The 72089-nt window shown below is 43.2% G+C and overlaps 1 protein-coding gene across 1 annotated transcript; it reads right to left on the reverse strand.

Moving 5' to 3' along the window:
- Window positions 1–998: 998 nt before the first annotated feature.
- ALPL (alkaline phosphatase, biomineralization associated) lies at window positions 999–43098 on the reverse strand. Its single transcript, XM_074305971.1, has 12 exons — window positions 42582–43098; window positions 18770–18908; window positions 16347–16466; window positions 15747–15862; window positions 14530–14704; window positions 14175–14350; window positions 9461–9604; window positions 7677–7746; window positions 5312–5446; window positions 3649–3840; window positions 2645–2764; window positions 999–2430 (listed from the first exon to the last, which is right to left on the reverse strand). Exons 2-12 carry the CDS (start codon window positions 18825–18827, stop codon window positions 2156–2158), a joined length of 1581 nt encoding a protein of 526 aa, XP_074162072.1. The 5' UTR covers window positions 18828–18908; window positions 42582–43098; the 3' UTR covers window positions 999–2155.
- Between the last annotated feature and the right edge of the window lie 28991 nt (window positions 43099–72089).

The raw sequence follows: 72089 nt of genomic DNA on the forward strand, positions 1-72089 counted from the left end.
AATGGGATTCAAGACAGGCAAAATCGTGAACGTGTGTGCGTGAAATTTGGGGTCACAGGACCTGGGTTCACAAGCCAGTCCTGCCCAATAGAACCATGTCAATTCACTACACACTGCTTCCTGATCTATGAAATAAATGAATTTCACCAACAGCCGCTAAGATCTCTCCCAGATCTAGAATTGATTTTGTGATGTTTGGGTCTCAGTTTCCTTCTTTGTAAGGCTAGACCTCTTACACTAAAGGAGCTATGCTTAGGATTATACTTGAACCCAGGCCATTGAACTCCCAAGTCAACAACAGTAGGGAGTGCAGGAGATCCTAGAACCTTAGTTGATTCTATTTTCTGCCTCAGGAGGACAGCAGGTCAGAAAGGGAGCAGGAGAAATGGGAATAGCTAGGGTGAGGGAGGCTGAGCACTTCTTAGTTCTAGGAAGACAGGGAGACAAGGGTCTTTCCCTGCTTCTAGCCTCTTCCTGATCAGTTGCCCTCTTCATGAATGCCGTCTTCAGAACTCTCACTAGCTCTGGAACCCTAGCTCTGGAACTGGAGGGAACTTTGGAGGGCTGACTGGCTGTTCAGGGCGCCCAGTTCCCAAAGTGACATTTTTCATTGTTCTTAGCTCCAGAAGAGGTTGGGATATCAGGACTTTCCTTTCTCACCCCAAGCCAACTTCTAATTTCATTTGCTATGTGACTTTGGTCTAGTCATTTCTCTCTGAGCCCCTGTGTTTCTCCTGAGAAAGGAACCATTTAGCTTAGACAAACCATTTAGCTTAGATAATTTCAAAGGGCCTTTCTAGATCTAAGAATTTAGGACTAGTGACTCATGAACCGCAGGGCACAGCCCACATCCCCAGACCCCCCTTCCCTGGGGGTAGGGGCAGCAGGTTTGACTATTGTCATGACAACCACCCCCTCCTCCTTTAAAAAACACACTAGTGGACACAGTCCTGAGATTCTCCTCTCCACTTCTCTACCCACAAAGACTGGGCTGTTCATTTTGGAAAAATTTTTTATTAACAGGATTTTGTGGGAGAATAAAAATGGCAAAAACAGCAACAAGGAAGAAGAGAGATGGCTGTCCCAGAAGCCCTGCCCATCCCCCCACTTCAGCATGCCCCTCCCTCCCTTCAAGTCATAGAGTCCACCCCCTTTTCTTTAGGGTGAAGGCTGGACCCATGCTGGGGACTAGATGTGGGGTTAGGGTTAGTCCCTTAGTCCCTGACCCATACCCTCTATTTTCTAGCTCACTGCCCCACAGGGATGAACAGTGATGGAGGCTGCAGGGAGATGGGTCCTATACTCGGCCCCTCTTTTTCTGGAGGTAGAGATGGGGTATAAGGACTAGAGGGTGAAGATCCAGGCTGTGGGCTTGGGAGTCTGCAGGAAGAATTGAGACTATTCCTACTCCTCACATGGAACCATGGGAGTCCCTACACCTAACCCTAACCAGGGGGACCAGAGTGTCCTGGTACTATCCTCCCCCCGCCCTTCTGGGGAGAACTATTGGGGTGAGAGGAATGGATAAAGCAACCCCCAGGGCAAGGTGTTCCACAGAAGGTGGTGAGGGAGAAGCCATCTACTCTCTCCAGGGCAAGAAAAGAGTATTCGTTTCCCAAATAAGAGGCTCTGGTTCCTCAGGTTTGTGCTTTCAGCAGGGGACGATGGGAGACACATGTGTCAATCAGGGTGGGTGTTCTGTTCTTTTCCTTGGGGGCAGCTGTAGGGAAAGTGGGGGCCAGAGTGCCCAGACATGGCCTCATGACCCAGATGAAACAGGCCTGCAGGGCTCCCTGCTCCATCTCAGAGAATTCTGCTGCTTAAAAGTTCATGTCCCAGAGGAAGACAGGCTGAGCTTCAGACTTTGGTTTTGTGGGGTCCCCCAAGTTCCTTCTAGGTGTTGGATGTCAAAGTGGAGCCTGGCAGCTTCCAGCCATGGGCAGCAGTGAGTACATGGCCTTCAGCCACTGCCACCTGGCACCACTCTGCCCCATGCTGACATGGGATGTTTGCCCCAAGGTGCTCCAGAAGCAAGGCTGATGATGGGGATGGAGGCTCCAGGCCTGGTGAGCAGAGGGCAAAGTCATAAAGGGAATCCGGGGCCCCAGCTGTGGGTGGTGAGAGCTGGCTGTCCTGGGCCTGGATATGGCCAGCCTTAGAATAAGAGGCTGAGCAGAAGGAAAATGGTGAGAAGGCCTGAAAACACTGATGGTAGTGGGGCCAGCCCGGCTGATGATAGGGTGGATTTGCAATGGTCCTTGTTGGCCCCGATGCAGGACGCGTAGGCCATGACGTGCGGGATGTAGTTCTGTTCGTGGACGCCATGCAGGAGGTGAGCCATGGGGCCCTTGGCAAATATGGCCACGTCTTCACCCCCATGAGTTTCATAGCTCAGGGGCACCGCTGACTGAGCCCGGTAGTTTTCGTGAGCTGTGAGAAGAGGAGATTGGATGGTAAAGTGGGGAAGCTACCATGTCCAGGAGAGGCTGGGAATGGCCTCAATTTTGAAGTCATGGATTATGTGGAAACCTCCCATCTATTTTGAGCCCCCCCCAACTCTTCCCCTTTCAAAGCCTCTCATCCACCGTCAAAATGCATCTTCTGAACCCACCAAGGGGACCCCTTCTCAGACCATGAGACTTACTGTAATCCACAGTGGAGACGTTCTCCCGCTCACCAGCCATCACCTTGTAGCCAGGGCCATTACCGTACAGGATAGAGGTGAAGGGCTTCTTATCTGTGTCACTCAACATGGGGGCAAGCCCTAAAGAGGAGAATTCAGAGTTAGAGAGGCAGAATTCCCATACTTCCCTTCACCTTCTCAGCCCTTTCTCCAGATCATCCTGATGTTCCTTTTCAGGTTTCTCCCTCATCTTTCTCTAGCTCTCTTCCCCAGCCTCCACCCTATCAGAATAGAGGCTGCCTGAAGGCAGTATCCATAGTACTCAACAGGGTCCCTGACACATGGTAAAGGATGTTTAATAAAAGCTCATTCACTCCTACCTGCCCCCCCTCCAAGAGTTCCTCTAGCTTAGCATTAATCCTTCAACTGTCTTTCTCCCGCTCCCAAGATTCCCTTTCTTGATGATAGATTCCAATAAGATTCCAAGCCAGATGGGTCTGGAGTGGTCCCATCCCCTCCTTTTAGAAGAGGTCCAGAAAGGGAGGGATTTGTCGAAGGGCACATCGGAAGGCAGGTGAAACAATTGTGCCCAACTCTGGACTGGCACTCAGTTTGGCGCTTCCTGTTCTAGCCCCCTGCCCCCTTTCACCAGAGCACTGTCCCTCCACTTGTGGGGAGGGTTTGGGTCTTTCCTACCTTATCTGTCTTTGGGTCCATAGCACTGAGCCTAGAGCTCACAATAGGGGTTTAATAAGCTATTGGATTGAATTAGAATCCTAGGACCCCATCCTAGGGTCACAGATGAGGAAACAGTCGAAGAGAAGCCAGAATCTTATAGGAAAGAAGCAGCTGAACCTAGGCCTCCCAATGCCTTTTTCCCCCATATTGCCATGTTACCCCTGAATTAACAAGGGGCAATTCTGGGTCAGCCAGGTTGAGTTTCTCCTGTGCCCTCTACCCTTCCAGAGGTCCATGGTCTGGCTGACTCAATGGTCCAAAGTATCCTCCAACTCAGCCCAGCCTACCAAAGATGTTGTTCCCCCGGTGGGTGTAGCCACCAAAGGTGAAGACGTGGGAGTGATCAGCTGTAACTACAGTCAGGGTGTCCTTCTGGGAAGTCATGCTGTCAGCGAGCCCGATGGCCCGGTCCATCTCCACAGCCTCATGCAAAGCTTGCTTGGCCTTTCCTTCATGGTGGCCGTGATCAATTCTGCCTCCTGGGGCAAAGGAAAGAGATCCATAAGGACTGGAAGTCAAGAGAGCATTTGCTGCCCTAGAAGTGCTACCAGCTCTGGGAAGGAAAGAAATCCCCATTTCTTCAAAGACATCTGCCCCAGCTAGCCCTTCTGTCCCATTTCTGAATCCTTAGTTTTTGGAATCTTCAGGACATAATCTCATACATTCATAGGTAACTGCTAGAAAGGATCTGTTTCTAGTTCTGATATTCCCTATTCTAAGGGCCCTCCCGGCTCTGATACCCTGGGTTCTAAAAGCATATAATATAGCTATAATAATGAATGATTCCAAGAAACTATTTTGTGCAGGAAAAGGAAACTATTCTGACATCCATGAGAAGAATTGTTCTTCAGATTTTATTCTTTTAGCCCTGGCTCAGGGCAGGGCCCAGAACAAATCCTTCACACTGTTTTGCTGTCCCCTGGGGCCTCCCTTCTGCTGCTCTCAGCCTCGGGATAGGACCGCCAGGCTCCAGGCGGCCTGGCCAGCCCAAGGAGTCCGTCCAGCAGTGGTTGAGCCGAGAGGGCCTGGCTCCCTTTGTTGTGGTCTTCAGCTCTGAGCAAGCCATGTTGGCCCCACATTGCTGGCTCCCACTACAAAGGGGGCTACACTCCCTTGGGAGACCCCTTGCTCCACTGCTGGTTCCACAGAGGCGGCAGGATTTTGTGGCCAGAGCTGAAACTGCTGATCTTAGCACTAACCCTTTAGTTTGGGTAAAGAGCCAGCAGCCTAAGTGACCCGCCTTTCTGTGTGGTGGGCTCCCAGGGCCCGGGCACAGGAAGGAACTGACCAGTTGTCCTTGTGTTAAGTGCACCTTAAGCATCTCAAATAACACAGCTCAGCCTCCCTTTGCCTGTTGGACAGTCTCTTGGGGTGATACTATCCACCACGTCCCTTCCAAATCCCTGGTTCAAGGAGGCCCATAATTAGCCATTCAATCCAAACTAGATCTTTTGATAGCCATATCTGAGACTCAAGGGAGACTTCAGGGTGGGGGATTGCCAAATTCTATTGAGAAAAGGGATGCTTTCAATTGTTCAATTGACTCCCAAACAATATGCAGACTACATCCCTTGGGAGCCCCATGGGTTTAAGTCAGAGTTGGGAGGGACCTTGGAACACAGAAGGAGAATGAAGTGGACAGCTCTGTCCTGAGTATACACTTGATTTATATTCCACCTCTTTGTTTGCTAGTCTAGGAATTGCCTTCCTCCCTTACTTCACTTGTGCTTTTAAAAACCAGTCCCTCCCAGGTCTGCTCATTAAAAGTACATTGAAAAAACAATTTTTAATAACAATTAATTTTTTAAAACAATTTTTAATAAAAAAAAAAAAAAGTCCATTGCACTTGTCTAATAAATTAGCACATGGTAGGTGCCTAATAAGTGCTTACTGAGTAAAGATCCATCATGTGTTATTTGAGTACAAGAATGGGAGGACTCAAGCCCCTACCTTCTACCAGCAGGAAAAAACCCTTAGGGTTCTTTTTCAGGATCTTTATGGCCACCTCCACCATCTCAGTCAGTGATGGGTCTGTCTGGTTGTTTCTGTTGAGTTCATAGGTCATATCCCATGGCTCAAAGAGTCCTAAAAGAGAGTGACATAATGGTTAGCTCTGGGAGAATAAATAAGGAAAGGGAGGGAAAAATGGATGCAAAGGACAATGCAAAGAGGACTGAATTCCTAGATACTATGGGCTGCTCCTTCTCCCTTCAAAGGTCCCAGAAGATTTAGAATACAGTGAATAATACACACAGACTGGTGAGGGAGTAAGTGATGATGGAAGACTCCATGTCACATGTTATATGTATATGGGATACTGGATTACCCCTTCTATTGCCACGGATCTTTCTATTCATCCTTCCCTTTCTATTGTTGTAGCCCATCCTACTAACCCTTGCCACCTGCTACCTGGATGACTGCATCAGCCTCTGGTCTCCCCCTTTTTCCAAAACCATTCTCCTCCATCCAGTGGCCAAATTCACATTCCCAAGACAACTGCTCAAGTTTGTCAGGTTTGGGAGAAAACACTAATTTTTTTAGGCCTTTCACTGCTCAACTCCAACCTACCCTTTCTACTTTCTCAAATTTGGAGATGATTTTCTAATTTCATCATGTTCTTTTGTTCTACCATTAATCAGTACAGATTTCTCCTACTTGGCACAGACAGTTGGGTAGTGCAGTAGATAGAGCACTAGGCTTGGAGCCAGGAAGACTATGTTAGCTGTGTGACCCTGGGCAAGCCACTTGCCCCTGCCTGCCTCAGTTTTGTCATATGTAGAGCTGGAAAAGGAAATGGCAAATTTCTGCCAAAAAACATCAAATGGGTTGGTCACAATGACCTCCAGGCTAAATGTAATAAACAAGCTCCTAGAGAAGAGGAGATTTTCTCAACTTGCTTAAAAAATGTTAATGAGCCAGCTTTGTATGTACAATATATGTACACATAGGGTACAGAAGAGTACAGACCTGGTTGTGATTATGTATATGTATATATAATGATCTAGGCTAAGCACCTACTGTTTACCTGGCACTGGAATCAGAGGGGAAGAACAAAAGAACAAAAGCAAAGTCTTTTACCTCTAGGACTGATTACACAATGGAATTCAGCAAAGGCTGGAAGGCACAGTGTGAACATGCAGGACAATCTCTCCGGTATAGAGTACACTGTGTCTCTTGCTTCACAGGCTGTTACCATGTCAGAGTTTCTAACCCCCCCAGAGGGCACACCTTGCACAGGTCAGCCCATGCTTCCTGGGACACTGAATCTCAGAATCAGAAGGGGCAAAGACGGCCTAGTCTATTTCTCTCAGCAAATGAGCCCAAGTCTGCTGCCCAATTCCTGACAAAGGGATGGCCTTGAAAATGAAATGGGGAAATCTGGTTTGATTACATATATTTGTTGCAAAGGTTTTATTTTTTATATTGGGGGTTGAAATGGAAAGAAAATGATTAAGAACTGGAATAAAGTTTTTTTTTAAAAATGGTTATTCAGACACTGCGTGAATCCCTCTAGTGAAAGGGAATTCATTATCTTATTGAGGCAATCCATTTCCCAAGCCATCAAGTTTTTATTTTCCCCTGAAATAGAGCCTACATCTATCCCCTGGCACATTCCCCGGCCCTGCTTCTTCCTCTGGGACGCAGCTATACAGACCTACTCTCTCTCCAACCCCTTGTGGGCAGCTATCACGTAGGGGAGGTCTGAGCAAAAGCGCTAGAGACAAAGTGGAAGAGGAATAATCAGCCTTCAGTCCCTTGGGGTTCTGGCCAACTCTCATCACCATAAAATGTGAACTTGGCTGCTATCAGACACACAATTCAATGTATATTCCAATACCTCAAGACCCATAAATTGATAAGCGAGGGATTAAGAAACAGGGTTGCCCACCTAGGGGAACCTCCTTTGTTGGCTGTAGTGTAACAGACTGGCTGGCTGGCTTTGTAGGGCCTGAGGCACTAGTGATGCTGGGAGCTAAACTTTAAAATTTTTGAAGAGGACAAACCTGCAAAGAAATTTGACAAATCCTGCTGGAGTCAGGAAGAGTTGAAGCCCGGCTTCAGAGATGTTCTAGCTGTGTGGCCCTGGGCAAGTCATTTTAATCTGTTTCCCCATCTGTAAAGAATTTCCCTAGTATCTCTGACAAGAACAAGACTAGAGAGATTCCTCAGATCTCAGCACTAGGCTGGGCTCTCTCTGCTTACTAGCTTACTCCCAGCCCTATTCCTGTTTTCTAGAAAATCTCATGAGTCAGCCTCTCCTGAAAGGGCCTGGATAAAGCATGAGGGCAAGAGTCACTAAGATGTTCCCACTCACCTAGGAGGTAATCCACACGGTCCAAATCCAGTTCTAGCAGCTGCATGCGGTTCCAGACATAGTGAGCATTCTAGGAGAAAAAAAATTATGATAGTTATAGGCAGGCTAAGAGCTGGAGGAGGCAAGGATCAGCACAAAAATCAGCCAGACCCACAGGACATCCCGAGCCAGGCCACAGCCTAAAGTCAGAACTCAATTAGCCTTGACTGAGGACTTGTCTGAAGGCACAGTGACTTATATCTTATAATTCATGGAATGCTGACCTAGGCACCAGCTAGAAGGTGGAAGGATCTTAGAACCCAGGATGTCAGAACCAGGAGGACCCTTAGAACATGGGATGTCAGAGGCGGGACATGTTAAACACAGAATGTTAGACATCGTCAGCTGGACCTGGAAGGAGTCTTAAATGAGGGAAATGAGTCCCAGAGTCCAAGAGCTACTACATGCTCAAGCCAAGGCTGGACAAACCCAATTTCTTGATTGCCAACTCTCTCATATCCATCAGAAAATATGGGCCCTACTCATAGAACCAGGGGTGAGGGGGAGGAAGTAGGGGATACATGTTAATTTTAAGTAACAAACGCCCAATAATGCCCAATCATTTTGCCTCGTATGTCCCAGGCTCAGTAATCATCCTGCCTCTTCCATAGCCTGGGAACCTCTTTACAATCACTGGCCTTCTCCTCCCCAAACTAAGGGGGGACGGTGAAGAAAGGGGACTTATGCCAGGAACAATTAGAAATATAATCCTAGAAGGACCATTCAGCCACATCAAAATGACCCCACCACAGCTGCTTACCACTGTCTTTTGACCACAGTCATTTTGCAGACCCTGTCTCTTACCCTTCCCCCATCTTGTTGGCTTCCCTTATGCCCACCCAGATGCCTGGGAAGCATAATATTTAAAGGGGCAGCTAATTTCCCATGGCTCTCATGGTGGGACTCTTGGGTGGCCATCTATGGCCTACTGGGAGGCTTTGGTGGGAAATAGTGGGTAATACGACATATCTGCCCTGGGAGGGACTCAAGAATCTATTCAGAGCATAAAGAGATCCTATGGATCATAGGCTCAAGAGATAAGGGGTCATTCAGTCTAACCCCATCATTTGGATCTGAAAAAGGGGAGTCCCTCATGCAAGATTTCTTTAGAACATATTTCCCTTCAGAGCACAAGGCCTGCCACCCACTAAGCTGAAACTCAGCATGGAGCCCTTTCCCAAGGGGTGGCAATATGGGATTCGTGGCCATGGAACACGGTAGAACAAAAGGATCTCTGGGTTAGAGGGGCAAAGCTGAATTGGAATCCCAGCTCAACCACTAAGCAGCTGTGTGACCTTGGGCTGCCCCAGTCAGGGCCAAACCACTCTGGAAAATGATGGGGTTTGATTTGATACTTGAGGTCCCTTTTCTATGTTCTAAATACACTTCTAGCTGACATGCTCTAAATACCATCCTAGACTAACATTGTATTCCAAGGCCCAGAGGAATGACATTCCATGTTCCTTTCTGCTCGGAAGTGTTTCCTCTTAACCAACTTTCCCCCTTTGGATCTAATGAAGTGTAGATATGGTGCTAGAATAGCATTAATCATTACCAACAATTGTCATTATTGTAGCCCCATAAGATATGGGGCTCTCCAACTTAGAACTCCTGGGAAACTGGAACTGAAACTGGAACACCTCCCATTTCCTTTTTCCTATAATCTTTTGCTCTAGGCTTTCACATTTAACAAATGCATTATTTCACATTTAATAAATGCATTATTCACCCACTGACTGGGGTACCTTATTTCGAGGCTTCTTGTCCTTCCAGACACTGGTGAGAAACTGCCCGTCCAGTCTTGTCCCTCTTGCCTTCTCATCATCTCCATACTCCACATCGGTTGTGTTCTTGGGGAACATGTATTTCCGGCCTCCACCCATGATGACCTAAACATAGAGAAAGAGACTAGTCAGGTCCCTAGTTAGAGCAGACTGTTCATGGTACACAGTAGGAGCTTAATAAATGTTTGCTGACTGATAATACTCATTATCATGTAGTCACATGTAGTCTAGTGGAATAATTACTGGATTTGGTCTAGGTTTTCCATTTAGAATTCTCCCTGTTAAGGAAATCAGAAAATAAAAAATAAAAAATATGACCAAGAACCATTCCCCAGTTCTCAAAAGAACTGCCAACTAATTATCATCAATAAGAGAAATGCAAATTAAAACAACTCTGCAAATTGGCTCCCTTGGCAAAATTGGCAACTATGATCCATGCTGGAAGAGCTGGGGAAAGTCAGGCACTGATGCACTATTGACTAAGCAGTTCAGAAAGCAATTTGGACCCAGTCTCAGAAGGTAAGAAAAATGTCTGGGCTTTCCGGCCCAGAAGATCCAAGGATTGAAAGAAAAGTCCCTTCATGATCTGACAGACTGGGTTTGGTTGTGGGGTCTGCCAATAGGATGGTGGCGTGACTTTCCCAAGTCCCTTCTCTGGAGCCTCAAGGTCTCAGTTTGGAGAAAAAAAGCATGTTTCCATCTGCCCTGGATGGGAGAGTTAATTAGATCGTGCATCTATGGCAGGGCTGCGGTCTAGGTTAGCTGGAAGACATACAGGAGGTAAATAGAAGTTATGTGTCTTGTCCTGCTCCCCACAATACACACACACTGTCCCTCAACGTGACTCCGCCCCCCAATCCAGCAGGGTAAGATGGCATTAAAGCACACGGGACACAGGGATGCACAAGACACCAAACCTCCAAATTCCCAGCTAGAAAACCCCAAGCTCTGGCTGGCTTTCCCATCTCCCCCTGCCTTGGGATTCTGAAGCGGGGAGGTCTGAATGGGCAGCCTGGCTTCCCACCAGCACCATTCCCACCACAGTCCTGGGCAAACAGCAGGCACCCCCATCGAGAGGCGTGGAGGGGAGGGCGAGCTGAGGACATGCTGTCTGTTTATCAAAGCTACCCTAATTTTATCCCACCACCGCCAGCCATCCACGAGGATGACAGACAGAAGGTGAGGAGTGTTTGTTTTCCTTGGGAGTTAGTGTTTGAAGTTCTGGTTATTTTTAACCCAGGGAGAAGAGCAAAACAGTGACCACGGGCAATGTGAAGCTCACTGGTGTCCTCTTGTCACCGACCCAGCCCCAGCTCCCAGGCAAGAGGCCCAGGACGGTGCCCCCAAGTGACACCAGCCTGGATGGAGCATGAGAAAGCCGGGCGGCCGGAGTTGGCCAACTCCTTGTCCCCCTCCTCCCCTGGCCCTCTTGTTGGGACTTGAAGACCAAAGGCTAAGGTAGACTTGGTTTCACAAGATCCATCAGACATCATCTGGTCAAATGCTCTCAGAGAGGAAGGAAGTAACTCAGCCACAGATGCAGAGGTACAAAGACAGAGCTGAGATTTGAACCCACCATACTTTGGCCTGTGTGACTTTAACTGGCATGTCTGGGAGTCGGTTCAACACTATGGGGACCCTGAAGGTTTGGGTTACAAATGCAACATCCTCTGCCAGTTACTAATAACTGTAGCTACTAACTTGGGCAAATAAATGACTGTTCTCATTCAATTGTAAGTTCCCTGAGGGTGGGTTTTTTGCTTTTTTATGTCTCCAGCACCTAGCATAGTGGCTGGCCTTTAGTACTTGATTTTTTCAAGTGAACAAGCCGAACCTCAGGCAGGTCCTGCTTGGGGTTTTCCTTAGATGCTGCCATTTCTTTCTCCAACTATTTTACAGATAAGGAAAATGAGGAAAACTCAGTTAAATGACTTGCCCAAAGTTACCCAGCAAGTAAGTGTCTGAGGCTGAATTTTGACTCCAGATAACTTGCTGTCCTCCACTATACCATCGAGCTGCCCCTAAACAACCAAAACTTTTCACATTTCTGAAGCCCTTCAAGCTCATCCTTCACAAGGTTCCTGCCCTCTTACAGATAAGGAAACACAGGTTAATGTCCAGCCCCAACTCTCACTACAAGGCAGTAGGGGAACCAGGATTCTAGAGCCTGGGACAGAGGAACAGCAAGAATTCCCAGTGGACACCTGGCCAGAAACTATTCCAGGATCCCAGTCTACCCCTCAGGGACCATCCCCATGGAGCCAGAGCCTCTGCGATCTTTATGGTAACAAGGCCAACCCTGGAAAAACGAACCCCCCAATTTGCTCCCACCGCACCATCATTCCTTCCCCAGGCAGAGACTTCATACAGGCTCATTAAACTCCCAAATCACAGACTTGATGTTTGGCTTTGGGGTTTGGTGTCTTTTTTTTTTAAGGCAAAAGATATTTATTTATAGGGTGGAAACCAGGATTTCTGCTTCATCCACAGCCTGGGGAAAGAAAGAGGGGAAAGAAGAGAAGCAAGTAAAGAAGAAAGAGCTGAAAGGGGAAGGGAGAGGTAGATGAAAGTGGGAAGAAAAAATCACAGGATTTAGGGAGAAGGGAACTTATTCCTGTCTGGCACAAAAAGTAAAAGCAAGCAAGGAAGATTAGCTTCTATATTAAGTGAATAGTGTTGCAGTTACTGTGCTTAAGTACTTTCCTTATTTTCTCCTCCCAACATAAGTTGGTAACACAGAATGAGTATCCACATTTTTATAATGTCACGTGGCTATATGTCCAAGGTATAGTTTGAACTTGGGGCTATTCCAGACTGAGGGCTCAGTGCTCTGTGGTACCCTCAGGTCTGCTGAAGGCTCCTCTTGTCCCCATATCTGCTGAGCTTTCCTTGGGACTACACGGCCTCAATCAAGAAAGGGGATCCAAACTGGAAACGAGTGAATGCCCATCATTTGGGGAATGGCTGAATAAATTATGGTAGGTGAATATAAGGGAATACTATTGCCTGGAAAGAAGGGATTGAAGCTAAGTGAAGGGAGCAGAACCAGGAGATTATACACGGCAACAAGAGTATATCATTTCTGGTGGATGTGATTCTTTTTGGGATTCAGGCCCAATTCCAATGGATGGAGAGAGCCATCTGCATCCTGAGAGAGGACTGTGGACACTGAACATGGATCACAACATCACCTTTTTGGTTGTTTGCTTGCTTTTTGTTTTCTATTTTTTTAATCTGATTTTTCTTGTGCAACAATATATATATTGTGTATAGAAAAATTGCAAGTGTTTAACTTATATTGGATTCTTTGCCATCTAGGGCAGGGGGGAGGGGAAGGGAGGGAAAAAATTTGGAACACAATGTGTGCAAGAGTGTAATGTTATCTTCTGAAAATAGAGGATCCAAGACCTCTGCCTCAGCAGATCATAAGCAAAAGTGATGTTAAGTTTTCCAGTCCAACCAAGTGACAGAGCATGACTTGATTGCCCAGGATCACCCAGATAAAAGGTAGCCAAGGTGAGATCTAAAAGGCAGACCATCTGACACCAGTACACTCTTCCCATTCTACCCCCATTGCCTCTATTTTCTGTCAAGATCTGAAACCTCAATGTCAAGGGGTCTGGTTAAGTCATTGAGCAAGCTTGTTCCCCGAGCCCCACCCAGACAGAGCCTGGTCTCAGTCGGCTGGGGCTGAAAATCCAGTTTGGCTGAACCCCCCAGCCCACCCTAAATCTGCTGAGTCCAGAAAGGCTCCAGATTACTGTTTACCCCTGGGCCCAGCCCCTCAGTTGCCTCCTTTCCTTTAACCTCAAATCCTTTAATAGCCCAGGTGGCCCTCAGATCTGTGTGGGGAGCCTGCCCAGGCTCTTCCCATGGCAGGCCCTGGGGGGTTCTGCCCTCCCTTCTGAAGCCCCAAAAAAGACAGGCTGCTGGCCACACCCTCAGTTCCAAGTCCTGGGGCTTGCTCTCCCCTGGAGGCTCCTCCCCAAACCAATTGTGGCAATCAGGTGGGAGGGGGACCTCTTCTTCTTCCCTCCCATCTATCCCTAATACCAACTCTACCACCTGTGTCCACCCCAGCGCCCCGCCCCCCCACAAAGGATACTAGGGAAAAAGGTGGAAAGAAAAGCTTATTTATCTAAAGATAAATTACTGCTGTGGATACCCTTTGATCCACTATCTCTATCCCAAGTAAATCGTAAAGGAGGGAAAAGGACCCAGGAGCAAAAATGTTTGTAGCAGCTTTTTGTGGTAGCAAAGAATTGGAAAAGTATCAAGTTTCCACCTACCCATGAACCCTTTTGCTGAGATGTTCTAGGGAGGCCTCTAAGAAGTGGGTTCCAAACTTGCCTCTTCCACTAAACTGGCTGTATGTTACTCTCCTCTGGATCCCTGATTTCAATGAGGGGTTTGAGATCCCCAACAGCTGTTCTAGAGCTTTCCATTTCTAATACATTCTACAGTTGGTGTTCCTCGATGTTCTAAGCGTCCTCCAGTCTGCCAATTTGCCCTGGTTTCTGATTTCTAGCATTTTGTGTTCTAAGCTCCTCATTTCTGACATTCTGTGTTCTTTTCTAGGGCCCTCTGCCACCTCTGATAATGATAGTGACCAGTGCCCCATAATCGTTTCCCCAGGGATTGTGGTCACTGGGCTCAGCCTCTGGGCCGCACTTACCTCGATATCTGGGATGTTGTGGATGAGCTGGTAGGCAATGTCCTTGCAGCCCTGGGCCAGGGCCTCAGGAGGCATCTCGTTGTCTGAATACCAATCCCTGTCCGCTGAGTGGGCGTATGCGGCACTGGGCGTGGCGTGGTTCACTCGGGTGGTGGTCACGATGCCCACGGATTTGCCTGAGAAGGGACAAGAGGATTGTTTCTAGGGATAGGGTTTCCCAAAACTGGTTCAGTCCCCAAACTCAGAGTCGCTGAGGGGACTAGGAGATAGGAGGGGGGAAAGCTGAGTCCACAGAGCCTCCCACAGTGAGGAGGGTCCACTGGAATCTGGGGGAGGGGAGAGGACCAGTTCTCACCAGCATCCTTGGCCCAGCGCAGGATGGAGGTGACCTCGTTGCCCTTTGTGGTGTTGCACTGTGATCGGGTGACAGCAGCGGACACGCCAAGGGTGCCCTCATTGGACTTCACTCCACAGAGGTAGGCGGTGGCTGTCCCAGCACTGTCAGGAACCTGGGCGTTGGTGTTGTATGTCTAGGGGTAGAAGAGACAGTTTAGGTGATGCTGAAGGCTCTGGGGTCTCTGGACACCCCCTCATGTCCCCAGAGGCTTCTAATCTGCCTCCCCCACATCCTAATGGCAAGGGTCATTCACACAAAGAACCTACTGTGTGAAGCCCTCTGGTTGGAGGGCCTTGCTCCAAAGGCGCTCGTATCTGAATGGAGAAGAGGGTATCAGATACAGAGAGAACCCTGAACTGGGATCTAGGGCATCTCCAGAGCCTCACTGGGGAATGGTCAGTTTCTCCACCAACAAGAGAAGGAGCTTGGGATTAGATGGCCCCTAAAGCCCCTTTTGGTCCTAACATTCTGTTAAAATGGGCAAGACAGCTGGAAAGGAGGGACCTTTCTCACTCTCTGATGAGCAGACAGGGATGGAGGGGAAAGAAAGAGCAAAGAAATGGAGACACAGACACAAAAGTAGGGGGAAGAGGAGATAGATGCAGTATAGAAAGATTGGGGCAAAAAGATTTAGGGGAGACAGATGAAGAAGCAATAGACAAAGACAGACAGACATAGGAGTGAAGTAGAGGCAGATAGGAAGGAGATGAGATAGGAAGGCTCAGGGCTATGAGGGCCACTTTTCTATTCCAGCTCCTCCGCAAGGCCCCCTGGCCCTACTTGTCCAGACTGAAGGGCCTGGCACAGGTCTAGTCCTGTCCTTCCCAAAGCAAATCCCCCTCCTGATCGGCTTGAATAAGGACCAGAGCTTCCTGTGCAGGCACAGGCCTGACACAGACAGGTTGGGGCATTAGCTCCCCCAGGCCCCTGTCTCTAAGGCCCCAAATTCCCAGGTCAGTGCCAGGGCTGACTGGGCTCCAGGATCAGAGGAGAGTCCAGGCAGAAATTCCTGTTGGCGTGGGTCCTTTTGGACGGTACACCACTGGCTAAAGTACGAAGTAGGGAGGATAAAGGAGGTGGCTGGTCCCCTGGACCTCAAAGCCAAAAGAACCAAGAAACGTGGGGAAACTGAGTGGGATGAGGAGAGGCCCTCCCAGTGCCGGGCCCAGGCTCACCTTGGCCAGAGCAACGTGAGGAAACTTGTCCATTTCAAGCTGGTAGTCCTCCCCCAACTTGTGGTGCATCTGGCCTTTGAGGATCCGGGTAGCGGTCACGGTGGACACCCCCATTCCTGCAAGGGGTGAGCGACATCTCCTAAAGCCTCTCCTGGTGCCAGGAGCCTCCCTCCCCACAAGTCCCACCTGGGCCCACAGACTCATGTGGCCATGTGGGCATCCGTAATCTCCAGCTCCGGCCTGCCCCTTGCGAGGTGTGTTCAGGCTGCGGGTGCCTTGGAGGATTTCCCAGGCTTCAGCACAGCTAATTGGCCCCTTGGCCCCTCCCAGGGTTGCCACAAACCATAACAGTGGCTCCTCAGGAGCTGGACTCTCCTGCCTCCTGGGAACCAGTGGTCAGAACCAAGACCGGGCTCTGGGGAAGAGGCTTTGCCTGCCAGTCGTTCTTTCCCAATCTGGGCTCTAAGGAATCATCTCCCAAGAGTGTGGGAGAAGAGCTCACCCCAACCACTCCCTACTCCCTGGAGATCCTCCATCTCCTCCGGCTCCTCCTGCACCCACACCTGCCCCTGGCTGCCTCTGACCCCATTCCTCACTCACCATCCCCCAGAAACAAGATCACATTCTTGGCTACATGGGTGTTGAGTTCCTGGAGCTTCAGGGCATGCTGGAGGGTCCGCTGCGCCTGGTCCCTCCAATACTGAGGATCCTTCTCCTGCTCTAGATGAGAAGTGGGGTCGGGTTAGCAATGAGAAACCAGGGACTAGAGGGAGACACCCAAGTCTGCCAGATTTCCTTCTGGAGAGTTCTCCGCCTAAACCTGCATCTTGAAGCGGAATTCCCAGATGTGGAAAATCCCTCCCCCGGCAACTCTTCTCAGTCTAATAGGTCCCTCTCTCAGTAATTGGGATTTAGGACCAGATGTCAATCCTAAGGATCAACTGTCCCCCTGGATGCCCAGCTGTGTGATCAGCTTGGCCAAGTGGTGATCAGTCTGTGGAATACTGCTGTGATAGAAGTGATGAGTGACAATTTCAGAAAGACCTTGGAAGACCTTTATGAACTGATGCAAAGGGTACCAAGAGAACATTGTACAGGGTAACACCGGTAACTTAGGTTAGCTTCTCAGCAAGCCAGAGATCCAAGTGACTGAGCTCCAGAACAGGAGAGTCCCAGCAGCAATTCCTGCTGGCATGGGTCCTTTTGGTGGAAGGGTCCACCACCAACTTATGATCAGGTCCCAGACATCATGAGGTAGGAAAGATGTAAAATGCCATCTACATCCAGAAAAGTGTACACACGCACACTTCATTTTGTTCTGATTCTCCTTTCACAACAAAACTAGTGTACAAATATGTACATGACTGTACTTGTGTAATCTATATCAGAATGCTTGCTGGATTGGAGGGAAGGGGAGAAAAAATTAGAAATCATAATCTTATGAAAATTTAATGATTGAGGGGCAGGTAGTTGGTGCAGTGGATAGAACCCCAGCCCTGAAGTCAGGAGGACCTGAATTCAAATCTGACCTCAGAAACACTAGTAGGGCTTGATCCTGGGCAATCATTTTACCCTTACCACCACCCCCCCCCCAAAAAAGATGTCCAAACATGCTGCCCTTGTCTAGCCCCATTATTTGTCCAGAAAGCTTCAGACATTCAGTGATCTAGAGACAGAGCTCAGGGGCAGTCTCTGTCTTTCCAGTTATACGTAAAGGATGGCTGCAAGGCTCTAATTGGCTCTAATTCTCCTAGCAGGACCTGCCACAGGCTGCCTGGGCTTTCCTGGCAGGGAGTTTGCTGGGAGACTTGAGGAATGTGAAAACTGACTCCCATTTGGCAGCCCCGGAAGCTTACCAAGGAATACTCTCACAAGGAGCATCACAAAAAGTGCAATATTAAACCCATTTGACAGTCTCACATCAAATCAGGGACAGAGCTGGTTTCTTGTCTGAAGGACACCTCTCAGGAGGAGGGAGTGAAGGAAACACTAATTAGTGCAATATATATATGTATATGTATATGTATATAAATTGCACTAATAACACTAATTGTTCTGAGAAAATGGCAGACACGTGTGACAAGATGCCTAGTTTTACACACTGATGACATACATTGACCATCTCTCTCATCCTTTATTTTCTTAACATTAAGATGAGTGGTTTTGCTGAGATACAAGATCCCCTCTCAATTCTGACAAATGATGTATAAGGATCTTGGGAAAACCCAAGAGATTATGGAGAGTGGTAAATTTCTGGGATTAGATCCAGAAGTGCCCATAAAGGCGCCAATGGAAAGGAACTATGGAAACTGTGGGTCAACTGTCCAGAATGTAGGCCCATGGCTGGAATCAATAGAGCCTCCTACATGAAGATCAGAATCAAGCTAAAGGCTGTTCGCTCTTCTATCCTGGGGACACATCCCTCATATACTGGAACAATTGCCCTTGACCATGATTTGAGCCCAGCCAGATACTTCCAATGCTGGCAGCTACTTCTTCCCTTTCCCTATATGTCCAGGATGTCAACACTGAGATTGGAAGCACCATAAAATTCCAGTACAACCTTATCATCTTTACAAGTGAGAAAAATTAGGGAAAATGATTTGACCATAACTACTAATTTCAAGTGTCCTTGATTCCCAATTTCTGTCGGAAGACTATCTACAACAATTTCAATCCTGCTACAAGAATTAAAAAGAAGCTCAGGTCCTGAGTCAACTCTAGAGTTGCCCTTGTAACCTGGTGCACCTAATATGGGCATAAAATCTTCCTGGAAGACTTAATTGAAGTCAATGGAACCAGGAGAACATTGTACACAGTAATTAATAGCAACAACCATTCTGATCAAGATAATGATCAAAGACAATGTTCTTTAATTCAGATTGAAGCATTACTTAACTTATTATTATGATTCATTTCTATTTATTATTCATTTCTATTTAATTTCTATTTAATTTAATTATGTTAAAATTTAATATTAAAAAATTATTAAAATGTTATTAAAATTGTCCCTCCCAGCTTACCTGGTACGAGGGAGGAGAGGCAGGCTCCCGCCATCAGACCAAGGAGGAGGAGAAGCATGGTAGGTCCAGTGGAGCTGCTCACCCACCCACCTGGAGACCTGGAGGTGCAGCTGGTCAGATGGTCACTGATGTGCCAATCCTGTGGAGAGAGGGCTCAGTCAGTCATCTCCCCTGCTGCTGCCCTATGCTCATTCTTAACTTAGCCCAACTTGCCCTGGAATGTTCTGCCTCTCCATCTCAGTTTGTGCTTGAGCTTCATCTGAAGGAGGGAAGACCTCCTGGGTTCTAAGGGCCTTCCCAGACATTCTATATTCTAGGGTCCCCTTCTAAATACCCTGCCTGAAGAGTGTTCATCCATACCAGAAGAAGTAGTAGCATCAAGCCCAAAAAGATTTACAGAAAAGATATCTCCTCCCAGAGAAGGATTATAATTGAAGAGAAGACCAGACCTTCACATTTTTGCGCCCAATGTGGGGCTTTTGAGTTAGAAGAATGTTACAAAGTCTAGGCAGGCAGAATCTAGGAACAATGAACCATCCTGATGGGAGATGCTTTTCTTAAGCCTTCCTTAGGCTTTTCAAGGCCTTCCTACCACGCTCTCTCCTTGGGCGAAGTTTGAAGGCTGGCATAACTTCTCCCCCTCCTGCCACAGGGAATGGCCAGGACCCAGATCCAAGTTCCTTTTGTCTCTCAAAGACACAGCAGCCTTTTCACTGGCTCCCCACTGCTGACTGGCTCCCTGATACCCAATCATGGGGCAAACCAGAGCAATCCATGCCCTCTGCAAAGGCCCTCTGCCTTGAATAAGAACTTTAGAGTGCCAGGCTTCCCTGCCCCCTCCACCCTGTCTGGGCCCCCTTCTTTTCCTTGCTCCGTGTGCTGCTTACTTATTACCTAGCATGTTAGTAGGCTGAAACAAGGCCAGAGAGGGAACTGTTAGAGCTAAGGGAGAGTGGACACGGGGAAGGATGGTCCTGAGTCTTGGGCATCTGCCATTCATCATATGTGGGAAGGGAAGAAAATGAGAAAAGGGAGAGGGGAAGGGGATGATGGGAGAGATGAGGAAAATAATGGGGGAGAAGGGAGAACAGAATGGGGATAAGGGATAAAAAATGCAGAGCGAGTGGAGGGAAGAGGAAAGGGAGAAGGCAATAAGAGACGGCTGGACACTGAGCAGCCAGCAGACATACCTGAGAGGCTGGGCCAAGCGGCACACAAAATAACAGAGAAGGCTTAGGATTAGCAGGAGAAATAGGACGCTGGCGCCTGTGGAGAGGGCCAGATGCAGGGGGCTGGACAGCAGGGCCATGCTGGGACCTGGGCCTGCAAGTTGGGGCTTCCTGAACCTCCAAAACCCAAAGCTGGCACCCCCGGGAGAGAGCCGGGCTGAGCAGGGCCAGAAAGGCTCATGAACTGCTCATGTGCAGATTCAGCACCACCCCTAAGGGACTTATCTCAGGGAGATAATACTACTGGATTAGGCGTAGGAAAGCAAGAGCTTGGGGCCAGCTCAGGGGGTCAGAGACATTTGACCTTGACCACTGAGCTTATCTGAGCTCTGGATCACCTGGAGGAGGGAAAGTGAGGGGAGCAGAGCACCCTGGATTTTTGTGCATGCTTTGTCAATAACTGTCTTTGATGACCTTGGGCAATTTAGTTCCCCAACTTTCTTCCTGTCAGATGGGTATGGGGACCAGGACCATATGGTTTTAGAATTGCCAGAAGCGCTGAGATTATTTTCTTTTCTAGTTTTAAGACAATTGGGATTAAGTGACTTGCCCAAAGTCACACAGCTATCTTGAGGCCTCCTGACTCCAGGATTGGTATCCCATCTCCTGCACCATCTAGCTGTCCCCAGAAAGGAAATGGAAAATTTGATCCCAGATACTCCTAGTAAGAGATAAAAATTACATAGTGTTCCCAACAGTCCTGGAAGGAAAGTGCTCATTATTCCCATTCTGATGCTTTCAGGAATTCCAGGAACCAGAATGTCCTGAAGTGGGGGGGAAAGGGTCCAACAATTTGGTAAAAGGATGAGAGTCAGTTTAGCAGCCAGTGTTGTGGGTGGAATTGCCCAGTGTGAAGAATGAATAGATGGTAAGTGAGGAGAAAACAGGGAATTTTGTTATTTAAAGGGAAAAGATACAGAATGAACCTGGCAGGGCTGCCATCTGTTGCTTGTGTAACATAGGAACAGGGAGGATGCTATCGAAGCTCCTTTCATAGCCCAGCTCTGTGAGGACAGAGATCACATGCCCCAAAAGCATAGAATCTTCAGAACTTTTAGAACCCAGGATGTCAGAGCTGGGAGGGCCTTTGGAGGTCAATGAAAGGCACCTTGTCCCAGACTCTCCCATGGAGCCTCACTCTTATCAAAGCTGACCAAGGGGAAGGAGACTGAGTGGGACCAGGTGAAGTCTAAGTCACCTGTTCCCACAGGTCAGCTCTTGGGCCCAGGTTCCAGGAAGTCACATCATCTCTAGGCCCAGGTCAGACCCTAGTTCAGCTACAAGTTACAGGAAATGACATGAGCCACCTGAAGCAGACTATTGGTTAAGGATGATTACTTCCTTTTAGTCTATCCAATGAGAAGGCTTGGGTCTTCTGCTATTTAACTGGCCATCCTGCTTCCAGCTTGTGGGTCCAGGAGCCAGGATGCTCCCCAGCTCTAGCCCGGTCCCACACAAAGACCTTTCCTTAAGGATCCTGGGTCCAAATGGAGAAAGCAGAAAGAATCCATTTCTAAAGGAGACATTATCCAAAGGTCCAAAAAACCCAAAAAGCTTCTGAGCAGACTAGACAGTGAGAGCCACTCCACTCAACTAACATTTTAAGGGGATGAAGCAGCATAGGGCTCATATGCCTCAGTTTCCATATTTATAAAATGAGCTGAAGAAGGAAATGGCAAGATAAAAGATGCAAGAAAATTTCAAATGAGGTCATGAAGAGTTGACCATGCCTGAAAAGACTGAATACAAAGAATGAAAATACAAATATAACAATGACTTCAACATCCACACCACGTAACCCTGATGGTCCCATTGCCACCCCAGAAGGGCTCAGAAAACCACCGCCTCCCCTTTCTTGCTTTAGGAAGCTATAGGTGTCTAAATGTCAAACTCATTTGAAGGGCGGGCTTGTTTTCCCAAATTTTTTCCCCTTTGTGTTCCCCTTTGTGTGGGTACAGAAGGGTGGGAGAAGGGCATGTATTTGGACAATAAAGAGATGTGGAAACAAAGGTATCAATATAAATAACCTGGCTCCTACTCTTGGCTATGGACAGCTTGGCAGACATGAATGAAGGACAAGACGCAATAAAGGGAGTCTTATCCAAATAAAGGGACAAGATGATCACAAACCATGATTTCAAAGGACCCAAGATGAGACTTGACACGTCCCAGCTTTATTGCCTTAAAAGGCAAAGTGAGACATAGTGGACATGGCCAAAACAGACATTTTGTTGTTGTTGTTCATTTAAGGGGAAAGTGGACAAAAGCTCCTTTTTTCCCTGTTTTATAACTCAGCACAATGCCTGGAAGGTAGTATCTAATGCATACTTGCTTAGTTGGGGTTTAAAATATTAATTTATTAAGCCTAGAAATGTAAGCTAGAGCAGAACCAGCTCTCTTGAAAACCCCTTTAGGCAAGGGCAGAGCCAAATTGCTTATTGAAGCAAAAGACTTTGCCCTCCAGTGGGTCCAGGACAACTAAAAATGGCCCTGGATGCAGTGGGAGGCTCCTGCCCAGCCCCAACCACAGGATGACAGTGGACAAGTCATTTACAATCTGTTTCAATGTCCTCATTGGTCCCCCAGGTCCCTTCCAGTTCTGGATCTATATAAGCCATAATATGACCACTCACTTTCTGACAATTACAATCTGTGCCAAGAGGTACTTGGCTCAAAGATGGCAAATATTTGCTTTCTTTTTACCCTGAAGGAGAGCTTTAAGGGTCCTTAAGTCAGGAAGTAAATGAGGAAAAGAGTATTGGAAATGACCATAGAATACTAGATGTTAGAAAAATGGCTGGAAGGGGGCCTGGAATAATGTTAGTTACAAGGGCCCTTAGAACATGTCAGAGCTGGGAGGGAGCTTTACAACAAGTTCAGTGGTAGCAGCTTTTTTTTTTGGTATAGGTGATCAGACCCATGTTAAGGCATCCTTCCTCCCAATCATGCATGACCATTGGGAGTACTAGCCATTCATTCCTGTGTCTTCAAGTTTCATAAAGTCTATAAATAAACCTAGATCTGAATGTATTAAAGTCACAGCATTTAGGTACCCATTAAGCTGATCTTTGCTGAAAATCATTCCTATGTTCTTTGCTTGTGCTTTTCCCTCTGACCTTGGGGCTTGAAATATAACTTAGCTCCAGCCTTTTCCCCACCTTCCCTTTTCATGGGGCATTTGGGGTCCAAAGTTAAAGCAGAGAGAGCACAAACAGCTTTCCTTGTCCCCATCTCCAGGTCAGAGCTCATGCTCTACTGAGTAGAACTCAGCAGATCAGCTGGTGCAACCAAGACTGGAGACTGGAAGTTCCTTGGGCCAGCAGCTCCCAGGCCTAAAGAATGGAGCAAGTAATTAAGTAGGCCTGTGACCCTGGCCATTCTCATTGTTTTTACTTAGGAAAAAAAAAAAAAAAAAAAAAGAAAAATCAGAGCTGGGAGGGCCCTTAGAACACAGGATGTCAGATCTGGGAGGGTTCTAGAATCAGTTATAACAGTAGAGCCTCAAGGATGAGAGCTTTTACCTATAATTGGGCCATTGTATACCACAATTTGCTTGAAAAATGAAACTTGTTTTGCTTGGTTAATAGTACTTTCAGTTGTTTCTTGCTCTTCCTGATGCCTTTTGACGATTTTTCTTGGCACACAAAAAAAGCATTTTACAAGAACTTTTAACACAAACTTAAGAAAAGAATGTCAGAACCAGAAGGAACATGGATCCTAGCGCTCTTCCTTACTACCTGTGTCCCATGGGCATGTCACACTCTTTCTGGGCCTCACAATAAAATAAGGAGAATCTTTTCTATTATCCTAAGGAACAGAATAGAACCCAGCTTCTTCAGTTCAGAGGGGCACTCAGGTGTTCCTTGATCCAAATGTACCAGAACAGAAAGAATCACCTCAGCATATAGTTATCTAGTCACTGCAGAGAGTAAAGGGAAGCTCCTTCCACATTAGGAAGCTTTGGTTAAATCTGCCTGTGGGCAGAAATAGCACATGCCCAATTGTGGGTTGGTGATCCTGGTGCTGGATCTTCACATGGTAATGGCTCATGCCCTTTCTTTCAGGCTACTTGTTCATTCTAGGAAGCCAGATTTGAACTTGGGAAAGCCTCTTCCTATCTACTCAACAGGGCAGCACCCAGCTAACCAATCGCAATACCAATGACCTCCCTGTTCCTTCTCTAGGGGCTCCCCTCACCCTTGTCCCTCCTAAAATGTGAACCCAGTGAAGGACATCCTGCTTTCTTTCTGAACTCAATGCATTAGTCTCTCCGCCACACCAACCACCTGTTCAACCAGAATAGACATTGTTCTTTTGCAGATGAACCGTGATCCCTGAAGTTTTTTTTTTTAACCTGAAGCCTTTACATTAATTCAGTGGCAAGGCTGAATCTCTGGTCCTGGAGGGTGAGCAGCAGAAGGGGTACTTACAGAATGGTGTCCATGACTGGTTCCCTTCCAGATGGGCTGGGGTAGAGCCATTCCCTACAGCTACCCAGAATGGTTATGTAGCCAGAAGAAAATGAAGGAATTGGGTGGGCAGCTATTAAATGAGATACTGAACCCGTTGGTGCTGAGAGGCTAAGGCTAAAAGTAGCTCTGCTTGCCAGTCTCTAAAGGTCTTGGGACCTCAGTCAAACTGAGACACCTCAGAAAACCTTAGCTTGAGAAGGTCAAGATCTCCTGCTGGATTAAGGTGGTACAGTAGCATTGGGTTTGAAATCAGGAAGTTCAGGAAGTTCAAATCCAGCCTCAGACACTAGCTGTGTGACTTGACTGGGTAAAGACACTTTAACCTCATTTCCTCAACAGTAAAATCAGTTATTGTGAGGATCAAACAAGATTTTATTTGTACTTTGCAAACCTACTTTTAGAAAAAAGAATGCTACAATGCTGTATGTGAGAACTGGACAGGTTAGGAAACACACCCAAGAAGGACTGATCTTGAGCCCAACATTTCACACTTGCAAAATGGTGGTAGGAACATTTGTCCTGCCAACCATTATAAGGATCTTGTAATCATATAGCCATCTGAACTACAAAAACAGGAACAGAAAGTAGAGAAGTGGTTGGATGAAAAGGGGAGAGGACTAATCAAAGATAATTGCTCATAGAGCCATCACTCTATGACCACATGGAGCCTTGCCTAATGAGTCTGGGAGGAGAACATCCAATCTTGTCATTTTGCTTTAACTTTTACCACTACAGGGTAAGAGGGCACACCATGTCAAGCCTTTTGAATAACAGGCACTTTCCCAAAAAGAGAGCAAGATTGCCCTATGTCCCTTCCCCCACCTTTGAAGGAGACAAGACAATTGCAGAGAAAACATTGATCTATTTTAAAGGAAAGCTGGGTGGTACAGTGGATATAATTCTAGTCCTGGAGTGAGAATGAATAAAATCAATCCAAATCCTGGGCAAGTCACTTAACTCCGATTGCCTCAGTTTCCTCATCTGTAAGAAGAGAAGGAAATGGCAAACAGATTAAGATAGCTTTGCCAAGAAAATCCCAAATGAGGATAGAAAAAACTGAACATAGCTGAAATGGCTGAATAAAAGAAAATGAGCTCATTTGTGAGGGAAGTGCTATTACTGTCTCCAGGCTTCTCTGCCTATAACTCTGATCATCCTAATTCCTTCCCCAAGAGTGTTTTCATTCCATGAATGCTCTTCCACATTTAAGAGTGAATCTAGACAGCTGTCCATGGGGAAGCGTGCTATAAATGCTATGAGGCTGGACATTACCCTAGGGTGCTCGGGTGAGTGAGTGCAATGCTGAGCTAATGTTTTCTGGGCATGTGATGTACTTTGAGATAAGGCCCCAGAACTCCACCCAAAACTGTCCACAGCATCAGCCTGAGACTGGATAATCTACCAAACCAAGGCTAGAATTCTAAAACTAAGATTGGGAAATGGGAGTATAGACTCCCTTTTGGGAGGAAGGGGAGATTAGGGTAATAGGGGAGGATCAATCATCTTTTTACTGTACTATGTTAATGGAAATGCTGATTTTATTCCATAAATTTAAAAAGAAACAAAACTCCATAATTCTGAGGAGCCCAAAGGCTTCAGACTACTAAAACTGAAGCCACTAGAGAGTCATACTCCAAAATCCGCCTATCATTTTTAGGGGGCAAGGCAATTGGGAGTTAAACCCAGGGCCACACAGCCAGTAAGTGTCACATTCTCCCAACTCCCAGGCCTGTGCTCTACTCATTTAACTATCTAGCTGTCCCACTGCCAGTCATTTTTGCCAGAAAAGGACCGTTGCTGGGGTCAGCTCCCAACCACAAGTCTTCCTATTCCCTTAACCCCATCTTCTCTTCCCTTGCATTTTACTCATCTAAATGGTTGATATGAAAATATGTGGATGAGAAATCATGGGAACAAAGTTATGAACTATGTACATCCTTTGATCAGTATCTCTACTGAGTCTCTCTCCCAAAGAGATCTTTTATGATCCACATAGGGACCCACATGTGCAAAAATGTTTGTGGCAACCCTTTTTTAGTGGCAAGGAACTGGAAATGAGTGGATGCCCATCAGTTGGGGAATGTCACGGAAGATTATTGTTCTGTAAGAAATGATGATCAGGCTGATTTCAGAAAATCCTAGAAAGACTGATGCTAAGTGAAGTGAACAAGATCAAGATCATGATGATCAATTGGGATCTTGGCTCTTCCAATGAGGTGATTCAAGGCAATTCCAATAGACTTGTGACGGAAAGATATTTCTATCCAAAGAAAACTATGGAGACTGCAAATCAAAACATAGTATTTCCCGCTCTGTTGTTGTTGCTTGTTTTTCATTTCAATTTTCTTATGCAGCAATTTCTTAATATGAAAATATTAGTTAAGCATGTGCAGTTCCTTTTATTTTCTGCACATGCTTAACTAATATCAGATTGCTGTCTATGGGGAGAGGGAAAGGAGAAGGGAGGAAAATCCAATACAAGATTTTGCAAAGGTGAATGTTGAAAAGTATATTTTGAAAAATAAAATACTATTTTAAAAAACGCAAGCAAGCAAATATGGGAGCAAAACCAGCCATGAGCAGAAGGAATAGAAAGGGTGAACTGTTTTCTCAGTGTGCAGGAATCTGCACTCTGATCCCTTAATCAGGGATTCCAAGGAATGAAAGACTAGACAACGGAATGAGTATGTTTCTTGAAGACAAAGGGACTCAGAAACATGCTGAAGCACAGGGACCATTCATCTGAGGATTAAAATATTGTCTGGATATTCCACATTTGGCTACCTGGGAATTACCTATTGAATCTTCCCATCCCAAGGTGGCTTATCTAAGTTAATAGGTAGGCATCCTATAGTTGAAGAACAATGCACTCATTCAAAGTACCTGCAGGGAAGATCCAAACTGGATTAGTGAGAAGCTCCATAAAATACTATTAGACCAGATAATCTAAGGTCCTTTTTAGTACTGACATGCTGTGTTCTTCCCTGCATAGAGTCAAGAATTGACTTCAGTCATATCTGATTCTTTGTAAGTAACCCCATTTGAAGTTTTCAAAGATATTGAAATGGTTGATCTTTAGTTCAGGGAGAGGTGACTTGCCCAGAGTCTCATAGCTAATAAGTGTCTGAGCCCAGATTTGAATCCAAGTGCTTCTAACTCCAGAAATGGTGTTCTGCCCATTGGGTCATCTAACAGCTCTGGAGTCAGGAAGAGATCAATTCAAATTTGACATTTACTAGCTGTGTGACTCTAAGTTTCAGTTTTGTCATCTATAAAACAGGGATAATTATAGCACCTATTTCCTAGATCTTTTGAGAGGATCAAATGAGTAATATTTACAGTGTTTAGCAAACCTGATAAAGAACTTGAGCCTATGATCAAAATAGCCAGCATTATTTATGTTATTTGTTCTTCAGGGAAGTGATGTCATGTGCCAGCAAGTTGAATTTAAGTGAGGGGGGGCCTATGTAAAGTCACCAAACTCACTTTCTCCTCCAGAGCCATCTGGGTCCAGTGACTGGCCCAGAGGGCTTCCCCCAATCCTAAAATCTTTTTACAGATAAGTATTTGGGCTGGAAAAAAGTATTCCCAGCATCACCTTTCCAACAGGGAAACCCTTCTTTTGCATGCTTAGATTTCTTGATACTACTTTCTTGAAAGGTCCAACTTGAAGCAGAAAAAACTTCTCCTTCCAAACTCTTAGTTGTTTCTCCTATTTGCTACTTTCCATTTCCAGATGCCATGATTTTCCCTGCCCCATTCCTCTCCCTTGGTTTCAGGACTAAAATAATCCCACTTTCTACAAAGCATTTCCAGCTGCTGATTGGTGGGATACTTGTTGGTGGGCCTAGCCCACAGTATCAGAAGCTTCTTTCCAGGTAGCTGCCTCAGGTGCTCACTATATTAAGCAAGGCTTCCCTTCTTTAAACTGTTCTATGCCTCGATCCTGCCAGTCCTGTTATCCCTCCACCTCAGGGCCATTCTCTTTTTTCCCTCAATGCCATTCTTTCTAGTTCTTAAGCCATATCCAAATCAACTGCCTGTTCTTGGAAAGGGTGCACCAATCTATTTCCCTAAGGCTCCAACCTACTCTCCAAATCCAAACATCAATTCCTTGGCCACCACTCCTACTTCCTCAATTAGGATGTAAGTTCTTGAGGTCAATGTCTCACTTTTTCTATTCTTATTATTTCAGAGCTTAGCACATAGTAGGCATTTAGTAATTCTTTGCTTTTTAGTGTTCCCAAGTCTATTATTGTCCCGACCCTATTTGAGGCTTTCTGTATCCTTCCTCCTTTAAAATTCAGATTTTAACCTGTAGTGAGCAGGAAAACCAGATCTGGGATTTAATTCAATAAAACCAGTTTCGAGACAGAGCCAAGATGGTAAAGCAAAGATAGGAAACACTAAAACAGTTCCTTCATTTGACAGCTCAGGAAGATATTTACCCAAGGTTACCCAGGGTAGCAATGGCAGAGTTGAGATTCAATCCTGGTTCTCGATCAGTCCTTCCTGATCATCCCGGTTACTAGTAGGCTCTCCCTCTGCTAAAATGGTACACTTGTTGCATCTTCCCCAGTAGAATATAAAGTCCTTGAGGGCAGGAACAATACTGCTGTTTCTCTATATAACCATATAGTCCAAAAAAATTCAAGCCCAGAGATAGAAAATTATTAATGTCATGGATATAGTCATATACATGCCAGAGCCAAGCTTCAAACCCAAGTCTCTGACATCCTTTTCATAGAATGAATTTCAACTGGTTGGCTCATTAAAACTGTGTAAAAGTTATTAGACTGAGAGTCCTAAAAGAAAAAGCTTTAATTAGCACAGAAGTTGGCAGACTCCCTGGGTGTTAGCCATTGAGTCCAGATAGCTGTGGTTGCTGATCAGGACACCCAGATATTGTGATTTACTGGGACTTGTCCCAGAAAGCAGTTCAACCTGTTTGGTGATGGTCACTCTTTGCTTTCTATATGTACAAACACATTCTTGATAGTGAAGAAGCAGGCAAGAGCTTCCCATTAAATGCTTCAGTCTTAAGGGGCTTGGAAATGAGCATGGAATTCCATAATCATAGTATGGAGAACAAAGACTAAGGTCAGATGACCTAGGCTGGAATCCAACCAATTGATATGGCTTATATTACTTCAGGCAAATCTGATTTTCTCATAAATGAGATTTTCCTCATCTAAGGGGGTCATAGGTGAAAACGCTCAGGTAGCCAAGTGGACAGAGTGCTGGACAGAAGGCCCCTAGTATTCAAACCATCCCTTTACTTCTGTTTACTATTTATTGGAGAAGGAAATGGCAAACCCATCCCAGTTTTGTTGCCAAGAAAACCCATGGTCATCTGGATCATGAGGATTTGGATGCAACTGAACAATATTAGACTATTAAGAAATATTTTCCTGATTTCCTCCTATCAAAAGGAAAACTTCCTGGAGGCCTGGCAGTACCTACTGGGGAACATTGGGGGATGGAAGGGGCACAACCTGTGGAAACATTGGTCAACAACCTGTTTAAATTCCAGAAGCTCCAATGTCAAATCCCACTTTTCCTTGCTACCTCTCCAGCAGTCCTCATCTCTGAATTTGTCCTGCCCTCACCTCTAGCTGTCCACTGCATGGCTTGAAGAGACTCCCAAGCCTTCTTCATTTCCAACAGGGCCAAATCTAGGTGGGACCTTCAGCTCTAATTCAACAATTGAATATCATGTACCTGCTGTGACTATAGCACTGGAGATTAAAAAACAAGACAGAGGACAACCTATCAGGTATTCAATTTAGATAAAAATACAGATCATGTAATTATAATGGCCAAGTTTGACCCAAAAGAGAAACAGCCTCCTCCTGTCTTTGCAGAGCTGGGGGCTTTGGGTGTGGAATATAATGACAAAGGCGGTTGAAGTGCTGGTTAGTTTTGCTAAAATGTTTTTTCCTTTTTTTAGAAGAGATGACTTAATAATTGTGATAGAACACTGAGCATCTATCCTGTACATTACAAAGCATTCTTAGACAATGAATGGCCTCATCCAGTAGCTTCCCAAAAATGGCCAAGTAAGCTTTCATAAATGACAATCAAGCCTACCTGAAGCGAAGATAAATATGCTCCTAAAAACAACTGCAAACAAGGAAGTGAGGGAAATACCTTTTTCACAATGGCACAGAGGGAACTGCAGGTAAGAAATGAACAATGTCCATCAACCACATGATCTTGAATAACCAGAAAGGGCCAATAAAGGAAACCCCAAAATGGGAATGTTATGGGGTTGGGGGGAAATGGGTGGAACAGGAGGCCTAGTATATACCTATGTAGTATACCTAGGTATGGGAAGGAGTGGTTTTTTCTTTTCCGTAAGTCATTGTAAGTTGGGAAGTACCACTGGTACTTTCATTCTAACTGAACAACCTAGAATTTTAGAATTTTATAATTTTTAGAAATTAGCAATTTCAGTTTAATATTGGGATGTAGGCCAGTGCAGTGATAAATCTGGGCCTTTATACTGGTTCTTTTCCCCTTCCTAGAATGTTTTGCCATCTCATAGTTCAAGGTATCACCTTCAAGCCTCAGGTCAAGTACCATCCCTTCATGAGACCCTTCCTCATCTTCCCAGTGCTTAGTGATCCTCTTTTATTTCCTAATCCTACATGGTGCTTCCCCCAGCAGAAGCTAAGAAATTATTCTTGTTATTATTTCCCTGCCATATTAAAAAAATGCTCAGGCAGGGGGTAGCTAAATGGCAAAGTTGGGAGGAGTTCAAATACTAGCTCTATATACTAGATTGTGTGATTCTGGGCAAGTCATTTAACCCCAATTGCCTCTCAAAAAAATGCTTAAACCACTCCAAAAGGTCTGTGTTGAATCCAGAGAAAGAACTATGGAGACTGGCTGAGGATTGAAACTATATACTATACCCTTTTTAAAATGTTTTTTCTTTCTCATGGTTTTTTCCCCTTTGTTCTGATTTTTGTTTCACAACATGACTAATATGCAAATGTTTAACATGACTGTACATGTATAGCCTATATGGGATTGCTGTCTTGGAGAATGGGAAGGAAAGAAATTTAGACAGAAAAATTTGAAACCCAAAATACAAAAATGAATGTTGAAAACTATCTTTACATGTAATTGGAATAAAAAAAAGGAAACTCAAATCAAAAAAAAAATTGCTCAGAAAAAGGGTCGTGGTTGAGAAAGGAAGCAGGTGAAGCCAGAATCTACTATGTTGTACAGACCCTTCCAAAAACATTCCATTTTTTTTGAGGTCGCTTCCAGCCCTAAAAATTCTAGGATTCTAGATTCCAAGGATGACCAAAGGGGCAGTTAAAAATGAGCAATCATTGACCAAGTAATTAATGTATGTTTAACCAAACCACAGATGAATTCCGAATGGGAAAGAAAGCTTTCATGTCTCTCCAGAGAAATGGTTTCCCCAAGTTACAGAGCTGATCTCCTTTCAAGCCCTTCTGTGCTCTGTCCTTCCTGTTCCCTCTTGAAGCCTTTCCCCTCTCCTGTTTTCCCCACTCCAGTCACTTCTAGTTCTGGAAGACCTTTTCCAATAGATTTCCAATAGAGATAGAGAGAAACTGGGATCCTTGAAAGAACATCTGGTGAACTAAGTCATTTATGAGGGAAAGATTTTGTATTGATTAGAGCTGAGAGCTAATGAGAATCAAGGTCAATCCCTTCATGTTAAAAACCTTATAGAGACCCCTTCTTATAATTCATAGATGTTTAAAAAGCCTCTTCCCAAGTTCAAATCAGGCATTTGCCAGCTCTATGATCCTATGCAAGTCAGGTCATAAGTCTTTCCAAGTTTTTCCTCAAACTACTACTTCTGAGACAATGGGATTAAGCAATTTGCTCATAAAAATCATAAAAGTCACAAAATTATAACGTGTGGGAAGCCAAATTTGAACTCAGGGCCAAGGATACTGTTCTATCCACTGCACCACCTAGCTGTATATAGTATTCCATCACATGGCACAATTTCTCCAGTTATTCTCCAATTAGTGGGCATCTCACTGAAAAAGAAAAAGCTGCCATATATGAACCCTTTTCTGTAATCATGTGCCAGCTAGTTCTAAATTGGTGGGCAACTTCTTTGACAGCTGCTATATAGGAATACTTTTTAAGCTCTTTGGGGTATAGTATTGAGTTAAATTGCTGAGCATAATTCCAAATTGTTCTCAAATTATTGGATCACATATTAGTGTCCCAGTTTTTCCACATCCTCTCCACCATGTAAAATTTTTCTTATGTTAGCTGATCTGATGAGTATAAAGTGATACCTCAGAATTGTTTTAAGTGTATTTCTTCATGACTATAAGGTAGATTTGATTTCTTCTGGCAACTGCTTGTTCATATACCCTGGCTATTTTACATCATTTGAGGAACGGTTCTTAACAGCCTTGACATGTATTCTGATGGTATAGATCCTAAGCATATTCTAAAACAAAGATTTAATCAGGTTTTCATCATAATTATCTGATAATTCAGAAGGCAAATGGGGTTCTAAAGGATATGCCTTGGGCTTAGGGCCCATCCTGCTTCCTAGCTGTGCCTTCCCTGAAACTCCAGGCCCTTTCCCTCCGTACTACCCAGAATTCCTTTAAAAACTGGTGAGGGAGCATCTCCTGCTGCCACCCAGATCACTTGTTAGAGCTCTGCTCCAGTGTTGTCCAGTTTACCACAATGAAACTGCCTTTTGACTGGGGCATAGTATACAGGTACAGTCAAAATTACCTCAACTGTCCTAATCACATCAGGAAGAAGTTTTGAGTCATGCTGGGGCCATGTCTGTTGATTGTCATCAATAAGCTCACATTTACAATTGTTTCTCCTTGTCAGAAAGACCTCAGAACCAAATCAAAAAAGCAAAACCCTTTCCCCAAAGTGAAGGGACTGCCCACTAATCCTTTCTGCCTATTGCTCTTCCACACACTCCTTTTTCTCCCCTATCCTAAGCTAACATGAGATCCATTTGCTTGGGAAGGAAGAGCAAGATGGCAGTTCTAATTGGATCTGTGAAATTTGCTCAAGAGGGAATGCTGTCCCAGTCCAGAATGTTGACACCGCCATTCGAGGTTTGAACCTTACAAGGCTGGATCAGAGCCAGGCTAGCCAGGCTAGCAGACATTTGATTGCTGGAAAGGTATCACCCCAAAGGAGGAAGGGAAGCAGTTGCTACAACCTCGGGAGATTAGGTTCAGAAAGAGGAAGCTTTTACACCAACCAACATTTGAAGCCAAGTTCTCGCTGATGAAGTGGTATTCCCCCCCTGCTCTGGGAGCCCAAGATAAAGTCTGTGTTCATACAGGCCCAGGAAGAGTAAGACCAATTATTCAGCTGATTCAGGAAACAGGTTTCTGGGCTCCAATTATCCAAATTGATGGTTTACACAGAACAGAATCCCCCCCCTTCCCCCCCGGAGGGGATGATTGTTTAGACCTCCAAATAGAACCAGCTTGTGAGTCCTCACAGGACCTACAGGTACAGGTCTTTTCATTTGTTGTTCAATCACGTCCAACTCTTGTAACCCCATTTGGGGTTTTCTTGGCAAAGAAAGTGCTTTACCATTTCCTGCTCTGGCTCAGCCACCTGAGGGAGATTAGCAGGTGGATTGTGGAGATTCAAACCTGGCTCCCACTCTTTTCTCTAGAACCCTTAATATGTCATGTAGTCTGCCCCTCCCTGGATCATCCCAGCCATCCCTGCCCTATTACTTCATCCACACATTGGATGATAACAATCCCATTTTCTTGGTAGAATCTTTCCTTCCAGAGACCAATGGTCACCTAGTCCAATCTCATTATATGGGAGGGAACTAAGAAGGGTGAAATATTTTATAAGCCAGTAAATAAAAGAGCTGGATTTGAACCCAGGCTCAGGATACTAGATCTAGAACTGGAAAGGACGTTTAGAGTTCACCTCCTCTGGCATTGGATCATAGGAGTCTAGATTTAGAAATGAGACTTTAGAATCCTTTGTCTTCCAAATGAGTCAGGGAGATTCGGTGACTTGGCCAGGGCCTTGTAAATAGCTCCACTGTGTCCTGTCCATTAAGCCAAGCTGCCTCTCCACACCAATGCCCTAGCATTCTCCTACCATCTCTGCCATTAAGCTTGCCATTGTCATCTTTGTCCTTCTAACATTAAATTCAGAGCAATAAGTTATCTCTAGGTGCCGGTTCAAAATCTAGCTCTGCTGTGTGAATGTGGGCAAGGGACTATCTCTGTTGGCTGAGGGCATCAGAGCAGATGAAGATGCCTCTCAGTGGCCCACTATGGTTAAGCACCCCTCAGGAATGTGCAGTTTGATCTAAGTCACCCCAGATGAGCAGGGTTGATATTCTAGATTCTTCTGGCCTTTACTCATGGAATACTCCTCAGCATCAACACTTGGAAGAAATCTGACTAATGTAGTCTAGGAATAAAAGCTGTTCCTGCTGAAATGTGCTTCCTTGTTCCGACAAAGCAAACTCATGAATGTTAGAACAAAGACCCAAGTCAGCCTGTTTTTGTGCAATTAAGTTTGCCAGTTCTAATGTATGAGGAGAGAGAGCACTGGCCTTAAGTGCTGAAGTGAAATCCTTGCTAGCATTCTCAATAAAATGCTACCATCCCAGACTGTCAACTGAGAAGGCATTTTGGGCACAATATAAGTATGAGCTGGACTAACTTACCTAATACAACAAATATGCTCTCATGTACTACAACTATTTACCATGCTCCAATTGTTTGGCTGTGCCTATGAGCCCTTTCTTTTTGCCATTGACCTCTTTGGGGTACATGTATCCCCCAGGAACCTGAGTCCAAAGTATGGTCAACCTCTACTAGAACAATTCCATATTTTCCAGAATGGTTGGGACCAATTCCCTTAGCTCCAACACTACAAGACAATAGTATTAAATGATGGGTAAACAAATAAAATGGAGGGGCTTACATTGTACATGCTGGGAGAAAAACTTAGCAGTGCTTTGCACATTAATGACTGACTGAAATGTTTATTGAAGTAAACCAGTTAAGACGCCCCCCAAGAGACCTACTCCTTTCAGTGTAGATGAGAAAACAAAAGGTGTGAGTTTTGTCCTGGATTCACCCATGTAGTAAATGGCTGAGCCAAGAGGAGTTCTCCAGCTCTAGCTCAACAGTTGGATGATTACAAAGTTAATAATTTTCTTTGATCACAGCTTGACTACCATGGACAGCAGGAAAGAACTTTTTAAGAATACAATAGAGTAGGGGCAACTACTCAGAAGAACCTGAATTCAAATCTGATCTTGGGGACACTTCCTGGCTATGTGGCAAAGTCACTTAACCCTAATTGCCTCAGAGAAAAAAAAAAAGCAATGGAATAATGAGAAAGCAACAAGATTAGACTGTAGAAATCTAAGAACTAGGATATATATAAATGATTGGCTTCCAAATGTTTCTAATGGAAAACACAGGCTTTGAGTAGGTTCTAGTAAATTTCTCAAAACTGGATTAAGGATTTTACATGTAAAATGACAATTGTTAAGAAATCCCAGCAATTCAAATCATCTTTGAGAAAGACTCATTCTCCAAGCCCTCATAGATCCTTCAAGATTCTTCCTTCAATCTTATCAGTGACCCATTATCCATCAGATAAAGGGGCCTGGCAAAAACAAGTAGTATATAAAAACAAATTCTCTGAAGTCTCAGATTACTTATAGCTCTATTGCTAATAGGATTAATTACATCCATAAGGTTTGAATTTTTTGAATTTTTTTGCTACATCAACTTGTTACTGGAAAACCAAATTAAGAGGTTGTATCAAATACAATTTATATTATATAATATATAAATACCAATACAATTTACTTTTTACTAGTGAATTTTAGTAACACTAAATAGGAAATCTTTCATGGGACTTGGAACCAGAGAAGCAGATCTGCTCCCTTCGGAGCCACCTATGATAATCCTTCAGCAAAAGTGCTATCACTGGTCTGGCAACAACAAGTAGCAGTTGGTGCTTTAATTGAAGCCTGTCAGAAGGTAGCATCTAATTTGCTTGAGATCTACAACTACCATGCCTTCAGTGTAATGCACTGATTTCAGACAACTCTGGAAAGCCCAGGATTCCTTAGTGCCGGGGATGCTCATTCATGCTGTTATCTTTCTCCCCTGCAAAAATGGCTTTTGCTACCCTCAGATCTTACCAATGCCAGACCCACTCCTTCTCTGGCCCTGTGTGCCATGGAGACTGTGGTTGTAGCTCTTGGTCACTCTTGGTTTCCCCTTCTTTGGGTTGTGACCTCTCACCTGTGCCAAGGGCAAGCTCACAGCACACAGGATTCCTGGAATGACTCAGGGCTTAGTGGTATCAGGAATCAGCTTGATCATTCAGGTCTATGAATCTTATCTACCAAATTCCAAGACAAATCTGACATTCTGAGGGTCTCAGAATCCCTCCCACAATCTTTACAGCTATGACTTTGATGTCCCCTAAGTCAGTTTATGGGCACTTAGGTGGAGTAGCTGGAGAGCACGCCTCTGTTCAGGTTTCTCCAAATCCAGCTTCAGACTAATTTAACCCCAATAGTCTTGGTTTCTGGTCTCACTGGGTGCTACATTTCAACACCTGATGAGCCTGGGGGGGGGGAGGAGGGAGAGAGGGGAGGAGAGGTGGGATTCTGCTGAATCTTAAAATGAGATGTACCATCCCTTATCAGTTCAAGGGTTCAAACATTATACTTGCTCCAAAAGCTGGAAAGGTTCAACCAGTTTCAAATTCAGGGGGAAGGCCACTTACTTAGGACTATGGCAAAGTAACATGAGAGTAAAGGAGAGGTCATCTCTAATAAGGGAGAGTGCAAAAAAATACTCAATCACCTTTAGTACAAGGGAAAGTGGGCTTAGTGCAAAGGGAAAGCGAATTAAAATACCAGGGAAAGATTATTAATACCAGGAGAGATTATTACTTTTGGACAGTGAATGAGGGAAGAAAGCATGAAAAATTGTCTCCCCACTAACCAGAGCTAGTGTAAAACAGACCAGTCTCAAATCTTCCCCAAGTCCTATTGAAATAGATCCTTGAATTGGTGTGACCCTTCTAGAAAAACATGTAAATGTTCCAAAAGTTACTGTGCATGCAATACCGCTTATAAGATCAATAAAAAAGATTTTTTGCAGAACAGCAAAAGACTGAAAACCAAATAGGTGCCCATCAAATGAGGAAAGAAATCATGGTCTGATTATATAATATTATATAATGGAACACTAATGTGGAATAATTTCAGAAAATCTTGGGAAGATTTGTATGAACTGATGCATGGGACAATTTAAGACACTAAAAATTACAAAAATAAATGAATAAATGACAAAAACAAATCATGTCAATGCCATGACTAACAATGAACATGAAATATGAAATCTAACTCCTGACACAAAGGGCTGAAATTCAAGATGTGTTAAGACTAACACATTTTTAAAATAGGATTAGTCATTGTCTATGTTACAAGGTGTTTTTTTTCCCCCTTTTCCAATGATTGCACAATTGTATTCATTTTCATTTCTCCATGTGCATAAAATCAGCCCACAGTGAAAGTGATCAACAAGCATTTATTTAGTACTCACTATGCCTGACACCCTGCTAAGCACATAGATGTTCAGAAAATAAATGAACCCAACTGTATTGAATGGAAGACTCAGACTCTACAAATTGCTTTCTTTTATTTGGATCCCTTTCGAGTGGAGGGGAGGGAGGGCAGAGAGAAGCAAAAGAATACAAGAGCTGGGTGGGGCTCAAAAATATTCCTTTCATAGAATAAAGGGCAGGGACAAGAAATTATGCTGAAGAAATTCAAGCCAGATAACTTCTGGAAGATCTAAATCTTAGAAGGAAGATCTAAATCAATTCTCTGCCTGCTCAGTCTCTTGACCTGGAAAATCCCACCCTTCCCATGTTGCTTGATTCTCTTGGAAGCCTTTGAGGCCAGCAGGAATTCAAATGCCCAGATCAAGAGGTCCCACATGAATGTGAAATAATAATGATAATGAGGAGAAGGAACTAAAATCCATGCCAACCCAAAGGAACACTGCAATTTTGAGTCAAGCCAGAACTCAAGTTACTGGAATTCAGCAAGCAAGCTGGCTTTCCTGGGCTGTTATAACCACCATCTTACAGTTAGATGAAAACACATCTGGTTTGACTTGTTCCTCATCTACCCCTTCCCCCCAATCCTAACCCTCCAAGTTTTTCCCCTAACTTTGTAAAAGCATGGAGAAATGCAAACAAAGGCTTACATATCACATGGAGGTTGAGAATTCCAACATGGAATTTCAAGAGCAAATGTGTTCACTGAATCAAGTCATGAGGGGATGGATGATGGGAATTAAGCAGCCAGCTAATGGCCACCATTTAGGAGCCAGAGCAAACCCAGAGCCTCAAACCACCATCCCCCAAGACCTTGGACTTAAGGAGCAATGAATGGCATAAAAGATGAAGGGAGGGAAGAAAAAGGGAATTCCAGATGTGAACATGCAATGTTAGGCCAGCTCAGCATTCCTGTGGCAACCTCTTAATTTCCTTACTGAGAATCTTTCTTTCCCAGGCTTCAGGTTTCACAAAGAATTAGGAGATGGGGTGGTAAAAAAGATCTTAGAATACCTGGGCATTCCTTATGCTGCCTTAGACATTAGCTGTGGAATCTTAGGCAAGTCACTTAACTCAAGTGCCTCAGTTTCCTCACCTGTAAAATTGGGGGATGGGGACTCAGACTTAATGGCCTTTCTTCAAGTTGTCCATTCAGTCAATATTGGTCAAACCTAGAACACCACCCTCTACTGACTCTAGTGCTCTTTCTACTATGCTTTATTACCTCACAGAAGGGAAGGACCTTTATATGCCCAACTAATGCTCTGTTGACCCCCTCCCCAACCCCACCTGCCATATCTTTCACCAAGTCTTATTTGCCTTGCTGAAAATTCCTTTAAGGAGAAGCAAAAGCCAGTTGCCATTATTCAGGGTTTGGAGTGGTCAGGAGGTCCTATTTTGGAGTCCCGGGCTCTGCTTGTCCACACAGTTTGCTGCTTATTAGCATCTCTGGGAATGGGGAGGAAGCAAGAGAGTAAGCCGTATACAAAGGTGATCTACTGAATTATTTCCAAAAATGAGGCTGAAACCCAGCCAAAGGGAGCTAGAGAAGCAATCTTGTAGGAGCTGAAGGAAAAGCCAAATTGTAGAATGTGTATGTGTGTTGGGAGTAGTTTTGATTTTCAGGGCTTGGACATTGAGGAAACAAATTCGCCCAGTCAACTCATGGAACCATTATTGAATGATTCATGATGGATCTTAACTTTGGAATCTGAATTTCTAACACTGTTCAGACTTCCAAGGATTGACTTAGAATACCCTTTCAGGTGGTAAAAGGGCATTCATTATCTTTAAAGTCAGAGGGGGAGCCACCAATGGCCTGTGTGAGCTTAAATCTCTCAAGACCTAGATGACCTCATTTGTAAAATAGGAGAACCTTAGCTCTAAGCCTTCTTATTCTATTCTAACCATATCGGATTGTTCATGAGAAAGCACAAGATTTCGGGATTTGTCATAGAGCTAGGAATTCATCAAGGTCCAACTCCAGTGCTTTCCACTCAACTGGAATCCTCTGATGTATCCTGACTTCTTGTGTGCTGAATACCCAATTAGCCTCAGAAGCTGTTGGGGAGTGAGAGAAATCAGGGAAGGAGAAGAGAGCTTCCAATCTTCGAGCTAAATTGTGTCAAAGGACATTTCCCCAGAACGCCGAACCTCAATAAAAATATTCTGAGCTACGTGCAGTTGACCAGTTCTGCATACAAAGCAAATGAATGAAATTTTACTATATCACCCACTGACATGCTCCTGACCTGGTTTTTCCATGCCAGCTAGCTCAGGCCATCTCATTTGGCACAGGACTGGCTGAAAGAATTCAGTGGCAGAAGCTGTTTCCTTAGCTTGCCCCTGGCTCCAAAAAACTCCAGCCCAAAAATGACGGTTTACCCAATTCAATTCCGGGTCTTTGAGGGTATACATATACATATTGGGGTGAGGGGTGGAAGTGGAGAGTGGGAGAGAAAGGAAGTGATGAGGCTTTGAAAAGGATAAAGAGGGAGGGAAATGTCCAAGCAGGGGAGGAGGAAGAGCTTTAGGACTGCAAGGCAGGCCTGGCAAGAATAGATGGGATAAGACAATTATTTTCAGGAAGGAGGAGGGGATCAAGAAGAAACAAAGGGGATTCCAGACATAAGGGAACACCCCTTTTTTATCTGCAATTTCCTTTTCATTCATCCTCAGAAAGACAATCAAAAGGTCAGAACGAAGACAGAATCAGTTGGGGGGGGAGGGTTAATTGTCTCTAGGAATGTCTTTTAGGATGAGATCCCTTCAGTTCCTAAGGAGCTGTGGCCAACAAGCATTTATTAAACACGTAGTGTATGCTAGGAACTGGAAATTGGGAAAACAGATTAAAAATTTTAAAAGATTAAAAAAATAAACTCCCTCCTCTCAAAGAGTTTACATTCTCTCAGCTTTGATTTAGAACAAGACAAGTGGCTCAGTTCAGGAGATAAAGTGACTTTCTGCTTTCCCCATCCCCCAAATGAAAACACCCAGGATGCCCCATCTCTCAGGCCTGATGACACTAAGGGCTGGCTTAGTTCTAAGAGTTTGGTGGCTCCAGACAGTGGAGTTCTATCTCTAATCCACCTCTACCCCATATTTACTGACTGGTATCTCCACCCTCAAGTCAATTCAGGTAGTTAGCTAACAAGATACAAAATAACTTGGTTGTAGACTCTGGAGCTCTCTAAATTCAATACCCTGGCTCACTAAATAAAGCAATCTGATTTTTAGTTTCTTCTGCAAAATGGGAGTAGCCTTTAGAATTCACGTTATACAATGTTGCCATGCTCAAATAAGATGTGCTCTGTATCAGTTCTACTTGTATCTGCAACTTTTTCTTAGGATAATGAATGTGAAAGACTGGAGACACAGAAGGTCAAGGCAGAGAAGGACATTAAGCAGTTCTCTCATCCAGCCCTCTCATGGACAGAGGGGGAAACTGAGACCCAGTCCCAGCCCTCTCATGGACAGAGGGGGAAACTGAGACCCAGTCCCAGCCCTCTCATGGACAGAGAGGAAAATGAGACCCAGTCTCAGCCCTCTCATGGACAGAGGGGAAACTGAGACCCAGTCCCAGCCCTCTCATGGACAGAGGGGGAAACTGAGACCCAGTCCCAGCCCTCTCATGGACAGAGGGGGAAACTGAGACCCAGTCCCAGCCCTCTCATGGACAGAGGGGGAAACTGAGACCCAGTCTCAGCCCTCTCATGGACAGAGGGGAAACTGAGACCCAGTCCCTGTGGTAATGGTAGCCAGGAGGCTGGTGGAAAACCTCAGCTTCAGGTGGGGGAAGGAGGAGGGAGAAAAGAAGCAGCTGCCTTCAAGTTGGGAGTTCCAGTTGGCCCTGCCTCCCAAGGTAGCCTTGGGGAAGGTCCAGTTCCCTCCAGCTGGGTTACCACCCACATAGCCTCGGCCTCCCGAATCTAGCTCATCACTGGCTCCAGAAAGCTCCCAGAGCACCTAGTGCACTGTACTGTACTTTGTCCGCAGCTTCCTCCCACCGGGGAGCTGGAAGGCACTTGGGGAGCACTACTTGGCTTTGCCAAGCATCGCTCACTCCCCTCCCCCCAGGGCTGACTGAATGATAGCGGGAAAAGCCCAGCGTTTGGAGTGGATGCATCCAGGTTTGGATCCCGGCTTTGCTACCTACTTTCTGACCCTCGATTTCCCTAATTGTAAAACTGGGGGTTCCCCAGCTCTGCCCTCCGCGGTCTCTCAATCCTAGCCCTCCGAGGCTCCGCCGCCTCTGCCCCCACGCATCCCCCCTTCCCGCGGTCCCCGCTGTCGCGTGGCTCATCGATCTTCTCTAGCACGCGCGCACATTTGCACACACACGCACTCACCCACAGAGACACAGACACGCACGCATACACTCCCTCACGCACACACGGCGCATCCGGCACCGGGCAGAGGTGCCCAAACTTCCCAGGAGGCCCGGGTGCTCGGGAGCGGGGCCACTGCGCGGACGCCGAGCCCTCGCCTTACCTGTTCTCGGACGCTGAGCTCGTGCAAGTTGAGGAGTGGGGAAGCCGGGAGTCCTGGGTTCGGAGTTCAGAGTCCCCTTGGTGCCGGGCTGCACGCAAGAGCGGATGACCCCAGTCCGCGCTCCTCCGAAGCTTTTAAAGGCAGCGATCCCAGGGGATGAGAAAGCCGCGGGGCCCCTCACCACCCTTCCCCTCCGCCCCCTCCTCCGCCCCCAACCCGCCCCCAGACTGGAGGGAGGAGGAGGAGGGGGGGGCGGGGGAGGAAGAGGACGAGGACGAGGAGGACAAGGAGGAGGATAAGGAGGAGGGAAGCCCGGGAGCTGTCCGAGCCACGCGGCTCCGAGTGCCCCCTGCCGCCCAGAAGCAGGGGTGGCGGGCGGGGGAGCGCTGGCAGCGAGCCGAGGCCAGCCTCCCGTCTGAGTCCTGCCCAGGGCTGCCGAGATGTCGGTGTACCGCACCCTCCATCCTCTCACAGGACCCGCTCTCCCGACTGAGCCCTGAGCCCCTTCCCCTCCCCCTCCTTTGCAACCCGCAGGCCCACTCGTGGCCTCTCCCCCAGCCCTTCAGAAACCACTGGTGTGCGAAGGAGGGTGATTGCATCAAGTCGTGACTGCACTCAGCTCTCTAAGAGATGGGGAAAACGGTTCACCTCGAAATTCTCGAGGATTCCTTACAGCCCTAACCACGTGATCTCGCCCTCCCTCGCGTTTTCTGGCTCTCGCCCCTTTCTGCCCATTCACAACCTCCGACCTTTCCTTCCCTCCCACTTGGGATTCTTCCTTCTCAGAGATCCTGCTTTCTTCCTCCTCTCACCTTCCCTCAGCCTTCCTCCCCTCTTCTCTTCCCCTTTATTCCATCCCCTATTTTGGGAAAACCAAGTTTTGGAGAAGATGGGAGAGAAGAAAGTAAGGGGATTTGGAAACCAGGACATCCTCCCCCCGAATTAAGGCTCTTCCTTCCTTCCCCTGTGGTACCGAGGGAAAGGGAAAGCAGTCCTAAGAGCTGGTTAGAGATCATTGAGTCTAGTCATGCAGTTTTACAGATAAAGAAACTGAGGCCCGAGAAAGTCAGCTGATTTGGCCACTGTCATAAGGCTTGTCCGTAATGGAGGCAAGATTCAAACGCAGGGCTCGGAGACTCCAAATACGGTGCGAGAGTCCCCAACGGCTCTGTTTGCTTAGAGTAAGAGTGTGTAAATCACGGAATGTTGAGATTGAGTGAGACCTTAAGCGCATAGAATGTCTCATGTAGAAAGTTCTTTAGAGATGGCCACGTTTAGTCTCACTTTACAGACCCAGAAACTGTCCAGAGACATCCGGGAATCCTCCAAGATCATGAAGTCAGTAGCTAGTACAGGGATTAGGGTAGTGTGGAAAATGAAATTTAGAGAGGAAGAAAATGACTGCATTTGTATGAGTTGGAGTTTTGTTGAGGTTCAATGGTTGACCACTCTTTGTGACCCCATTTGATGTTGTTGGAGCGGTTTGCCATTTCCTTCTCCAGCTCATTTTTTACAGATGACACAATATTAAGTGATTTGGCCAAGTTACACAGCTTCTACGTGTCTGAAGCTTGATTTGAATCTTGGTCTTTCTCACTGGGTTTGAGGGTGGAGGGAAGTGTTCAGCAACCCTATGGGCAGGAGGGTGGGGAGAGCTGGGGAGCACTCTATAACTTCCCTTATCAAAAGCACCACAAATATCTTCTTTTACCCTTACAACAATGATGGTGCTCTTATTTCCCCATTTTACAGATGAAGAAAGGGAGACACCCAGGTGGAGTGATTTGTTACAAGGCTGGTACATTTTCTTATTTTTATTTTAACACATTGCTTTATGAATCATGTTGGGAGAGAAAAATCCGAGCAAAAGGGGAAAACCAAGTGAGAGATTAAAAAAACATAATAAAGAAATGAACATAGGGTTTGTTGATATATACATTCAGTCTCCTTTGTTCTTTTTCTGGATGCTGATGGGATTTTCTATCCAAATTCTATTGGGATTGCTTTGAAAGCTGATTAGAGGTGCGGTTTGATTGCAAGTTCTGAGTCCTATTCCTTTCACTTCAGTAAACTGCTCTGTACTGGCCTCAGTACTAATCTAGTGCCTTCCAGGCACACAGTTGAAGTTTGATAAGTATTTCTTGATTAATGAGAAATAGAATTCCCAAACAAAAGTTGAAGGTTCACTATTAAATGATAGGAAGGGAACAAAGTTGAATTGATATGCAGCCAGAATAAAACATCCTGTTTGTAATGGAGAAGACCCCTAAAAGGTCAAAACTACGGCTTCTTGTTCCTGATTTAATTCTCTTTCCATCACAGCAAAGCGCTCTCTCTCTCTCTCTCTCTCTCTCTCTCTCTCTCTCTCTCTCTCTCTCTCTCTCTCTCTTTCTTTCTTTTTAATCTCAAAAATGTCAGAATTGGGAGGAGCCTTAGAGCAGAAAATGTCAGATGGGAGGGACCTTAAAAGATTACTTCAGAGTTAGAAGGAGCCTTAGATATCATTTAGCTCAATTGATGGTCCACCAGGCCTGGAGTTAAGAAGACCTGAGTTCAAATGCAGACTCAGATACTAATTAGCTATGTGGCCCTGGACAAATCAACACCTCAGTTTCCTTATCTGTAAAAAATGGGAATAATAACATCACCTGCCTTCCAAGGATGCTGTGAGGATCAAACAAGATAATAATTGTAAAGTCTGTACATGCATGTAATTGCCTGATATTTAGCAAATGCCATATACTATATCAACTATTCTTCTTCTTATTAATTTTTTTTTTTTTTTTTGCTGAGGTAATTGGGGTCAAATGACTTTCCCAAGGTCACACAGCTAAAAAATGATAAGTGTCTGAGGCTGTATTTGAACTCAGGTCTTCCTGATTTCAAGGGTGATACCCTATCCACTGTGCCATGTAGTTACCCCAATTATTCTTACTTGCCAAGTCAATTGTGATGTTAAAAAAGTTCAAGAGCTGTGGTTTTTGGATAATTAATCATTTTATTGATAATGCTAGCTTTTTCTTAATAAAAAGGAACAGTCATTTCACTATGGAGTTCTCAAAATATTTTTTCTTTTTTTTCCCCTCACATATGTATTTCATTTTATTTTTTATATTTGTATTAACTTTTTTAAATACACATTTCTTGATGAATCATGTTGGGAGAGAAAAATCAAAACAAAAAGGAAAAACCATGATACGGAAGGAAAAAAAAAAATGAACCCAGCATGTGTTCATTTACATTCAATCTCCATAGTTCTCTTTCTGGATGCAGATGGTGTTTTCTATCCAAAGTTTATTGATATTGCCTTAGAAGAATATTATTTTTCAATAATTGAAGTAAATGCTAAATTTCAGTTTTAGGTTAATGAAAATAAAGATGTAACTTTTATTTGCATGTTGTCTTCTCATTAGAATATAAGCTCCTTGATAGAAGGAACTGTGTTGTTTTTTTTTTTTTTTTTTTTTAATTGATTTTGCCTTTCTAATCCAGTGCTTAGCCCAGTACCTGGCACATAGTAGGTGCTTGTTGATCATTTCCCATTGAAAATCAACCAAGTATCTCTTTTAAGAAATTCTGATCCAATCCAACCTTTGAATTTAAAAGGGAGAAAACTAGATCTCAGGGAAGAAGGTCAACTTCAGTACAAAGCTAATAAGTGATATTAAAGCAAAGGAGAGTGATTAGGAGAGCTTTCTCTGCCCATCCTGCTGATGGTTTTTGTCTAAAGCTGGTGATTGAATGGGCAAAGGGACTGCATTTATTAATCACCCTTGATTATCCACCTCTCTCTGTCAAGCAACACCTATCATATGCCAGGCACCATGCTAAATGCTGAGGATACAAAGAAAGGCAAAAGACAGACTGGAAATCTTGGCCCAAAGTGAAAGGCATGTAGCAAATAATCCTTAGCAAACAAGCTAAATGCAGGCTGGTAGGAAGTAGCCAGCAGAGAGAAGGCACTAGAGTTAAGGGAGGGCACCTTCCTGTAGAAGGTGAGATTTTAGCTGGGACTTGAAGGAAGCCAGGGAAGACAGAAGTGGGAGATGAGAAAGGGGAAAGTTCCAGGCATGGGAGACAGCCAGAGAAAGTGCCCAGAGGAGGGAGAGAGAGCATCTTGTTCAAGGGAGCCTTTGTCACTGGGTGGCTGAGTATGTTGAAGGGCTGGTGGGTGTGAGTGTGGAAGAAGGGGTATAAAGGAGCCACTGAAGTTTATAGAGAGGGGAGAGGATATGACAGGATGAAGCCTGTGCTTCAGGAAAATCCCTTGAGTGGCTGAATGAAGGATGGATTTGGAGAGATGAGAAACTCATGTGAAATGAGTTCATAGAGGCAGATTCTAACCATCTTGATTTGCTCAAGCTTCCTTTCCATCCAGAAGGTGAAGGCCTGGAAAACTCAGAACTAGCCAGTTAGAGCCTGCCTCCTACTTGCTGTACAGTGATTTTTCGAAGCTATTGTTGAAATCATAAGGCTGAACTTGTTACCAGGTGCTCCTTACCTTAGAAACTGCAAGGCTGTTCCTGGAAATCATTATCTACACTAAAGTAACAGAGTGTTTTTTTAGCTTTAAATTCTCTGCTATAACCTCCTCTCACTGAACTTGCAATCTGAGTCTGGGCAGCTTTGCTTGCAAGCTTCTCTAGCATCTTTGGATCACCTCCAATTAATGGACTGTTGGTCCTTTGCTCTCTTGGGGGGTAGGAAGATAGGTCTGGGGAACAATCACTGGGAAACAGGTTAGATTCGGGAGGGACTTGAGACAGGGGGAACAGCATATAGTCAGCAGCTATGGCAATAAGCCAGATGAGAAGGGATGAGGGCCTGCACAGAGTGGGGCAGGTCAGAGAAGAGGAGACAGAATTGGGAAATGGACAAGTCTTGACCACAGCGTGGATCTGCGGGGTGAGAGAGAATGAGGAATCCAGGATAACTCCTAGGATGGGAGCCTGGAGCACTGGGAAGATGATGGAGGCTTCTACAGTAATGGGGAAGGTTGGAGGAGAGGGAGGGCTTTGGGGGGCGGGTGGAGGGGATTCTAGACCATGTCTTTTATGCCTCCTAATTTCAGTCCTGTTTCTCCACAAGAAGCTCCAACAATGCTTGGGATCCATTTTCTGGTTTTGTTTAAATTTCTGCTCACCTCCTGGGACAGTGGATTTAAAGAACAGTAGCCCTGGAATCAGAGGGCCTTAGTTGAATGCCTGGCTTTGCTGCTAACTGAAAAATAAAGACAGATAATCCAACCAACCTCCCTTTTGCCTTTTGGCAGAAAAATAGGGACTAGTAGGACAAAATACTTGTACATTGGCATTGTGGTCACTGGATAGGATAATTATGCTTAATTGTTAGTTTCTAAGGGAAAAGAAACAAGCATTTATTGAGTGCCTCCTGTGTTCCAGGCACCATTATCAACCTTTTACAATTATTTCCTTATTTGATCCTCACAACAACCCTGTATGGTAGGTACTATTATACCCTTTTTACATCTGGGGAAACTGAGGAAAACAGAATGGAGATTTTTTTTTGGAGGGTGGTTGTTAAGTCACTTGCACATCTTCCTATAATTCTGAGCCTTCTATAAAGGAGTTTTCTTGACCCATTCTCCACGTTTCTGATCAGAGGGGAAAGTCAAGGAGGGAGTGAAGAAGGTATTGAGTATGAAAAACAGAGTCAAGCACCTTGGTGATGGAAGGAGGACTTTTTGAGAACATAGAATATCAGTGCTTAGAAAACAGAATGTCAGAGCTGAGAATTCACTGTCCTTTGTCCTCAAAGGGGACCAGAATAGTGACCACCACTATTTTAGAGTCAAGGTACAGTGTGTCTGACTGTGGTGGACCAGACCAACATGAGCTGGGAAGATTCTACCAGAGGTCTGGCACAAGTAGTCCACATGAATATTTGGAGCAGAGAGGGCTCCAAATTTGCACATCTCACATTTCTTTTGAGCTTTACTCATAGAGCACAACACCTTCTTTGATGCTAGGTAGTCCTGTGCCAGTGTCTTTCATATCCCATAATCAGTTCCAAAGTTCTTCAGAGAGACCTTGACAATGTTCTTTTGTTGCTTCTTTTCCCCACCATGTGATTCTTGTGTACTCCCACTTTCTTGCATATACTCTCCATAAAAGCCTTTTAGACAAAGTAAATTTAGCATGTGAACAACATGGCCCTTAGAAATGTCTTCAAGGAAGTGGAAAAGATATTGGGAGAGGTCTTAGAACCTTAACCAACAAAGCTGGGAGAACCTTTAGAACCCAAAATATCAAATTTAGAATGTCAAAACTAGAATCCAGAATATCAGAGCTAGGAGGGGGCCTTAGAATCCAGAATGTCAATCATTGCATCACTAGGAAACCTTTATTTGTTGTAGGATTAAATCAATGCTAAACTATATTTAACCACTGTCTCCTCAATTCCACTGAATGCCTTGTTTCAAGTTCTGGCCCATAACATCTCCTTGTAGAATCAGATCAATCATACTGAACCATGCTAAATTAGATAATTATTGTCTCTATCAATTCTACTGACTTAGTACCTTGTGAGAATCATGTGATAATCTTCCCAATCCCTTAACACAACTACTATGTCTCCCCCAAATCTTCTCTTCTATAGATCAAACATCCTGACTTGCTTCTACTAGTCCTGATGCTGGCTACTCTTCTCTGGATCTGCCTTAATTTCTCCATGTCCTTTCAGAATTGTGCCTAACGGGCAGCTAGGTGGCACAGAGAACCAGTCCTGAAGTCAGGAGGACCTTAGTTCAAATCTGACCTCAGACACTTAACACTTCCTGCCTGTATGACCCTGGGCAAGTCACTCAACCCCAATTGCCTTAGCAAAAAAAAAAAAAAAAAAACAACAAAGAATTGTAGTCCTTTGAACTGAATCCAATATTGCACTGCTCTCCAATAGGCCAAAGAGTCTCTTATCTCCTTGTCCCTAGAAGCTGTGGTCCTCATTGAAGCCCATGTTGACACTAGCTTTTTCACAATGCTGACTTCTATTGAAAGGAGAGCTGAAAGTGGGCTTAGAACATATATTGTAGGAACACAATAAGATTCCTTCATCATTGGAACATGGAGATGGAACTTTAGATAACATTGGTGATCTGTCTCCTGGTGCCCTTAGTCAGTCTGATTTTTAAATATATAGGAAAAAATTATTATATTTATGTTGAAATATAGCCATCAAGCTGTTAAAAAACAACAAAAACAAAAACAAAACAAAACAAAACAAAAAACTAGTCTAACCCAGTCATGTTATAAAGGAAGAAACTAGTTCTTGAGGAAGAGATATTAGGAAATAATAATATTATGTCAAATAATGAGTAACTGGAAGTGTTTGTTTCATACTTTGAATAAACCCAGCCCTTTTGTTATAAAGAAGATGACAGAATCCCCACCACCCTGGTATTTCTGGATTAGTGAAGGAGAAAATATTACTAGCAACAAGACAAGACTGAGTAACATGGGAGTGATCCCTTTAAGCCACAAAGAATTCAAGAAAGGCTTCCCCATAGAGGACATGGGCTTTGAGAGGGACTTTGGGCTAAGGTGGAAAGAACATTGTCTTTGGGGGCTGAGCTCCTGAATTTCAATACCACTTCTGATACTTAGGCAAGTTGTTGCTCCTTTCTGGGTCTCAGTTTCTTCATCTGCAAAATGGGAAGGTTTAACAAGACGGCCTCTGACAATGACTGGGAGAATTTGAGTAAGAGAAAAGAGAAGAAATGCCAGGGAATTCCATAGAAGTGGGTGAAGAGAGGAATGAACTCCAGAAGGAACAAATAAATGCTAACACACAATGAACTTTACCCGGGTTCCCCTCCTTCCTCTTCTTCTAGGAGCTGTCACAGGACTTTAATGAAATCTTTCTGTTGCCCCAGGCCAGTCTTTTTTGTTTTAGAGGCAAATGGGGTTGTGACATGCCCAGGATCCATCAGCTGTTTAAGGGGGCTCAGCTTGGGATCTGTGGCTTCCCAGAGAGATGGCTGGGATCTCAGTTCCAGGCAGGCACCAGATTGGGTTTTCTCTGACCAATCTTGCCATCAAATTCTCAACCTCCCTCTCAGTGAAGAATACAGATACAAACAGAAGGCACACAAGTCTTTGAAGAGGAAGCCCAGGTAAGAGAGAGCCAGGTAGTCTATGCATGTGTAATCCACAAGGGGACTGTCTGTTAATGTGTCCTTGAACTGTCTTTTGCTGGCCCTGGGATCATCAAGATTTGGGTGATCCAGATTAAGGCTCGAGGGTCAAGGAAGGGGTTCTTCTGTTAAAAAGCACAGGACAGTAGCACTCTGTGATTGGCCAGGAAGGTAGGCAATTTTTTCTGACCCTGATCAGCCAAGTCACCCTTAGGGGGTCAACTGTACATTTAGCTGGAGACCAGGGGATGAGAATGGATGCTCTGAGAGGGGGCAGTCCAACTCAAATCTTGAGACCAAAAAAGAAAAACAAGTGTACTTGGGTATTTCTGTTGTATGTGGGAAAGTGAGGAAGGGATGGTCTCTTCCATGTAATTTTGTCTATGTTGTGTCTTTGTGCAGAATGTCTTTGTCATGTCTGTTCTGTGAGCTAGAATTTAATAAGGAAAAAAAAAGAGAGAAAGGTATGACTTTCCTGTAGGTTCCAACTCTGACCAAAGTTGGAATTTCAGGAAAAGTCTGTTTCAGAATAATAATCCTGGAATTTGGCAGTTGGTCCTTTCAAGATTCCAAAGCAATTAAATTTTTTTTCAACTTTATACTTTTTTATTATTATTAATTTTATAATTATAACATTTTTGACAGTACATATGCATAGGTAATTTTTTACATTATCCCTTGTACTCCCTTCTGTTCCAAATTTTTCCCCTCCTTCCCTCCACCCCCTTCCCTAGATGGCAGGCATTCCCATACATATTAAATATGTTATAGTATATCCTGGGTACAATATATATGTGCAGAACCGAATTTTGTTGTTGTTGTTGCAAAGGAAGAATTGGATTTGGAAGGTAAAAATAACCTGGGGAGAAAAACAAAAAATGCTAACAGTTTACATTAATTTCCCAGTGTTCCTTCTATGGGTGTAGCTGATTCTGTCCATCATTGATCAATTGGAATTGGATTAGCTCTTCTCTATGTTGAAAATATCCACTTCCATCAGAATACATCCTCATACAGTATCATTGTTAAAGTGTATAATGATCTCCTAGTTCTGCTCATTTCACTCAGCATCAGTTGATGTAAGTCTCTCCAAGCCTCTCTGTGTTCCTCCTGTTGGTCATTTCTTACAGAACAATAATATTCCATAACATTCATATACCATAATTTACCCAACCATTCTCCAATTGACGGGCATCCGTTCAGTTTCCAATTTCTAGCCACTAGAAACAAAAAGGGCTGCCACAAACATTTTGGCACATACAGGTCCCTTTATTATCTTTAATATTTCTTTGGGATATAAGCCCAATAGCAGCAATGCTGGATCAAAGGGTATGCACAGTTTGATAACTTTTTGATCATAGTTCCAAATTGCTCTCCAGAATGGTTGGATCTTTTCACAACTCCACCAACAATGCATCAGTGTGCCAGTTTTCCCACATCCCCTCCAACATTCATCATTATTTATTCCTGTCATCTTAGCCAATCTGACAGGTGTATAGTGGTATCTCAGAGTTGTCTTAATTTGCATTTCTCTGATCAGTAGTGATTTGGAACACTCTTTCATATGAGTAGAAATAGTTTCAATTTCATCATCTGAAAATTGTCTGCTCATATCCTTTGACCATTTATCAATTGGAGAATGGATTGATTTCTTATAAATTAGAGTCAATTATCTGTATATTTTGGAGATGAGGCCTTTATCAGATCCTTTAACTGTAAAAATGTTTTCCCAATTTGTTACTTCCCTTCTAATCTTGTTTGCATTAGTTTTGTTTGTACAAAAGCAAACCAATTCAATTAAATCAGGGCCTTGAGGAGGAGGAGGACCATGCAGAGAGTGAAGAGAGAGTGAAGATAGTTTCTTTCTTTTCCTTCCTCATTCCCTGACTGCAGCAGGCCACATGGGGCCAGAGGGAGAGAAAGAAACTATGTTTAATCACTTTAGTGAAATTTGTTATTTGAGGTATGATAGCAAAGCAGTTTTATGTTTTTGAGAATTAAAGCTATATTTGATTGGATTTTAAGTTAAAATATAGGTTATTGAAACAAAGTACTGGTAGTTTATCTTAGGGGAGGTCTTACTTGTATCTCCCTACTTAGATGGTATGTTGCTTTCTAGAAATATTGGATAATTTGTAAATATTATGAGTTATGCCTTAAAATTTTGTCAGCTCTGCTGGATATATGTGTAAGTTTTATGAAATTTGGTTCAAAATAATTTAATTGCAAATCTTAAAGTTTAAAGTTTAAAAAAAGTGATTTAAAGATAAGGGACAAGAAAGACTGATTTTCAAAAACAATAGTTAATTGGAGCATTTAGTTTGGAGGGATTGGTTTGGGAGAAGAGAAGGAACAGAGTACATAGGCATTAGGGGGAAGAGATGGCATGAGAGGAGGAAGAAAGAGAGAGGAAAATGGCTTGTTGGAAAATGGGGGACAGAAAAGCACAAGCTCCTAGTGAATTTGCCATTTGTCAGGGGAAAGGACATATCCCATAAGAAACTTTCAAGAGGTTTGTTGGAACTGTAAGTTTTCTGAAAGTGATTTATTTCTACTAAGGTATCCCATCTGTCTTCAGCAAATTATTTAATATTTAAGTGCATAATGGTCTCCTTTTTCCTTTTTAAGGACTATAATAACACAAAAACCTAGAGCAGAATTTTAATCTGATCTGATAAGTTGATAGGGCTATTTCCAAAAAGTTTACAGGGACTCCTCAATTGAAGGAAGTTGACTTAACATTTTTTTTTTTAAGAATAAATAAATTTTTAAGAAATTTAAGAATTTTTTAAAAGACATTTCTTAAGAAAAATTTTAAGAATAAAGGATTGGAATTGTTAATTCCAATAAGGTTCTTTTACGGGGAAATAGGATATTCTGTATGAGTTTTAATTGATTGTATTGGGTCATCTTAAAGTTGTACCACTATTTAAAGGGACTTTTTTTTTTCTGCCTTTGTCTCTTCAGAAATGTTTCTGTTATGGACAATTTTTCTATGAATTGTGTATTTTAAAAGCAAAATAATCTGTGTAATGTTGAACTTAGAACCATCTACTTAGATATGAAAGATAAGCTGTATAAGCTGTGAACTTTTAGATCACCAAGCCAGATACACCATCTGAAAGGAATATGCCATAAGATACTCCGAAGTTGTTATAGGTGGAAGTTAGTATCTGGGAATGAATTAGAAGGATGATCTTGGCCTCTGCTGAAAGTAAGATCCTTCTGAAACAATTTCCCAGTCATGTTCTTTTGAATGAGAACCTACCTGATTATTCCTGAGTCTAACTTAAGGTGGAATTGTTAAAAATTAGGACATTTATCTGAAATAAAACTGCTTCAAATAAATCATGTCTCTGGCAAATATCATAATCAGATCAGAGGAAGATATAAAATACATACAAATATGTAGATATTTTAATTTGTAGCCCAGCCCTGGAGGACTTTCTGGTTGCTGCCATATCTTTAACTCTTACTTCCTGGGGCTTAGAGTTGCCTTATTTAAAGGCCTACTTCACCCAAATATTTGGGGTCCCCTCCCACTTTCCTTTTTGTTCATTGAGAGGAAGCAGACAATCTTATCATGCTCTGATTATGCTAATGTCTCTCTTTTTTAGGACCCTGATGGCTAAACTAATCTGCTTAGAGCTAGGTCCTTGGGATCTCTGGAACCCCAATCCTAGACCCCTTGTGTACTTATCAAAGATCTATACTGACTTCACATGCAGTTTTCATGTTTTGCATGATCATGGGGGCTATATAGAAAGGGGATTTTTGACAGCCAAACAATTCTCCATTAAGTATGCAGGGAAAACAATTACTGCTAGCTGTCCATGGACCTAGAGGGGTTTCTGGTATTTCTTAAATGAAGGGGAATACCCTCCAGGTGAAGGGAAGCAGGCTTACAGATCAGCTGCCCACACTGCTGATTATTTGCCCCTGACCATGGCAACTTTAATTCCTCGATTCCTGGATTCCCTCATAGCTCTCAGGCAAGTAAAATCTGAAAAGACCTGCACATGTGTCCCTTGCAGGGGCCTCAAACTGCTTTTGGTTTTGGTAACACCTGAACTAATGGTAAGGCTCTAGGGTTTTTGTGGTAGAGATCTCACTGAAGGGCACATGTTCTAACCATTGCACTGGTTCCTTAGAGGAAACAAAAGCAAGAACTTGGGGAAAACATCCTTTGGTATCTATCCTAGGAAAGCTCTTTGGATGTGAGGGATTTATGATTGCCTAGTCTCCCCCAGCCTTCTTCTGGGTGAGGTTCCTGGTTACTGTTCCTAGTAACCTCCAAATTATCTGTACTTTTGTTTATTCTTTCTCTGTTGCTTATATTTAGTTATTTTAAAATATATTTTTGAAAGTTGCTTCTTCCAGACTCCAGGTCATGAAATTCCAACCACTTGGTCACCCTGAAATCACCTGAGACCCGATTTTGACACTTGGCACCAGACACCTCGCTGCTGCTGCTGCCTACAACTCACTCATCTCCCTTCTTCAGTCCAGAGCCCAGTGGGCAGGGCTGGCTCCATGCCCCTTGTCAGCCTAAAGCAGTTCCAGAAGATGAGACCTGTGACTCTTTGTCCCAAATGAGCCTGGGTCTGGACTGCTTGAGGTAGGAATGAAGTGACAATGGCCCTGAGGCCTCCAGGCCTCCACAGAGCTGCAGTTCCATGGCTACCAGACGCCATCTGTTCTATGATGACTGGTGGAAGTAATGGAGGTTGAGGTCCCTATGAGATTCCTTTCTGATTCCTAACCCCCTCATGGCTGAAGAAGGTAGGATCTTTGATTCACAAATCCTGGTCAAAAAGCACTCTTTTGAATTCAAATGATATCTGGGCTGGATCTGAGCTAACTTGGGCTTTCCCAGCCTCCCACTATCTGCTCAGGTTTCCCCAACCCACACAAACAGCTTCTTCCTTATCTAAAAACCCATTGAATTTTATTCAATGCTAACCCTGGCCCAAACCAGCCCAAACCATCCAGGAGCCTGGGACGTGCCCCAGGTCACGGAGATGCCCTAGTGGAAGAAATATATATTGGAGTGAGAAATCTTCAAACAGATCAGAAAGAGGGGGACTGAATGGAACTGATTGGATGAAGCTTTCTCAATTTATAAGACTAGGTCTAAGTCACATGATCCCTATTCTAAGTTGAGTTTTGGGTTTCAGAAAGTCACATGATCGCTATTCCCAGCATTGAACCCTGGGATGCAGGAAGTTAGTTACAAGAAGCAACTGGTGACCATTGGTCAAGGATGGTTAGATTCTTTTAGTCTATACAATAAAAAGGCTCAGGTCTTTTGCTCTCAAGTCCTGGACAAGCCGGAAACTGGCCAGGTTCCAGGAGCACATGGCAGAGTTGGGATTGTTCCCAGGTGTGTGTCTGGGCCTCTCCCTGTAGAGACTAAATAAATGCTTTCTCTTTGTACCTGAAGACGTCTCTGCTAAGTTAATGTGGGAAAGGGAGCCTAGCACCAGCCCCACACCATACTGGTTCCCTTCCTTCCTCTTCTTCTAGGATCACAGGACTTGAATGAAATCTTTCAGATGCCCCATTTTGCTTTGTTTTGGAGGCAAATGGGGTTAAGTGACATGCCCAGGATCCACATAGCTATAAAAAATCTAACCTATAAAAATATCTATATCTATAAAATATTTAATCTGATATTAGATTGAATCTGAACTTGGGTCTCCTAACTCTCTTCTCGCTGCCCCATCCAATGCCACTGTCTAATCACTAGCCCTGCAGTACCTTTCTTCCTTCTCTGTGGACAGTTCAGGACCAGACAGAACAAATGTCTCCTTCCCTATAACCCCCTCCCACTGCCCTCCTTAGGAATTACTTATAGGAACTAGCCCCGAAAAGGCCATTGGAGAGCATCAAGCCTATTTTATGAATCCCCACCATGATAGCTCAGTCCAGAGCTGAGCAGGAGCTGGAGCTGCCCTGGGAAGTTGGGGCAACCTCTTTCACTTCCTCCTAGAAGTCATTATGCAAAAGCTAGATTCCTTCTGATTTGACTAGCAGCCATGCATTAGAATGATGTTCACTGCCAAGAAGGGTGGAAGAAGATTCCAGCCTCCAGCCATTGTCTTGATCTATCAAGGAGAAGCCAAGGACAAAAATCTCTAGCATAGTCTATCAATCTGAAACTTTTCCAAGTTTTCAGACTGGAGTAGAAAGGCTGAACAGCTACAATATGAATCAAGAAACAAGGCCTACTTTGAGATTCTCTCTGAAGCACTTGAAGAAATTCTTTTTTTTTTTTCTGAGGCAATTTGGGTTGTGACCTGCCCAGGGTCACAAGCCAGGAACTCAGATCTGGCACTCTATCCATCTAGCTGCCCCATTATTCACTTTTTACAAAGATTTTCTAATAGAGTAAACCTTGGGAGCAGCTAGGTGGCACAGTGGATAGAGCACCAGCCCTGAAGTCAGGAGGACCTGAGTTTAAATCTGACCTCAGACACTTAACACTTCCTAGCTGTGTGACCCTGGGCAAGTCACTTACCCCCAATTGCCTCAGCAAAAAAAAAAAAAAAAAAAAGTAAATCTTGGACAAAACTATAGAATAAATTCAGCAGGGAAACATTATTGATCCTGAGAAAGACCGGACAAAATAGATGATAAGGAACATCCAAAAAGGAAGACCATCATGGCGGAACTCTTTAAGAAGAATCAGAAAAAGAAGGAAAAGCCAGAATTTTTTTATGCTTTTGAAACAGATTTCCCACATTATGAGCAGCTACAGTCTTGTAATTGCGATGCCAAGTCAGACGATGAGTTACAATACTAAATAAAGTCAACATTTATAGGAAAACCAAGAAATCTGTATTAAGTCAAGATGTTACAGCATTTTAAAAGGATATTACATGTTATTGGGCCAAATAGAATTGATGGTGTTATTTTTCAATCAACAAATATATATGGAGCACCTACTATGTCTGTAAGTATTTCTTAATCATTTAACTTGGCGTGGAGCTTGCCACTGGTATATCCATGATGTACTCTACTGGTATAAAATATATATATATATATATATATATATATATATATATATATATATATATATATATATATATATATTTCATCAAAGAAAATAATAGCAGTAGTAAAGAAATAGTAGTAAAGAAATAGAAAAATAATTGTCACAACCCCAACTTGTTTATTTCTACAATTTTATCAGTGATGTCAATGATCATCAGATGATGATTAGGGATTTTTCTATTATAAATCTGAAACTTAGATTTTATACGTAAAACAGCCCAGGTCCTCAAGGAGTTGGAAGATTTAGGTAGGGAAGCAAAAATGAAAATTGTAAAATAAAAAAATATTTTGAGCACTAACTGATAAAATGATCTCCAAGCACAATAGGAGTGCAGATTTTTGAAAGAACATAACCATCCCAGGGCTGTTAGTAGATCTATGTAACTAGAAGAGAACTAAAAGAGAAAACACATCAGATTCCATCATCCCCTTTTAAAAACCTCTGTGCCCCAGCCTGGTCCACACTTTAGGATGTTTCTGGGCAGGCTAAATGCCACTTGTTTTTGCTATCTAGGGAGGCAGCTTTATAGAATGAGAAGAATATGGGCTCCAACGTCACAGGTGCTGCTAAAAGGAGAAATTCAGCTCCAGTGCTCTAGGAAGGAAGGAAGGAAGGAAAAAAGCAATTATTATACTTCAATAAAGCATTTTTTAAAGTGTACAGAAGAAAAAGAAGGTATATACACGTACAGAGCAATTTTGTTGCTACTTGATTACACTTAATATCTAGCTTTTAGATATTATATGAAACAAGTTCAATTTGTTATACTAACAACGTGTACAAAGTAAAAAAACATAAAATTTGAAAATGGTAAATTGGCAGGCAAAACTGATTAGGAATACTTTATGTAAATAAACATTAAATATATATTGTGAAAAAAAAGGAAAGTAAACAAAATCCCAGAGAAAGGGGAAAGATTTGCAGGTCCAGGAAGTGGACCTATTATAAACCCTGTTTGTCAGGTCTTATGCATGGATAATTTTTCAATATTAACCCTTGCAAAACTTGTGTTCCAATTTTCACCCCTTTCCTCCCACTCTCTCCCCTAAATGGCAAGTAATCCAATATATATTAAACATGACAAAAATATGTTAAATCCACTATATGCATACATATTTATATAATCATGCTGCACAAGAAAAATCACATCAAAAGGGGAAAAATGAGAAAGAAAATAAAATTCAAGCAAACAATAACCAAAAGAGTGAAAATGCTAAGTTGTGAACTAAACTCAGTTCCCATAGTCCTCTCTGGATACAGATGGCTCTCTCCATCACAAAACCATTGGAACTGGCCTGAATCATTTCGTTGCTGAAAGGAGCCATGTCCATCACAGTTGATCTTTGCATAATCTTGCTGTTGCCATGTACAATGATCTCCTGGTTCTGCTCATTTCCCTCAGCATCAGTTCATGTAAGTCTCTCCAGGCCTCTCTGAAATCTTCCTGCTGATTGTTTCTTACAGAACAATAATATTCCATAATGATGAGGTTTGAGAATTGAGGGTAAGAGCTCCTCTCTGGCCAATGTTGCAGATTCTTTGGGAAAGAATTCACAAAGCCAAAGTTTGTTTTGGGATTTATTTGCACTAAAAAAACAAAACAAACAAACAAAAAAAAAAAAAAAAAAAAAAACCCAGCTTTATCAGAGGGCAAAATCCTGGTAGGGCTTCTACAAAGATGTCTGACCAACAGCATAGATATATTAGGGCTCTTTTGGCTCCAAACCAGGGCCAATTTTCAGATGAATGAGAGACTAGGGGCAGCTAGGTGGTGAAGTGGATAGAGCACCAGCCTTGAATTCAGGAGGACTCAGTTCACATCTAGTCTCAGACACTTAACACTTCCTAGCTGTGTGACCCTGGGCAAATCACTTAACCCCAGCCTCAGAGAAAAAAAAAAAAACAAAAAAAAAAAAACAATGAATGAGATTACTTATGTGGATTTTGTTGCCCTTATGGATAGAAGGGTGTGCCCTTCCTAGAGGTCATGAGGGTTCAAGACCCGGAATCACCCTTCCCCCACAGATTCCTTTCCAACCCTTCTCCCCCCAAAGATTAAAGGGGACACAGTTTACATCAATAATATTCATATACCATAATTTATTCAGCCATTCTCCAGCTGATGGGCATCCACTAAGTTTCCAGTTTGTTGCCACTACAAAAAGGGCTGCCACAAACATTTTTGCACAAATGTCACTCCCCTAAGCTTTTGCCAGTCCATTTCACCTTTTCAGCATCCCTTCTCTTCTCTGACACTCTGCCCCTGCCCGGTGAAGACCCTCATCCCCTCACCCCTGGATTATTGTAACTACTTGTGGGGCTCCTTGCTTCAAATGTCTCCTCTTTCTCATCCATCTCCATTCAGTGGCCAAAGTGATTTTCCAGTGGAGTCACTCTCTACTCAACAAACTCCAGTGGCTCCTTATCACTTTCAGGATCAAGTACTTCATGCTCTGGCATTCAAAGCCCTTCCAACCTAACTCCTCCCATTCCCTAATTCTTGCAACTCCTCCATTCAGAGGCACTGACCACTTGACTGTTCTATGAACAAGACACTAGCTCTCAGCTCCAGATTGGCTCTCCCCCCATGCCTAGAAGGCCTTTCCTTATCCATTCTGACTGTTGAAGTCTCTGGATTCCTTTAATTCCTAGATAAACCCTACCTCCCCCAATCCCTCTTAATCCCAGCACCTCCCAGAACCTTATTTCCTATTTATCCTGTATGAATGGAACCAGGTGTAGATTTCTCAAAAAGTCCATAAGATGGAGTTGGGTCAGACCTTAGGCCTAAGGTTCAGGAAAAAGTCCACAGAAAGTAGACAACATTGCTGACCATTAGTCAAGGGTTACTTCCTTTTCAATTTACCCAATGAATCCAAGTCTTTTACTATTTAACTATTCACCATTTCTAGCTTGCCAGGCCAGGCACACCATGCTGGGAGAAGGGAGTCGAAAGCTCTGGGTCTGCTCAGCTGGTGTGCTTGGATCTCTTCTTGCAAAGACGGAATAAATGCTTCCTCTTGATATCTGAAGATGCCTCTGAGTAGTCAATTTGGGTAAGGGGGTCTAGCACCCATTCCACACACATATATATAAATACCCTTGGCTTAAATCCACCTTAGTTCCTTGACATCAATCAATGAATTGGTTGATATAAAATTAAGAATGAAGCAATCATTACCTTAAGGGCAGCTATCTGCTATAGATAAAACCCTGAGCTTGAAATCAGGAAGTCCCACATTCAACTCTATCCTGATACTTACTGGCTGTGTGACTTTACACAAGTCACTTCACTCTGTTTGCCTCAGTTTCCTGTAAAAATGAGAATAATAATAGCACCTACCTGCCAGGGCTGTGGTGAAGATCAGATAAGATATTAATTTATTTTTGTTTAGTTATTTCAGTTTGTGTACAACCCTTTGTGACGCCAATTCTTGCCAGAAGTCCTGCAGTGGTCTGCCATTTCCTTCTTCAATGCAATTTACAGATGAGCAGCTCAGGGTAACAGCTAGTAAGTGCCTGAGGCCAGATTGTAGGTCTTCCTGACCCCTTCCACTTGGCCACCTCACTGCCCAGATAATAATTATAAAGCACTTAGCACAGTGATTGACATATTGCAAGCACTATATATATATATATATATATATATATATATATATATATTATTATACCAAGTCATTTTGCTTATTGCTTCCCAGCATCTTCCTTTTGATGGGGTAAATGCTGAAACTGTCCTGGAGACTTTTGAGGGGAAGGCATGGAGTGAATTCTGAAACTCTCCTCTGCCAGAGACCCACCTTTCAGGGCAGTAAAGGGGTTTCATTAAGATTCTCATTAAGATCATTAAGATTAAGACCACTTACTAGCCCAATTTAAGAGGTCTCATTCAGCTGGAGATCTGGACCTGTTATTTCTGTTGAATGGATTAGTTCAGGAGCAATACCAGTAGCTGGAATTTAAGAGATTTCATTCAACTGGAAATCTAGGCCTGGGAGCAGTGACAATATTGAAGAAATCTCATTCAGGTTGGGTAAATTATGGTATATGAAGGTTATAGAATATTATTGCTCTGTAAGAAATGACCAGCAGGAGGAATACAGAGAGGCTTGGAGAGACTTAAATCAACTGATGCTGAGTGAAATGAACAGAACCAGAAGATCATTATACACTTCAACAACAATACTGTATGAAGATGTATTCTGATGGAAGTGGAAATCTTCAACATAAAGAAGATCCAACTCACTTCCAGCTGATCAATGATGGACAGAGGTAGCTACACCCAGAGAAGAAACACTGGGAAGTGAATGTAAATTGTTAGCACTAATATCTGTCTGCCCAGGTTACATGTACCTTCGGAATCTAATAATTAATGTGCAACAAGAAAATGGTATTTACACACGTATTGTATCTAGGTTATATTGTAACACATGTAAAATGTATGGGATTGCCTGTCATTGGGGGGAGGAATAGAGGGAGGGGGGGATAATTTGGAAAAATGAATACAAGGGATAATATTATTAAAAATATATATATAATAAAAAATTATTAAAAAAAAAAGAAAGAAATCTCATTCAATGGAAGTCCTACCCCCAGACTGCCAATAAAATTAACATTTTGAAAGAGTTAGAAAAGTTCCTACTCAGGAAAGCAGCCCAGAGTAGAAGGAACAGCAAGGAACCTATCCTAATACAAAATCCCTTTATGAGCAGTCCAAGGGTTGAAACCTGACTGAGAATGACATAATAGTATATCCATTACAAAGTGAGATAATACAGTACAGATGTGAAAACCCTCTCAAATGGCCGGCTGACTGCAAAACCTCCAAAACCAATGGCAGTCTCCTCTTTCCTAAAAAAGTCTTGTAGAAGACTCCTCTCCCAATATGGACAGCTCCTAGCATCTAAGGTAGCTCTGAAGGCAGACTTCACAGATGATGGGGATCCTTAGGAACATGTAAAGTACACTGAGGTTATGATCTGGAGAAAATCTAAGAACAGAATGTAAAGCCATTCTTTGGCATTTTACATTTACATGTCCTTTGGTAAAGGAAATAATGTATTAGTTTATTTTTCTTAGGAAGGATAAACTGGAACTGATTGATTTAAGCGTATTACTTGGGACAATTGCTTTCCCAGATGTATCTGTCCAGAAAAAGTCATTAAATCTGGAGTAAGTCTTCAGCTACTCAAGGACTATAGCTCATGAGTGTGAAAAATGGAATGGTTAATGACTTTATTAATTACCTTTGAATGAGATGAGGTGAGATCTTTCAAGACAGTTGTGAAAATCGAGTAAGGCTTCATCCACTTCCAGTTCGAGTAGGCCTGAAGGACTCTGAAGTTCGAGCAAAGGGCATTGCCTTCCCCTCCTATGATATCATCTCTCCTATTTCATCCAAATATGGGCAACTATGTACTTATTGGTCAAGTTCAATTTCATGGGTAGATCTCGAGTTTAGAATGTAAGATTCTCAGCCAATGAGGATGAGGGTCAGTGGTGGGAGGGGGCGTTTTGCATTAGGGATTAAAAGTGCTGTCCTGCCCACAGGAGGCGCTTCCTCTCTTTGATTGTCTGCTCTAAGGGTGGGACGCCCTTCTGGCGAGAATGTACAATAAACTTTGCTTTTCTCTAGAGCTCTCTCCAGCTTTTTTTATTAAATGGTGTTCCCTCACCATTTCCGTACCACACACCTTGATTTGCTCAAGCTCCCTTACTATCCAGAAGAGGCCATAGTGACCTGGAAATCAGACAAAACTAAGGGTATCACAAGTTCCTTGCAGTATAGACATAATGAACCTAGAACTTCCCCTACTATGCCAGATAACCAACTCAGAGTGATTCATAAAATTCCCAGGTTCAAAAAACAACCCAGCACAAAGATGATCAGATAAAGATCACTACTGGATTACATGGTTGCCTCCCCTTCCCTCCCCCCACCATGATTTTTATCTTTATAATTCCTGCTGCCTATGCCCACTTCGAGCTCAGTTCTAACTGTGCTTTTATATATGTATATGTGTGTATGTGTGTGTGTGTGTGTGTGTATATATGTATATGTACATATACATATATATACATATATATTTAAATATATGAAGAGAGAGATCTATATATCTGCTTATTTAGGAGAGATAAAACCATTGATCCAAATGAACTCTTCTCTTCTTAGTCCAAACTCTAGGAAATAAAGGTTGACATGAAACATGACTTTTTACTAGTCAGTGAAAGGACAGATAGATGGCACAGCGGATAGAACACTGGCCTTATAATCAGTAAGACTCATTTCCAGTTCAAATCTGGCCTCAGATATTAGTTATGTGACCGTGAACACTAAGTCACTAAGCTGTTTGTCTCAGTTTCCTCAACTGTAAAATGGAGAAAGAAATGCTCAACCACTCCAGTAAAAAAAAAAAAAACAAAAAAAAAACCAAGTAGAGTTATGAAGAGTCAGATGTGACTGAACAGTAGCAGAGAGGACAAAATTAGTTTAAAGAAAAGGCATTTAATAAAATTATATAGTAAATAAATAACATTTCTCCCATTAATCACAGCTACATGTTATATCAGTGAGAATTGAGTATAACTAAGGAACTTCTGTTGAGGTAATGTAATAGAATGTGTCCCCCTCATCTTTGGGGGTGGGGGACCTAGATTAGAAAAACCCTGAATCGCAACCCCTCCAGGTTCTGGGAAAACTATGGTTCCCACGGGAAACCCCACCTCCAATTGATCTGGGAATCACTTTGGTCTGGGAAACAATCACCATCCTTATCAATTTGAAAATTAGCCCCTCTATCACTCTCTAGCCCCAAGCTATAGAAGGCTAAATAAAATCAAGACTCTGGATCCCAACCTTTGCTAATTTCCTAACCAGGAACTAGCCCACTGAGACTTCTCAGTGAAAATAAATCCATTTTGCCAAAAACCTCGCTTGTAGACCATGACTGCCAATTCTTTCCGAAAACCTGCAAAGCCAGCCTGGGTACCCCCATTGCTGTTAGAGAATCTCACCCCTCAATAGAGGGCCATACAGGTAGGAAGCTATCTAAACCTAACATAAATTTAACTTCCCCAGGCCTAATCCCAGGTATCATGTCCAATCTCAACCCATTTCTCTCAGACTGAATAAGGCTCCCTCTCCATTTTTAACCCTAGAGCCAGTCCTAATCCTATCTCTAAAGTCAACTCCAGCTCAGTCCTAAACACAGCCCCAGCCTCCTTGCCATTCCTATCCCCCACACTAACTCCAGTCCCACTGGAGTCGTAACCCTGACTATAATCCCCCAATAATAGTCTCATTCTTCACTAGCCCTCATCTCCAAGATCAGCCCAAGTAGCAACTCCAACCTCCTAACTCTCCCAGACTCCCAGTGTTGAGGCTCCTACCTCCCAGGCATTCCCTCCAGAGTTCACAAAGCTTGTCACAAAGCTTGAGCTGCCTATTAAAGGAAGTTATTTTTAAAATGCATTGGAGAGCCCTCCCTATAAAACCCTATTGTCCAGGAGAACAATATTCCCATTTTGTCCTGCTAGGAGTTCAGAGACTGGCCAAAGCCCATTCTCCTTGCTTCAACCCGGGAGGGAAGCATGTTTTTGCCTATCTCCCAGCTCCTCTGGGGAGAGAGCCAGGCAACCCTGGAGGAGGTCAAGAACTGTAGGAAGTGGAATCTGGCTGTTCCTAGGGAATTATCAGTCTGATGCTAGTTTCCAGGGTGGGGGAAAATGTAAAACAAGAAAGCAGGGAGTCATGTGGAAGAAACTTCAGCCCTGGCTTAAAATTCTCGTCTGGCTGCCATTCCTGTTCACCCAGAGGCCTTGGTCTCTCTGAGGGTTGATTAGGGTTAGGCTCAAAAAAGCCCCTTAACCATTCATAGCTCTCTCCTTAGGAAGAAATGTCAAGCTGGAAGAAAGGAAACACGAGGCCATACAAAAACTCCAGCTAGGAGAATCTTCTTTTATTATCCTACTGAAATTAATAATAATAACTCTAATAATAATAATAACAACTCTAACAACAATAATAATAACAATAATGATCATGAATGGAGATTAGACCCTCCCCTCCCCTACCTAACCCAAGACTTTTTGGTTGCTTTCAGATAAAAGAGAGTACAAGAAGGCCAAGGTGGGCTCACACTTACAGAAAAGCCTTGTGCATAATGATACTGGCCATTTACAGAACAGGTTAAACATTTGTAAAACTCTTCAGAGGTGGTGTATTTTAGTCTCTTTATGGCAACTTGTACCCTCTGCATGGGAGCTTGCCAGATCATTGCCAAAGGCATTGATCTCATATTTATTTTGTTTAAACTTTTGTGTGTCTATGTTATAGACATACAATTCTCCTGGAGAGTAGGAATCAGGGTTCGTTTGGTTGGATTTTTCCTTTAACTTTTGTACTTTCAGTGCTTAGCCGGTACATAGTAGGTGGAAAATAAATACTTAATGATTAATTGAGCCCATTAAATTAGCAAGAATAATTTGTTCAAATTGGAAGCTACTAGATGATACTTCCTTTCCCATGCAGATGAATCCAATTCAAGCTTTTTTCCAGCAAGGTGCTACCCTTGTCTCTTATTCCTAAAACCCTTCCTACCCACCCCAATTCAACTGAATTTAAAAATTGACTGGAGGGGCATTCTGTGAAACTTGCCTTGGAAACCAAGATTACTAGCTATAGTATCTTCTCTACTCCATCAGGAGTAGACTTGCTGACAGTCCTCATGGGAAGCAAGAGGCAATCCACACAAAAGGATCCAGATTCCCACAAATTTATCTGGCCCGGGACCTATAGGAATCTGGCCAGATGGGCAGCCAGCCAATACCCCTCCCCTACTCCTCTTCACCCTTCGGTTCACCCGGAAATGAGGAAATAAAAACAAAGGAAATGGGAGGGGTGGGAAGAGAGAGAATTGTGAAGGATGCCAATCCTATGGTTCCTGGTTCCTAGAGAATTCTGAATTTTTTGTTCCCCATTGACCCTTTGATTCTCCCATCTGGGCAGGGCCAAGAGCCCAACTGGGAAAAAGGAAGGAGGAAAAAAAAGAGCTACAAAGGGGAAGTAATTGGCCAAGTAGCAAATCAGTATGAAGTATGAAAGTCCAAGATTTTAACCTGGGTCTTCTTGATGAGGAGTAAACTGAAGTTCTAAACCGAGATGGGTCAGTTCCTTTTCTCTCTCTCCTTCCTTCCCCAAAGTAACCAAGGGCAAGGTCGACAGCAAATGAATTTGCTACTTAATGTTGTATGGAAACAAAGTCTTTATTGATAGTAAAGGGATAGACAGGCATTTGGCCTTCAGGAAGACCCAAACTGCCTGCAAAGGGGGATGGACGTCAGTTGACGGGCATTTGGCTGGTATATACCAAATGCAAAGATTTCATTTTTCAGCCTTTCTTATATACATACATGATGACTAGAGTCATCAAAGCAATGTTTGCACAGAGATGTTATCAAGAGATTCCAGAGATATTTGTCAATAATACAAGAATTCTCTGTTGTAAATTCTCTCCTGTAAATAAGACAGGAATTTTCTTATTATTGTAAATAAGACAAAAATTCTCTATTGTTATCTCCTTCAATCTCTTCCCAGAAAGGAATTTCAGATCATTAGAATGGGGGCTGAAAACTGAAACTAGCCCAAAGGAAGTTGGAGATTAAACAAACAATATCAAAGGGGACATTCTGATTGCAAAGTGAATCCTTTTTTCACTGTTAACACTCAGGCCAAACAAAAGCACCCAGAAATGAAATGACTCCTAGGCTCTGACCTAGGAGATTCACTTGAAGCTCTTACTAGGAAAACCTTTTCCTAGCTGGAAAAATAGTGGTTCTAGGCTTTCCTTTTGTTGTGTCACAGTTATCTTTTATTGTCCTGACTCAGTTTCCCTAATTGTTCTGCCTCAGCTTATAATTGTTCTACTCAACCACCCTTCCCTCCTAATCATGATGATCCAGATAAGAAGAAAGACCTTCTAGCTTAGGCATCATCAGAATGTTAGGTGCCTCTCCCCATCAGCAATCTCAATTATTAGATATCCCTCATGCTTCCCCCTACTCTGTCAGAACAGGATTGTTAGCCCATTCCCCCTTTTAGCACCCTGACTCTGCCCCTGCCTCGATTTACCCCCTGAGTCTGAGGCATATGTATATAGGTCTTTGAGAACTCACATTGTTTGCTGGATTCTTGGAGACAATAATCTCATTCAGCCCTGGGACCAAACCATGGATCCATTTGGTCCCAGTAAATCTCCCTTTTAAAAAAATTATTAAATACTCTCTAATCTCTATCTTGACTCAGTTTCTCCAGCATTACACTTTCACATCGAGCAACTCTTCTGATTGCTTTATGGAGTTAGGAAAAAAATAAAATAAAATTCATCTGGAGGAACAATAGGTCAAGAACTTCAGGGGAAATCAAGAAAAAAAGGTGGGAAGGAAGGGGGCCTACTAGTACTAGATCTACAACTATACCAAAAAGAAGTGAATGAAGTGAACTGTGAAAGCTAGCTCATAAAATGAAGACAGGGTTCTAAAAACTGAGTAAAGGTCAACTGTACCCTAGGCCCAAGTTTCTTGGTTTACAAAGAATGGGATCTTATAGCCCTTTTCTTTGTGAGATTAAGTTAAGGCCACTTGGGCATTAAAACTGCCAATTCATGTGGTAGAGCCCTTAGGAATAACCCCAAAGTTACCAGACTTTTGATCTATATAATGAGGAATTATGAGAAATGGGTGGACATTTGTTTTCTACAGTTATTTTAATGAAATTTGAAATCCAGGAGGTTTCATCAAATAATCAGGTTTTAGATTTAAACAAAGAGTCCTCTGAATTTTGTCTCCATAAGAATGTAAACTCCTTGGGGGCAGCAACTTGACTTTTGTAATCAGGGGTGATGGCACCAGATTTGGGGGAAAACAAATCCTGTGTTCTTTGCCCCTAACCCTGGGAAATTAATTTCCCCCTTAAGAATGTAAATTCCTTGGGGACAGGGATTAATTTTTTAAATCAGGGTTGATGGCCCCAGATTTAAAAAAAAAAAAAAAAAAAATCATGTGTTCTTTGCCCCTAGCCTTGGAGATTTATTTCCCTCTTAAGAATGTAAGTTCCTTGGGGGCAGGGACTGGCTAAGTAATGAGGAGTGGAAATTCACCTTGTATAACTTCAGTAACTTCCAATTAAGGGAGGAAATCAAGGGAGGAGCTTGTGCTTCTGGATAGGGAATAAAATATTGCCTTTGCATTTTTTTTTTTTTTTTTTTTTTTTTTTTTTAGTGTATCTACTAACCTAGGCACCTATTCTTCCAAGAATGTAAAATAAATGTTTCCTACATTCATCAGTGAGTCAGTGGAGTAAGATATTTTATTTCTTACAGAATTATTTATTTTTTCCCTTAGGCTATCTTGCTTTAGTTTATTTTATTCAACAAGGATGCTGCTGAGTCTAAAAGATAAACAGCCAGTTGATCAGTGATAATGGGTTTCTGAGACTAATGAGTAACAATAATGATGTATCCAAAGTTAAGGTAAGCACAGAATAAAATTGGGTGCCCGATACTTGATCTAGTGACTTTTCAGGTCTAAAAACACATCTCTGGAAAGTTCTATACCCCACCCTCTCTCTCCCCCCCAGCTCTGCCCAGAGAACTATGGGTATTGCCTCTGTGCACAAAGTCAGAATCAGATGGCCTTCTTGCTCCAGGCTCTTTGTAACTTCTTTTGGAATTTAGCCAGCTTTAATTGGCTTCACAATTATAAAGAACATCCCATTGACTTGGAGATGGGTTTGAACCTGCACATTCTTTTGAGATACCTCATGACACCTGTCTGGAACCCCAACATTTTTGGAGTTGCCTTTGAACTTCAACACGAGCTTAAAATTAAAAGGAAAAGTTAACTGGAAAACAATCTTGGCAGTGTTTCTTTCATAAGAGTCTCATTTTCAAGATATATAATGAACTCCTGCAAATCTATAAGAACAAGAGCCATCTACCAATTGACAAATGGTCAAAGAATATGAATAGGCAGTTCTCAAAGGGAAGAAATCCAATCTATTAATTTATTGCATTGTTCAATCAACAATTCAGTACTGTCTTTTTGTGATTTTGGGCAAAGATATTAAAGTGGTTTGCTATTTCATTCTCTAGTTCATTTTGTAGATGAAGAAACTGAGGGGAACAGGATTAAGTGACAAACTCAGGATCATACAGTTACTAAGTGTCTGGGGTTGGATTTGAAATCAGATCTTCCTAACTCCAGGCCTGATACTGTATCCACTTCATCAACTTGCTGTAGCTATATAAGAAGAAAAATGCTTCAAATGTCTAATAATTAGAAAAACGTAAATTAGAGCAACTTTGAGGTTTAATCATATTGACAAAACTGAGAAAAAAAAAAAGAATCACAAATGACAAATGTTGGAGGTGCTGTGAGAAAACAGGCGCATTAATATATACAGTTGGTGGAGGTATGAACTGGTCCGGTTGTTTTGAAAAGCAGTTTAGAACTATGGTCCAAAAGTCACTAAACTGAGCATACTCAGAAATATCACTAGACCTATCCCCCAAGGAGATCAAAGAAAGAGGAAAAAGACCCTTTTGTACAAAAATATTTATAGCTCTGCTTGTGTATTGAAAACTATACCTCATCTACTTCTCTATATTTTCAAAATGAAAGAGTTTAAAATATAGATTGTCTTTCTTTTACATTTGAGTCTCCAGCACTTAATAAAGTCCCTGGCACATAGCAAGCGCTTAATAATTTTAAAAAACTTATTAAAGCTTTTATTTTCAAAATATATTCACAGATAATTTTCAACAATCACCCATGCAAAACCTGGTGTTCCAATTTTTTTCTCCCTCACTTCTCCCTGATGTAGATAGTGATCCCCGTGAACTTTTGGGGAAATGGGAGGGAAACTGAGGAGCTCTCCTCAGGGAGAGACCCGCCTCAGGGAATCAAGATAAGTGGTTTCATTCTATTATCCTGGCAGGAATGGCAACACTCTCTATTGATTAGTTACTCCTTCTATGGAGTAGTTGTACTCTCTATTGAGTTGAAAATTAGTCCAGGACTACTCCTACTTAAGTATATAATTTTTTAAAGTGGTCTCATTCTACTAGAAATCTAGGCCTGGGAGTAGTAATTTCATTCAATCAAAACTTCAGTCTCAGATTTCCTTTAAAAAACTCAATTTTAAACTGATAACTTATAGAGGCTCAAAGAAGGATTATATTATGCCTTGTCAAGGAAGCTCTCCTTGGCATAGCTGCCCACCCTCTATGAAGAGACATTCTCTTCTCAGTGATAAACCTTTTGTTATTTCTCTGCCAGGACGTTGCTACTGAGGAAGTCAGTCTTTCTGGCAAAGCTGGTTTCTGCAGTACCAACTATAAAATTTCCTTTTTTTGCCACTAATATTTCCAGTTCATGAATTCCTTCGCGTTGAACCTGCACCGACTAGAAGGGGATTCTCACACCTCAAGTATCTGCACTGCCACTAACTGCAACACCTCCACTCCCTCCTTAGACCACAAGTAATCTATGTTAAACATGTGCAATTCTATATATATTTTCACAATTATCATGTTGCAACTGGGACACTAATACATTGTTGGTGGAGTTGTGAAAGAATCCAACCATTCTGGAGAGCAATTTGGAACTGTGCCCAAAAAGTTATCAAACTGTACATACCCTTTGATCTTTGATCCAGCAGTGCTGCTATTGGGCTTATATCCCAAAGAAATACTGAGGAGGGGAAAGGGACCTGTATGTGCCAGAATGTTTGTGACAGCCCTTTTCATAGTGGCTAGAAATTGGAAGATGAATGGATGTCCATCAATTGGAGAATGGTTGGGTAAATTATGGTATATGAAGGTTATGGAATATTATTGTTCTGTAAGAAATGACCAGCAGGATGAATACAGAGAGGCTTGGAGAGACTTACATCAACTGATGCTGAGTGAAATGAACAGAACCAGAAGATCCCTGTACACTTCAATGTTGTATGAAGATGTATTCTGATGGAAGTGGATATCTTCAACATAAAGAAGATCCAACTCACTTCCAGTTGATCAATGATAGACAGAAACAACTACACCCAGAGAAGGAACACTGGGAAGTGAATGTAAACTGTTAGCACTACTGTCTATTTACCCAGGTTACTTACACCTTCGGAATCTAATACTTAATGTGCAACAAGAAAATGGGATTTACACACATATATTGTATCTAGGTTATTTTGTAACACATGTAAAATGTATGGGATTGCCTGTCATCTAGGGGAGTGAATGAGATGAGG

Source organism: Sminthopsis crassicaudata, chromosome 3 (assembly GCF_048593235.1).
Source record: "Sminthopsis crassicaudata isolate SCR6 chromosome 3, ASM4859323v1, whole genome shotgun sequence".
In the NCBI taxonomy this organism is placed as follows: domain Eukaryota; kingdom Metazoa; phylum Chordata; class Mammalia; order Dasyuromorphia; family Dasyuridae; genus Sminthopsis; species Sminthopsis crassicaudata.

Bases quoted from the DNA above. Each gene is read 5' to 3' on its own strand.
- ALPL (XM_074305971.1), bottom strand. From the start codon at position 18,827: ATGCTTCTCCTCCTCCTTGGTCTGATGGCGGGAGCCTGCCTCTCCTCC. The intron at 16,467-18,769 runs GTAAGCTGGGAG...CTTCTCATCTAG, and splicing joins CCTCTCCTCCCTCGTACCAG to AGCAGGAGAAGGATCCTCAG. The intron at 7,747-9,460 runs GTACCCCAGTCA...TTTTTCTCCTAG, and splicing joins ACAAGAAGCCTCGAAATAAG to AATGCTCACTATGTCTGGAA.